The sequence below is a fragment of the Ceratotherium simum genome, chromosome 19 (genome assembly GCF_057802395.1).
Source record: "Ceratotherium simum simum isolate JZ-2026a chromosome 19, ASM5780239v1, whole genome shotgun sequence".
In the NCBI taxonomy this organism is placed as follows: domain Eukaryota; kingdom Metazoa; phylum Chordata; class Mammalia; order Perissodactyla; family Rhinocerotidae; genus Ceratotherium; species Ceratotherium simum.
In genome coordinates this window covers 6,101,208-6,173,296 of record NC_141918.1, presented here as the reverse complement: position 1 = coordinate 6,173,296, position 72,089 = coordinate 6,101,208, and the positions used below count along the sequence as shown (strand labels likewise).

The following is a 72,089-nucleotide window of genomic DNA, read 5'->3' as shown; positions in this document are numbered from 1 at the left end:
GGAATGTCTCTTCAATAAATGGTGCTGGGAAAACTGGACAGCCACTTGCAAAAGAATGAAAGTAGACCATCTTCTTTTGCCATACACAAAAATTAATTCAAAATGGATCAAAGACCTGAAGGTGAGACCTGAAACTATAAAATTCCTGGAGGAAAATATAGGTAGTACACTACTCGCCATCAGCCATAAAGGGATCTTCTTGAATTCCATGTCTACTCAGACAAGGGAAACAAAAGAAAAAATAAACAAGTGGGACTTCGTCAGATTAAAGAGCTTCTGTAAGGCAAATGAAACCAGGATCAAAATGAATAGGGAACCCACCAACTGGGAAAAAATATTTGTAAATCATATATCTGACAAGGGGTTAATTTCCATAACATATAAAGAACTCACACAACCGAACAACAAAATAACAAACAACCCGATCAAAAAATGGGCAGAGGAAATGAACAGACACTTCTCCAAAGAAGATATACAGATGGCCAATAGGCACACGAAAAGATGCTCAAGATCACTAATCATCAGGGAAATGCAAATCAAAACCACACTAAGATATCATCTTACACCTGTTAGAATGGCTATAATCACCAAGACAAAAAGCAACAAATGCTGGAGATGCTGTGGAGAAATGGGAACCCTAATCCACTGCTGGTAAGAATGCAAACTGGTGCAGCCTCTATGGAAAACAGTATGGAGATTCCTCAAAAAATCAAAAATAGAAATACCTTATGATCCAGCTATCCCACTACTGGGTATCTACCCAACGAACCTGAAATCAACAATCCAAAGAGGCTTATGCACCTGTGTTCATCGCAGCATTATTCACTATAGCCAAGACATGGAAGCAACCCAAGCATTCCTCGACTGATGATTGGATAAAGAAGATGTGGTGTATATATATATATATATACCATGGAATACTACTCAGCCATAAAAAAACAAAATCGTCCCATTTGCAACAACATGGATGGACCTGGAGGGTATTATGTTAAGCTAAATAAGTCAGAAAGAGAAAGACAAACAGTGCATGATTTCACTCATATGCAGAAGATAAACCAACACACGAACAGATAGAACTCTTTGGTGGTTACCATGGGCAAGGGGGCTGAGGGTGGGCACAAGGGGTGGAGGGATGCACTTATATGGTGACTGACAAACAATAAGGTGCAACAAAAATTTCACAATAAAAAATAAATTAAAAAAATTAATTTTAAACCAGGCAGCTAGGTTTTGAGATAAGATAAGCTTCATCATTAGGAAAAATGAGACCAAAGAGGACCAAAGTAAGATGGAAAAGAAAGTCAAGGAGCTATTATGATTGGGGGCCCATGGAGTAGAGATGAGGGCAAAGGAACGCATACCTGAGCAAGGTGTGGCTGTGACCTGGTAGAATGTCCTGTTGACCTATGCATGTGTCAACTCACTGGACGTCATTTCAACCAGCTGCACTCATTGTCAAAGCTAAGCTGAGTATCTCCTGTGTGCCAGGTGCTATACTAGGCCACAGGGCAGCCTAGATGACCATGAAAGAGATCTTGACTTAAGGAGTTCACAATCTAGCAGGAGAAACAAATTAAATAAGCCATTAACTGTTATAATGTGGTGGTATATTCAAAATGCTATGAAACACAAAGAAGGAGCTTCTGCTTGAGTGATGGGACCAATGAGGAGTCCAAATCAAGGAAAGTTTTTCAAGGGAGTGACATGAACTTGGCCTTTAAGGGGAAATAGTGAAGAGGCATCCATCAGAGGACCCAGTGTGAGTATAGGCAAGGAAATTTGTGAATCCACAGAATGTAAGGTGCCAGATGGGAATTGGGGGGTCAGGAAGGAAACGAAGCTGGAGAAGTAGGTTGAGGACGGTTGATCCAGTGTGAAGGGCAACCTAAATAATGAATGGAAGAACAGACAGACCCAGTATCTTAACCTGACGCTCAGAAACCAGACCACTCCAGAGCGGGTGATTTCATTGGATGGCTGTTCTTTATTCATGAAACAATAGAGAATACTAAGCTAGGGTCATTTTGATTTCAGTTTCAAAATCTAGAATCATGCCTTTTATTCAATGTTGTAGATGTGTCCTCTTACTAACCATAGTTTTCAAAATGCTAATCAAACCCTATATGATCCAAACACAGGGACTTTCTAAATGAGGCCAGCTCTTAGAGCTGGCTAGTTGATCTTCTTTCTAGGAAAATATGGTTTATTTTAGTGTTGCGGGGGTTTCCCCCCATTTTTCCATTTATGCATTTATTTATACATCTACCCCTTCTACAAATGATTTAATGTAGTCTATAATAGCTATAGAATAAAATAAGGGTAAAATACAGGTAGGAATAAAGAATTATGACCAGGAAAAATAGAGAAAAAAAAGTTCAAGACCAAGGGAAAAAGAACATAAATATGCAGATGATAAGAGCAGATATAATTCTTTCCGGAGAGCTTCAAAGTTGGCTCTGAGCTTCCTGGAACTCAAAGCAAAAAGGCATGTGCCCCAGTCAGCTATCTATTCTCACAGAAGCATCCTGATTGCTCCGGAGACATGGGTTCTAGACCTGGTCTTCTCCTAGCTTGTGTGCCCTTGGGACGGTCACTGAGCCGCTCCCTATTTCAGAGTCCTTGTCCATGAAATGTATAATAATATCTCACTTAGCCTCCGGCAGGGGAATCAAAGGGATTGTAAACACAGAAGTGCTTTGAATAATACAAACTGTCATACAAATTTAAGGTATTATTATTTCTAACAGAACGCTGAAAAAATTGCCTTAGAAGTATTTGCTATCTTTCTGCAATGATACAGACTGCACGGCTCTCAGTAATCACCCCTGTCAGCACGATCATCATGTTGACATTCACGTCATTTACCAAGTAAAAGACTATCATTTGCCTGGCTTTAGATAGTGCAGTTCCTGGGACACATCAAGTCTGCCTCTGTATGGAAACGGCATCCCTGATTCCTACCATCCCAGTCAAACACATCTCTCAACTCTCCCACTACAGAGAATCCTCTCTTCTGGTATTTATTTATGTATTTATGCATTTGTTTGGAACCTCAAGTGCAGAGAGTTGAGTTAATCCATACTCATCACATTATTTTCCCATTTATGGCACATTATCATCACTTCATATATGCAATATTTTTTCTTGATTTTTATATCAATTTATTCCTTTTTCCCCTTTCTTCACTACCATCATCTTCCCCCCAAATATGCATCCATTTTAATATTTGACATGTATCATTTTATTTGTATATTTCCTTATAAAATAGGTATTTTCCTGTGTGCACTTATTTTAATTAACTTAAATGCTATTGTGCTTTAGAGTTCATTCTGTTTCATGCTTCCTTAGCACTGTGTTAAGGTTTACGCATGGTGGCCCAGTGCTGATTGCATTCCCCGCATTTGCTTCCCCACTCCCCCCGTGACAGACAGGCACCCAGATCATCTCCAATTCCTTGCATTGTCATAAACATTCTTGAATGTTTCCCTGTGATATTTGTTTACTCTCATATAAGACTTAACAACTCTAATTATAATCATTGAGGAACAATTTAAATGAGAAATTCTCATTGTAATCAAGTAGTTGAAGTATGATCTCTACCAAGACAGGAAGAAAGGAGTAAAGAAAAAAATGAGAAAAATAAAAGAATTTAAATGATTGAGTTTAAAACTAAAAAAATGTATTTTGAAGCAGGAAGGTAATAGAAGAACCGTCAGTATAGATATGAGTCTGAAGAGGACAGACAGTTGTAGGAACACGTATTTCCCTTTTGTTATTTCTGAGGTATGTGTGGGAAGTAAGGAAGATGAAAGATTGGCAAGATCCGTGGCCGACTTCTGGAGTTGATTTCTTAAGTATAACTACTGTCTTGTTATACCACCCGCTTGGCTCTCCCACATAATCGTGTGTCATGACTCACTCATGGATCAGCAACAGCCGTTCCCTTTCCCTGGCAACCAGGTACCCCAACTGCCAAGACTCCTCCACTTCTGCTCTGGGAAACCACGATGTACTTGGATTTTCTTTCCCTTCCCCAGTTTGAATATGGTTGGCCTCAGGATATAACGTTTATGTCATGGCCTCTGAGTTTGGAAACATATTCAGTTTCCTCATTCAGGGACACCTGCTGTGCTAAATATACAGGCACACGAACACATCCAAGATGTAAACATTGTTTTCTCTACAAAGCTTTCTAAACCTGGATTGTGAAAGAGGACCCAGTATTCCTCTGAGCAAATTTCAGTAGTGTGATGAGTTTGAGCAAGACAAGAGTCCTGTGGGATGTTGGCGTTTGATTTAAGGTTAACTTAGTGGTGACCAAGGCGTTCCACACTCTTATTTTCCTTGCTCCCACTCTTCCTCTCCCATTTATTGTGATTTTTCAAGTAACCAAGAGAAAATGTGATTTAGAGAGTAAAGCCATTTATAGATGAGGAAAATACGATTAATCAAATTGCTGAGGTTATAACATCTATCATAGTGTCAAATTTAGAGTAGAGATGATCCCCATCTCTCTTACTCTTTGTCTTGGGTAACAGTTCACATTCCCAATGTTAATGTTGTGTCTCTCCGGAAGGATGATGTGATTTTTTGTAGATCCCCTGGCAGGCACTCTCTTACCCAATTCCACTTGGCCTAGTCTGAAAGTATTTCACATTGACATCCTCTTCTTTGTCACCTGATCCAAGTCTTAGTTCAAGCAGAAGGGACAAATTGGGGGAATAGATGTATCTTAAGCATCAGAATTGCATGTTCTGGGAAAAGAAACTAATTTGTGTATATTAAATTGCACCAAGGTGTGGTAAGACTTTGGGCAAGTCTTAGAACATTCCTGGGCCTCTACCTCCTCATTTGTACAATGAGAATATTAGTGAGATGATGTCTCACTAATATTTATCTTTTAGTACTCCACTTCTTCCACTGCCCACTGCTGACTATCCTCTTTGTATGAGTTATCTTCTTCAGCAATCACAGATAAATTAAGAAAAGTTATGTATCTAGATACACACAGATAGCTATTATACATGATGACATTGAGTGTCCAAATGTCCTGGATATTTTACATTTATTGCTCCATTTAATCCTCAAAATGATGTTGCAAGGGATTATTAACCATATTTTACAGAAGAGAAAACAAAAATTTAGAGAGATTAAGCAAGTTGCATGAGAACCTGCAGTTAGTAAGTGATGGAGCTTGAAGTCAAATTGGTTAGCCCTCAAATCTACACTTTTCAGGGTGTGATGGCGATCTGGCTGTGACATGTCACCCTATTGATTACCAGGTTGATTTGGCTGACCTGGCTGTCTAGGCGGGTGTCTCCTTCCTCCCTCACCAATCCACGTGCGTCCCTCCTGAAGCTGTGTGCTCAGTTGAAGAGGATGAACTTCCCTGATAGAGAAGGACCATTCTGCAGTCAAGGATATACAAGTAGATGTGCTCACCTGCTAGAAGCTCCAAACAAGCTCTCAAGGTCCATTTGTAAGAGAATGTAGTGTGGTGATGGGGAAGAGGGAGAACCACTCCCCCTTTTCCTTAAAGTTCTTATGGCTGGCCAAATAATTAAAAAGGCAGGTTAGCAGGCAAAAATAAAAGTTTAATAACATGTATACATGGAAGAGACCCAGGGAAACTGAGTAACTCAGCTATCTGGCTGAGGTTGTCATCTTAAATAGCATCTTCAGGTATAGTATCTTCAGGTAAAGACAAAGGAGGATGTTGGGGGTAGTGGTTTGGGACTTCAAAGGGGAGGAAGGCAATTCACTTGGAGATGGAAAAGCAAATGTTTGTTAGACAATTGTTTACTGGGCCACCTATAGGGGATGTGGCCTGAGAGACAGAATTTCAATAAGATGGGCTTGTTGGTGCCTGTCTTTATCATACCTATTTTATATTATACTATAGTTATCTCATGGTATTAGCTCCTTCCTGGAACAGGCCTTCTATCTTAAATTCTTTTAGGCAGTTTGGGGGAAGGCCAAATATTCTTCCTGAGTCTTCTGAGCCTCAGCTCGAAATAATCAGCATATCTAAGTGACACATCTTGGGGCAGTCTGCCCTGAACGCCATCAGTAGTCAAGCCTCCAAGACTCCAGACACATGCAAATGAGGTGCTGCATGTGGCAGTCTGTCTTTCTTTAAAAAACAAAAAACAAAAAAACTACACTCTTTACATTAAAACATACTGACTGCCAATCATGCAAATGAGTGCAAATCAATGTGTAGACATAAAGGCCAAAATTGTTCTCTTTCCATCCTAGGTACCACCGACGATATGTTGAAGTGTTTCAGGTGGTGTGCTAGAAATTGGGATACCAAATCATTATAATAGGCTCTTGCATTCACAGGAAGAGATGGAAAGAGAGAGAGACAGATACCAAACTGAGTGGACAAAGGAGTTAGGAGGAGAGGATTGTTACTCTGGGCTGGGATTTTCTGGTTTGCTTCACAGAGGTAGTAGAACTTGAAATTATGAGGCCTAGAAAAAATGTCTTTGAGCAGAACAAGAGCTTGTATATTATTTAGGATGTTTCCAGCTACATATAACAGATAACATACTACTCAGTTTGGCTTAAATATTAAGGAAAATTTATTATCTCACATAACAAGAACTCCCAAGGTAAGATGGCTTCAGGACTAGTCAACCTCACGCTCTAGAACATCACCAAGGACTCATGCTTTTCCCATCCTTATGGTCTGCCCTCGAAATCCTGGTTTCCCTCATGGTTACAGGAAATCTACTGCATTCATGATATTAAATACAAGCATAACCATACCCAGCAGAAGAATAGGTACTGCTTCTTTCATGAATTTATTTTTAAGAACAAAGATATATTCCCTAGAGTCCCCAGCAGACTTCCCTTCACATTTCATTGGCCACAATCAAGATGTGTGCCCAGGCCTACACCAATCACTGGCAGAACGATGAGACCACCATGTTGGGCTTAGGCCAATCAGGATTGGCCCCCAGAGCTGGGAATAGAACCACTCTTCTCTGATTCCCTTGGAGGAGGGTTGGACACGTCTGTGGAACCAGCACCCTGCCCCTAGGCAGAAGGGGGAGGGCTGTGAGCAGGCAACTAGTGTCAGCTACAGTCCACACAAAGGTAGGGAGGTGGCAATGCTCTGGGAAATTGACTGTAACAAGAGTTTCATATCCAGTACAAATGAGACAGGATTGGATCAATAGGTAAGTAGACCAGAATGAAAATTTTCAAGGCTACTTGTTGAAAATACAGAAGGAAGAAAGGAATGGATAAATAACTTATCTTTGGGCAAGCAGAAAGATGCCATATTATTTCCTTTGCATGCCAGGAAAATTGGGCTAATATCAAGGGATTTTAGCATAGTTTCTATTCTGTCTAGATCATTAACTCATTTTTTAATATCCTCTGAAATTTTCTTTATTTTTTTATTTACAAAATTATACTAAATTTTATACTATATAAAATTATACTAAACATATAGTTTAGTATAATTAATAGTCTAATATATAGCCAGCACTCTTCTTATTCCTTTACTGTTGACCATTTCTTTCATTCATAATTGGTTATTTTCTGACCGTTGGGCAAAGGGCTCCTCTAACCTTAAGAGGCTGAAATGCAGGGATGAAATGACAGGCTTAAGGCATAGGCCATCAGCTGCAAACGCTAACACAGAAATGGACAAAAAGGAAAGAGTTTTCCAAGTTCAGCCTTGCCAAGAGGAAGAGATCTCTTCAAAGTCAGAAAAGTCTCAAGGCCAATAAGTATAGGCAGAAATATGTTGATGCTAGCTAATATTTATTGAGTGTTTATACTGTGCCAAGCACTGGACTAAGCTCTTTTCATATATTAATCCTTCATTTCCCATAATGACCCCGTGAGTTAGGTACAGAGTCTCCATTTGTAAAATGAGAGTAGTAACAGAGGCGTGGAACAGTTGTACGCCAAGATCACACAAGCAGTAGGTGGGAGGTTCCAAGATTCAAACTCAGACAGCTGGCTCAGACACACTCTCTTTCAGTTACTGCCTCTTTATGAGAAGGTACTGATTTGCAACAAAACTAGAGTTTTGTTGCAAATCAATAATAAAGACAGCATATTTATTAAGTACCTACTAAATATCTGACATTGTGCTAAGCACTCTCAGGCATCACTACATTTACTCCTCAGAGCAATCATGCAAGGTATTATTGTTCCCATTTTGTAGGTAGAGAAACCAAGGCTTAGAGAGATTAAACAATTATGAGCAACATTACACAGTGCATTACAGAGCCAGGATTCAAATCCAGATCTGAATAACTCCAAAGCTAATGCCCTTAATTATGCAACAATGGAAATGTGTGAACTTTCAGCAAGGATCTGAATTATAATTCAGACCAGAAGAATTGACAGGCGCTAAAGGCCAGACATATGACAGTCACTGTGACAGTGGCTTTTACATCATTATTTCAGATCATCTCAGTTATTATCATTTTTTTAGGACTAAGTCTCACTTCTAAAAATTTGGGATCAAGTTAGGTATTAATTATTCTTGTCTAGATAAAATAAAGATTCAATAAGATATACACTCTTAAAAATAATATAATTATTTTTTAAAAAGCTGTAAGAGATTAAAAAAAAAAAAAAAAGAGGCCTAGGATGGTTGAGTCAGAAGACCTGGATTTTAGTTTCTCCTCTGAATATAAACAACAATGCATTGTTGGGCAAGTCGTTAACTTTCTGGGCTCCCTTTCTTCATCTGCAAAGTGACACAGGTTGGCCTGAATGACACTGTTCTAAAAACAAGACTGCCCTCTTAGGGACTTCTGCAATGTATGATTCAGGGAAAAGCAATCCCCTGGCTCCTGGCAGTTCATGAATGTCAGAATCACTCAGCTCACAGAGTAAGACATGATAAAAGAGATTTTTGTTTTATCATCATCTCCCTTGATTCCTTCTCACATGCCCGCCTCACTCCTTGGATTCCTGCTCACCAGCTGGCATTCGGGTGGCACGAACCTCTCAGGAGAAACGGTGTCGTTTGAATCAGACTGTCTGCTTGCACTGTCTTCCTGTCATTCTCCTGTCGCTTGCTGGTCTCTCCTGGTATCTGACCCCCATTCGCGTGCCTTGATTGTTCCTCCCAACTCCCTTTACAGACTCAGGCATTCAGCAAATACTTACCAAGTGCTCGCAGGGTGTGTCTCACAAAGGCTCTTTGCTTCCTGTTTTGTTTGTTTCCTTTAATCAAAAAGTCACGTTTTTGGGGGCTGGCCTCGGTGGCATAGTAGTTAAGTTCGTGCACTCCATTTCAGCGGCCTGGGGTTCACAGGTTTGAATTCCCTGTGCAGACTGATGCACCACTCATCAAGCCATGCTGTGGCAGAGTCCCACGTACTAAATGGAGGAAGATGGGCACAGATGTTAGCTCAGGGCCAATCTTCCTCCGCAAAAAGAGGAGGATTTGCAACAGATATTAGCTCAGGGCCAGTCTTCCTCACCATTAAAAAAAGTCACTTTAAAAAAAAAAAAGTTTGAGCACTTACTGTTTATAGTGGTGTTTCCCAAACATGCTTGAGGATGGGAAACACTTGGGTACTTATTCAAACTATGGATCCTCAGGACTCTCCCCTGAAGATTCCACTTCAGAAGGTCTATGATGGGGCTTTGAGAATCCATGTTTTTCACAAACACATCAGGTGTTCTTATTATCAGGCCAGTTTTGGAAAGACTGATGTAAAGTATAAGGAAGTAATCGAACATTGTGAGTGTGATGCTAAGAAGTTTCATATTATGAAACCTTAAGGAGCTTATAATCTATTTGCGGACACTAGATTCATGTGCATAAAATGATGGTTGTCAATACAAGCTGGGATAAATCAGTGCTAAATGAGTGCATTAGACCATATCAGTGCATAAGACCAGGATAAGTTCAGAGGGAGGAGAGAGCTCTGGGCTGGGCTCAGGAGTAAGATCTGGGTTATGCTGCTGAAGACACAAAGGACATGAGTAAGTATGGAGCACATGGGAGGGGAGTGGAATGGCAGAAATGTCAGAGAACAGGGAGTCTGACTGGAACAAAGGAAATGCAGAAGAGTTGGAGTTGATTCAAACTTAATGCTGTAGGGAATGGGGAGCCATTCAAGATGTCTGAGCTGAAGAGACAACTGATGAGACAATGTTTTTAGCAGGTCCCTTGGGTTATGACATTCATCAGTGGCTCAGAGGTTCTCACCTGGAGGGCTTGTTAACTACCGATTGTCGGACCCCACCCTCAAGTTCCTGATCCAGGAGGTCTGGGATGAAAAGCCTGAGAATTTGCATTTCTAACAAATTCCCAAGTGGTACTGATGCTGCTAGTCCAGGAACCACACTTGGAGAACCACTGTTGTACATGATGGTCTGGAGAACACAATAAAGAGAGAAGTGGGGATGGCTGAGTGCCAGGGCAAGGGTCATGGCTAAAAAATGGGAGTGAACGAATAGGAAGGAATCACTGAAAGGAATTGGTATGTGGTTGGAGTAGGTATGGGAAAAGCAGGAAAAAAGGGAGACAAAATTATTTAGCGTTCAAACCTGTGAACCAAAATGGCAAGAAAAAAATGGAGAATGTTGGATGTAGAGCAATCTTGAGTATGAGAAGAAGATGAAAAATTCAGTTTTCATCATAATGAGCTGCTGCTTGAGTTGAATCCTTCTTGCCTTGTTGCATGTTGCCCCAGGGCATAGATTAAGCAGCAAGGACCAGCTGGTAAGAACACAATGAATGCAGAGATGTGCAAGAGTGCGAGGAAAGTGCTCTGGGCAGTCACCAGATAGATTGGGCAACAGTGATTGACAATGTCTTCCACCCTGACCTGACCCATTTAGCAAGCCTGTCTCTAGCTGAGCGCTGTAGCATTGTTTCAAATCAGTCATTTACATGGACTCACACCCAAACCAGAAATTCCCGTTTAGGACCAGAACCACAACTGTTGTCACTGCCACTCCTCACCTACCTGGGAGCTGTGAACCTTGACTCCCTAGGCCACCAGCTTCCAAACTTCTGGGATGGGCAGCACCCTTAGTACCTCTTGCCCTTACCACCAGAATACCCTTTCCAGCCCTTTGGAGAATTTGGGAGAGCGCAAGAGTGTGGAGGGGAAGGGGCCTCCAGCCTGGGGTGGGGAGAATAGCAGGTTATGACAAAGAATCAGCTCCTAGGGAGGCCCCACCAAGAGGGAGCCAGGGATGCCCCACAGAGTTAGCAGCAGGGTGGGGAAGGAGGACAGTACTCCTCGCATCCCACCTTCACCAGCATCCCTGAGCTGTGGGCACAGCTACTGGCTGCCCCTTGTGTCTTGTCAACCCTTCCATGCATTTGCTCTCCCATGGTATCAGTGAGAACTAGAAAGTTGTGGGGAGAGAGGGAGAATCCCCCTCTGCCCTTTTCCTTAAGGTTCTTATGGCTGGCCAAATAATCAACAAGACAGGTTAGCAGGAGAAAATCATACCAAGTTGAATAACATGTATACATGGGAGAAACTCAGAAATGAGCAACTCGTCCCTCTGTCTAAGCTGCTTGCTTAAGTATTGCAGCTAAAGGCAAGGAAGGTGTTGGGGGTGGGTAGTGGTCTAGGACTTCAGAGGGCAGGAAGACAATTCTTTTCAGGGTCATCTATAGATAACGTGGTCACGGAGAGATAGAGTTTTTTGATAAAAGGGGCTTGGTGCCCCTCCCATTGTAACATCTATTTTACATTATCATTACAGCCATCATGATAGAAGATCTGTTCCAGGAAGGAGCCACCATGTCAAATTCTTTAGGCAGTTAGTGGGGGAGGTCAAATGTCCCTCAGAGAAAACAATCAAGGTAAAGGGATAGATTTCAGGGTGGCCAAATCTTGATCTCCCACAAAGTCAATGCCAGGATATCTGGGCTACAGCAAAAATATATATATATATATATTTCCCCTCATATCACAGGAAGAGGAGAAACACAGAAATAAGCCCCTGGAGGGCAGGGACTTCAGTTTACTTCATTTATTTGAACACAGAAATACTTCATCTAGAACTGTATATCATGTGATGTCTCTGTGGAAAGGCAAATCCCTAATTCTGTGTGTAATCCTCGCTGTCAGCCAAGGGCATTTCTGGGAAAAAGGTCTGTCCCTGTGAAGATCCTTCATTCCTAAAACCCCAGTGTTGCAAACTAGTCACTTAGAAAGGGTGACAGCCATGAAGGACACCTCATTTTGTCTAGCACTCGACAGGCTGTTGGGCTAGCCACAATTTGCTAATATGGCTAATTGTTTCTCTGTAAGAATTATTTTATAATTCTTTTTTTCCAGGAAGAAAAGCTCTTATTCATGTATTCAACCAATATTTATCAAGCGTCAACCATGGACATTGTATTAGGTATGGTTTTAGGCCCTGGGAATACAGTAGTGAATCAAAAACAATAAAAGCTTTGCATTCTGGGGACTGGTATTACAATGGGGGAAGTAAACAAACTAAATCAGTTATAGAGAATGTTAACAAACTAAATCAATTATAGAGAATGTTACAAGGATCAATACTATAAAAAGTAATAAAGCAAGGAAGGGGATGATAGAATACAGGAAGCAAGGGGGTTATGATTTTAAATATGCTATTTAAGGAAAGCCTCACTAGGAAAATGACATTTGAACAAACACAAGGAGATGAGGGAACAAACCTAGTGAGTATTGGGGCAAAAGCATTCTAGAAGAAGGAGAAACAAGCCCACACGTTCAAGATAACGCTGCACACGGCAGGAGAGCCCTGTCCTTTAAGGGCCTAGGCATCTAATCTAAATTAGATGGGACTCAGTGGGAGGGTATTGAGAAAAGGAGCAAAGTGCTCTGACTCATGTTTGAACAAATAGCTTTGGATGTTCTGGAAAGAGCAGGGTACAGAGGGAAAAAAATGGAAGTGGAGAGAACAGTTAGGAAGTTCCGGCAGTGATCCAAGGTGATACAGGTGGAGGTGGTGAAGACTGCTCAAGTTCTAGATATATCTTGAAAGTGGAACCAACAGCATTTGCCGGTTAGATAAACTTTGTCTCCTCCTTAAAATATTGTTTAATGAAATCCACTTACAGAGGTACAAGGTTGGCCACCACATATCAGGGATGGCTTAAAAGTAAAACAAGGGGCCGGCTCAGTGGCTTAGCGGTTAAGTGCGCATGCTCCGCTACTGGCGGCCCCAGTTCAGATCCCCGGCGGGCACCCACACACTGCTTCTCCAGCCATGCTGAGGCCGTGTCCCACATACAGCAACTAGAAGGATGTGCAGCTATGACATACAACTATCTACTGGGGCTTTGGAGGGGAAAGAAAAAAAGGAGGAGGATTGGCAATAGACATTAGCTCAGAGCCAGTCTTCCTCAGCAAAAAGAGGAGGATTAGCATGGATGCTAGCTCAGGGCTGATCTCCCTCATAAAAAAAAAAAAAAAAAAGTAAAACCAAATCTCAATTTCCAAATCTGATATCAAATTGCTGATAATTCAAAAAAAACTATGATAGGGCCGGCTCCGTGGCTTAGCGGTTAAGTGAGCGCGCTCTGATGCTGGCGGCCCGGGTTCGGATCCCGGGCAAGCCCCAAGGCGCCACTTCTCCGTCCAACGCGAGGCCGAGTCCCACGTGCAGCAACTAGAAGGATGTGAACCTATGACATACAACTATCTACTGGGGCTTTGGGGGGAAAAAATGAATAAATAAAATCTTATAAAAAAAAAAAACTATGATAGTGTCACAATCTTTATTTATTTGTGATTTATGTTACTAGTTACAGTTTAGGACAAACATTAACTTCCATTCCCTAAAAATAAAACAACTTTGTAGAGGTTTATTCTGAATTATTTTACACAAAATAAAAAATAGAGAAATATCCCTGTACATTCACATGATAGAATATTTCACAGGAACCAAAATTATATTCATAAAGTGTTTAAACGACTTAGGAAATGCTTATGAGAAAGGTATGTGGAAAAATAAGAGTATAAGATTATAAGTGTATTATCTCAATTGTGCAAATAGGCCAAATGTTAACACTAATTAACTCAGGATGATGGGATTAGGAGTTATTTATGCTTCTTTCTACTATCCTTTTTCGAATAGATTGAGCTGAGACTATTTTCCCTTTATAGTAACATTTTTTAAAAACCCTCTAATGCGAGATTCACAAGCAAAAGCCTCCAACATGGTTGGTTTCCATTTATCCAAAGAGACAGACGAGATGGAGGAGGCAATGGACCAGGTTTACTTAGGCTGATCAGAGTCCCACCAGAGGGAAGAGAGGCGGAAGGCTCAAGACGTCCCAGATACGCAGCCCCAGTGCGGCTCCTAACCCTTTTCCAAAGAGTTTCACTCCTGGTCTCTTTTCAACACCTCCCCTCCCCGCCTTCCCCACCACCGCCATTACCAAACTCCTACCAGATTTTCCCCAGGGTAGAGCCAGCTAGTCTCCCCTTGTTCCACGACTAAGTACCATTTTCTTGATTTGCATATGCTTTTTTTTTTTTTTTAAAGGATATGATGATATTCTTAACCTACGTGGAGACTCTGTAACAGGCTTCGAGCTGGATCCTCTGCTTCCCTGGACGGAATGTCGGCTGTGACCTTGCCTCACCTCACTCTGGTTACGGCAAGCATGTAAAGTCACCCACAGTCACCCCTCCTTACCTCACCTGTGTCCACACGGACCTTTCTGACCTGATTCTTTCAATGTGCTAATTTAGTACATTTCTAGTGACATGGCTTACAAATTAATTCCATATATATATACATATATATATGCCTTTACAGACATTGTAACACAATAAATGTAATTTATTTACTACTTTAACTATTAAGCAACTAATTAATGTAATTACTAATACATTTTCCTCTTCAATACAATACACTTTCTTTCTGGAGATAAGAGTGGAGCAGTAGAGCAGACAGGAAGAAAGGAAGAAAAGAGGAAGAGGGAAGAACCATGGAGAGCATCCCACAGTCGTTTGAAATGACTTTGGAAAAGTAGCATTGAATAAAAAGCTTCCAAAATGACATGGCAAGAGAAAATAGAATACTTTTATTCTCTCTGTGTCACCCAATGCCCAGTAGTTCTAGGAGGCCCTGCACTCCAGGTTAGGAATGCTTGATCAAAGCAAAGTAAGAAAGAGTATTGCTATTGTTCATCATACGTTTTTAGCTCTCTTCTTTTTTTTTTTTCTGTGTGAGGAAGATCAGCCCTGAGCTAACATCCATGCTAATCCTCCTCTTTTTGCTGAGGAAGACCAGCTCTGAGCTAACATCTATTGCCAATCCTCCTCCTTTTTTTTTTCCCCCAAAGCCCCAGTAGATAGTTGTATGTCATAGTTGCACATCCTTCTAGTTGCCGTACGTGGGATGGGGCCTCAGCATGGCCGGAGAAGCGGTGCCTCGGTGCGTGCCTGGGATCCGAACCTGGGCCGCCAGTAGTGGAGCACGCACACTTAACCGCTAAGCCACGGGGCCGGCCCCTAGCTCTCTTCTTTCTAGACACATGGTCATTATATTAAACCATGTAACTTCTCTAGCCAATAAATTATGAGCAGAAGTAAAGGGTGTCTCTTTCAAGTGTTAATTTTAAGAGACAGAGTATAATTTATCATGCTTTCACTTTCTGTTTGCCATGGCAACCAGGCAGAGGGTACCAGATAGCCTGGGAACTAGATAATGACCTGCCAGATAGCCTGGCTCTGGGACTGAGGACACCCAGAGCAGTGTCCTCCTCCCTCACCATAGACATCAGTGAGAAATAGAATTTTGTTCTTTAAAGCTATTGATATCTTTTAGGGTTGCTTGTTACCATGGCAAAACCTAACCCACCCTGATTGATACTGATACTGGTTTAAGTTAATAGCAAATGCTAGCTTTCTCTCTGATATTTCCAACAATTGAGATCAAGCAAATAGGAGATCATAAACGAAGACCAACAACCTCACAAGAAGGTAAGTGTACAGAAAAGAATTAACATAGCAAGCCTGAGACTGCTATCCTTAAAAAGGCCTGCTAGCAAGGTTGGCCCTAGGCTGGAGCCTGGGCACTTCAATGCCTACCACTGCCTAAATAACAAGAGTAGCTCCCTGTGCCTACACTGTGAGGTACGATCAGTATGGCTTATGTTAATCACCTGCTTTCTTCTGGGAGCGTAAAATTTTGGTACACGCCAGGCAAAGGGTGAGTACATCACCAGCCCCCAATAAAAACCTGGGTGTCAAGTCTCTCATGAGCTTCTGTGGTAGACAACATTTTACAGGTATTGTCACAACTTGTTGCTAGGAAATTAAGCACATCCCACATGACCCACTGGGAAAGGACTCTTGGAGGCTTGTAGCTTGTTTCCTGCGGAGTTTGCTCCATGCACCTTTTTCCCTTGCTGATTTTCCACACATCCTTTCACTATAATAAATCATAGCCAGGAGTAGGACCATATGCTGAATCCTGTGAGTTCTCCTAGCAAATCATCAAACTTGGGGGTTGTCTTGGAGACCTCCAACACAGTAAGAAACCATGAGACAGAGTTAGAAGAAAAACTAACAAACAGAAGAAGAGATTTCAACTCAAAAACTTCAAGTACTAGAATTGCAGATACTGAATATAAAAAATTGCTCCATGTAAAAAAGACTAAAGAAATAAATTATAGACTCACACATTTGAGGAATAAGTGAGAAATCATCATGGAAAACCAGGTAGATTTGAAAAAGAACCAAATGGAATTTCTAAACATAAAAGAGTTTGAAGAGATAATGACTGAGAATTTTTCGGAGTCAAGAAGACATGCGGGCCAGCCCCGTGGCTTAGCGGTTAAGTGCGCACGCTCCGCTACTGGCGGCCTGGGTTCGGATCCCGGGCGCACACCGACGCACCGCTTGTCTGGCTGTGCTGAGGCCACGTCCCACATACAGCAACTAGAAGGATGTGCAACTATGACATACGACTATATACTGGGTCTTTGAGGAGAAAAAGGGAAAAAAAAGGAGGAGGATTGGCAATAGATGTTAGCTCAGGGCTGATCTTCCTCACAAAAACAAACAAAAAAAAGAAGACGTGATCCCATAGAGTTGGAAAGCATAGTATATACCAAACAAGATTAAAATAAAAAATCAATGATTAGTCATATTATAGTGAAACAGTAGATCACCGAAGGTAAAAAGAAGATCTTAAAGAGCAGCCAAAGGAAAAAGGCAGATCACTCATATAGAAATAATAACTAGATAAATAGAAGACTTTCTAACAGCAACCATGGAAACCAGAAGTAGGTGCAATACTAATCTCAAAGGGCAAAGAGAAATAACTGTCAGTTTAGAATTGAGACCCTGAAAACCCAATCTTTATGAAAACAAGGGTGAATTAAAAACATTTTCAAGTAAACAAAAAGAGATTATTTTACTATCAACAGATCTTTGCTAAAGGAATTTCCAAAGGGCATACTTCAAAAAGAGAGGGAATTAACCTAAAAGAATAGTCTGAGATACAAGTAAGATATCAAATGGTAAAGGTTTCTGTGAATCTAAATATATATTGTCTGTATAAAAGGATAATAATAGTCTGTGGGGTTATAATAGGATAAAACTAAACTATTATACCACAATGGCATACAAGTTGTTCTAATGCAGCTAAAATACACTAAAGTCTTTGTATTGTTTGGTAGGGAGGTTGAGGTATTTATTTAACTTAAGCCTTTGTTAAGTTAAAGAAGCATGGTAAAATATAAGACTAATCACTAAAAAAAAAAGAGACTCTAAACCTTCCAAGCCATCAGAGGGGACATCATGAAATAGTAAAGCATACACAAAACTAAAAAAAAAGTGGGGAGGTGAGCAAAGAATAAAGAAAACATAGAAAAAGTAGGTTAAATAGAAATAAAAACATATTACAATAAAAAATTTACTATAATCATAACAAATATTAATAGATTAAATTTGTCAAAAAAGAAAACAGAAATTTCTAGTGATTGGATATAAGGTAAAATTCAGGTATGTCATTTACAAGGGAAATTGCTAAAATGACATGGAAAGTTGAAATTAAAGAATAAATTAAAATATATATATATATATCAGACAACTATTAACCAAAAGAAACCTGGAAAGGCCATATTTATAAGAAATAAATACATATTTAGAAATCAAGAGAATCTCTATGAAATGATAAACTTTCTACTTACTAGGAAGATAAAAAATTCTAAATCTGTATGCACCTTGTTAAAATAGCCTCAAAATATATAAGGCAAAAATGGATACAATTTAGCAATCAAAAAGTGATATATTAAACATTGTCATCCTAACTTGTCCCTTATCTAAGGGCATTTTAGTGTTTAGGAAGCAAGCAATACATTGTAATTTTTCCATTTAACATAATAGAAAAGAATAGGCTCCTGCTTAGAAGTTATTTTTGCAAAGAACTTCTGATTTTTCAAGAACAGATTAAGGAGATGCCAGTATATTGTTTAAGGATATATACATATACGATAACATTAGTTTTTAAAAGCAAAGAAAAAGGTAATTTAGACCAACCTTCCTGAGGACAAACTTTAAAATCTGTACAAAATAGGAGAAAAATAAATTACAAAAAGAGCTAACATTTTGAATAGCATCAAAGAGCTAACTTTTAGTGGTAGGGAGCCTGGATGATGGCCCATGATGGTTTCTGCCTCCTGGCATTCACACCCATGTAGTCGCCTCCTTTTTTATGTGGCTGGTGACTCACTTCTAACAAATAGAACATGGCAAAAAGTGAAATGATGTCACTTCCAATATTAGGTTATAAAAAGACTGTGGCTTCAGTCTTCGGCGTCCTCTCCTGCTTGCTAGCTGGCTCACCCTGAGTGAAGCCAGCTAGCACATTGTGAGTTGCCTTATGGAGAGGCCCATGAGGCCACGAGCTGAGGGAGGCATCTGATCAATAGCCAAAAAGAAACTTTTGTTGGGAGGGAATCTTTTTTTTTCATTTTATAGTCTTTGCTACTAATTTTTTTTTAGCATATGATTATATTGTGTTTTCAATTAAAAAAAATTAAAAACTAAAATAGGACTCTGGTTTCTGGTTCCACAGGTAAGGAGGCTGGAAGCCTACTCTCCATCCTAACAGCAAGTAAAAAGATGAACAGACTGACAAATCGACAACCCTTCTTAGATCTGTAAGACAGCAAGGACACAAGGCAAACTGATGTCCCCAAGACTGGAGAGAAAGACAGGTGAATACAGGGAGTCATGGCTTACTGGGACAGAGGCGCAGGAGCAGAAACCGCCAGAGGACCCAGGACCAGGGTAGGAAAACCAGAACTGTAGTTAATGACTCTGAGGACAGACAACTCCAAGAGTGAAAAACACCAGGGGACCTCAGTCATAGGGGGACTCCTACAATATTGTGAGATTTACCTCCAAGAGCTTGATCAGGTTTCCACAGTAAATTCGGAGAAAAATCCCATAATGCTTCCAGCAGGGAGAGGAAAAAAAGGAACCGTTCTGAAATACACAGAGCACTCCCTTCTTACCAGGCCTGCCCTCAGGGGAAGCTAGTGAACCAGAGCCTAACCTGCTGGGTTTTTTCAGAATCTAAGGGACCTAGGGGAAGTACCTGGGATCAACTCCAGCCAGCTCTAGCCATCCTGTTCCATCTAAGAGAGAAAAAAACAGAGAAACACCTGTGAATTTCACAGTTCAGAGGCACAGGCTCACTGAAAGACTGAGACCTGATCACAGGACTATAGAATGCTTCTCCTCCCCACACCTCACATGATTAGGCCTATTTACAGCAGTTCCCTTACCTGATACATCATACCCAGCTATCAAGAAAAACTACAAGACATACGAAAAGACAAAAAGCACAATTTGAAGAGACAGAGCAAGCATCAGAAGCAGATGTGGCAGGGATGTTGGAATTATCAGACTCGGAATTTAAAACAACTGTGATTAATATGCTAAGGGCTTTAATGGATAAGCAGACATCATGTAAGAACAGACGGGCAATGTAGGCAGAGAGATGGAGATCCTAAGAATGAAAAAGAAATGCTAGAGATCAAAAACACTGTAACAGAAATGAAGAAGGCCTTTGATGGGCTTACTAGTAGACTAGACACAGCTGAGGAAAGAATATATGTTCTAGAGGATATCTCCATAGAAACCTCCAAAACTGAAAAACAAAGAGAAGAAAGACTGAAAAAATCAGGAAAGAATATCCAAGGACTGTGGGACAACTACAAAAGGTGTAACATATGCATAATGGGAATGAATACCAGAAGATGAAGGAGAGAAAAGAACAGAATATTTAAAACAATGACTGAGAATTTCCCTGAATTAATGTCAGACACCAAACCAGAGATACAGGAAGCTCAGGGCATTTATCCAGCCAGGATAAATGCAAAAAAACCCACTACACCTAGGCATATCATTTTCAAGCTACGGAAAATCAAAGATAAAAAAAAAAAATCCTGGGGCAGCCCCATGGCACAGGGATTAAGTGCGCGCGCTCCGCTGCTGGTGGCTCAGGTTCAGATCCCGGGCATGCACCAATGCACCGCTTGTCAGGCCATGCTGTGGCAGCATCCCACATAAAGTGGAGGAAGATGGGCACAGATGTTAGCTCAGGGCCAGTCTTCCTCAGCAAAAAGAGGAGGATTAGCACGGATGTTAGCTCAGGGCTGATCTTCCTCACACACAAAACAAAAAACCACACAAAAGGCAGAAAAAGAATAGAAACCCTATGCTTCAAATTTGATAACCTAGATGAAATGGACCAGTTTCTTGAAAGACACAATCTGCCAAAACTCACACAAGAAGAAATAAAGTGTTACTAGGTCTATATGTATTAAAGAAATTAAATCAATGATTAATAACCTTTCATAACAGAAAGCACAAGGCTCAGATGGGTTCTGCTGAATTCTACCAAATGTTTGAGGAAGAAATTGCACCAATTCTCTACAATCCCTTTCAAGAGATAGAAACAGAGGGAATATTTCTTAGCTCATTCTATAAGGCCAGCATTATCCTAACACCAAAACTAGACAAAGACATTACAAGAAAACTACAGACCAATATCTCTCATGAATATAGATACAAAAATCCTCAACAAAATATTAGCAAATAAAACCCAACAATGTATAAAAAGAATTATACACCACAACCAATTGGAAATTATCCCAGCTGTGCAAGGCTGGTTCAACATTCAAAAATCAATTAACGTAATCCATTACATCAACCAGCTAAAAAAGAAAATCACATGATCATATTAATAGATGCAAGAAAACCATGACAAAATCTAACAGCCATTCATGATGAAAAAAAATAAAACGTATAGATTTGGAAAAAAGAAATAAAACTGTCTTTGCATATGTCATGATTGTAAATGCAGAAAATCCAAAAGAATCAACAAAAAAACTCCTGGAACTAATAAGCAATAATAGCAAAGTTGCAAGATATGAGGTTAATATACAAAAGTCAACTGTTTTCCTATGTACCAGCAATGAACAAGTGAAATTTGAAATTAAAAAAACAATACTATTTAGTTTCCCTAAAAATGAAATACTTAGGTATAAATTTAACAATATATGTACAAGGTCTGTATAAAGAAAACTACAAAACTGATGAACAAAATCAAAGAACTATATAGAGAGATATTCCATGTTCATGGATAGAAGACTCAATATTGTCAAGATGCCAGTTCTTCCCAACTTGATCTATAGATTCAATACAATCTCAATTAAAATCCCAAGTTTCCTTATGGATATTGACAAATGGATTCTAAAGTTTATATGGGAAGGCAAAAACCCCAGAATAGCAAACAAAGCACTGAAGGAGAATAAAGTTGGAGGAGTGACACTACCCAACTTCAAGACTTACTTTAAAGCTACAGTAATCCAGACAGTGTGCTATTGGTGAAAGAAGAGACAAATAGATCAATGGAACAGAATAGAACGGAGAGCCCAGAAATAGACCCCCATAAATACAGTTAACAAAGGAGCAAAGGCAATACAATGGAGGAAAGATAGTCTTTTCAACAAATGGTGCTGGATCAACTGGACATCCACATGCAAAACAATGAATCTAGACACGGACTTTACACCCTTCACAAAAATTAACTCAAAGTGGATCACACACCTAAAGTTAAAATGCAAACTATAAGACTCCTAAAAGATAACATATGAGGAAACCTAGATGACCTTGGGTATGGTGATGACGTTTTAGATATATAACACCAAAGGCACAATCCACGAAAGAAATAATTGATAAATTGGAGTACAGTACGATTAAAAACTCCTGCTCTGTGAAAGACTATGTCAAGAAAAGAAGATAAGCCACAAATTGGGAGACAATATTTGCAAAAGACACATCTGATAAAGGGCTGTTATCCAAAATATATAAAGAATTCTTAAAACAGTAAGAAAAAAACAACACAAGTTATAAAATGAGTCAAAGACCCTAATGGACACCTCACCAAAGAAAATATCAGACAGCAAGTAAGCACATGGAAAGATGCTGCACATCACATGTCATTAGGGAACTGCAAACTAAAATGAGACCCCACTACACACCTATTAGAATGGCCAAAATCCAAAACACTGACACCAAATCTTGGCAAGAATGTGGAGCAACAGAAACACTCATTCACTGCTGGTGGGAATGCAAAATACTACAGCCACTTTGGAAGAGAGTTCGGCAGTTTCTTACAAAATTAAACATACTCTTACCATATGACCCAACAATCATGTTCTTTGGTTTCAACCCAAAGGAGTTGAAAACTTATGTCCACACAAAAACCTGCACACAGAAGTTTATAGCAGTTTTATTCATAATTGGCAAAACTTGGAAGCAACCAAAATGCCTTTCAGTGGGTGGATGGATAAACAAACTGCGGTACATCCAGACAATGGAATATTATTTAGCACTAAAAGCAAACGAGCTATCAAGCCATGAAAAAATATGGAGGAAACTTAAATGCATATTACTAAGTGAAAAAAGCCAATCTGAAAAGGCTACACACTATGTGATTTCAATTATACGACAATCTGGAAAAGGCAAAACTATAGAGACAGTAAAAAGATCAGTGGTTGCCAGGGGTTGCGGGGTAGGAGAGGGATGTATAGGTGGAACACAGGATGTTTTGGGCAGTGAAAATACTCTGTATGGTAGTATAACGATGGATACATATCATTATACATTTATCCAAACCCACAGAATGTACACCACCAAAAGTGAACCATAATGTGAACTATGGACTTTGGGTGATTATGATGTGTCAATGTAGGTTCATTCATTGTAACAAATGTACCAACTCTGGTGGGGGATATTGATATGGGGGAGGCTATGCATGTGTAGGGGCAGGGGATATACGGGAAATCTCTGTACCTTCCGCTCAATTTTGCTGTGAACCTAAAACTGTTCTAAGAAAAATTCTTAATAAAAGAAAAAAGCCTATAAAAACCTAAAAAAAAAAGGGGGGGGGAAGAGAATACTATATGATAATATCTTTAATTAACTTATTAGATTCAGTCCCAGAGACTCTGGGACATTTGTAATTACTCATTACCAGCAAGTCACACAATGAGGGCGTGTCCTGACAACTTATACCACTAAACACCAAAAACAGCAGATATTATGAAGAATCAAAGGGAGAATTAAAAGAACCAAGTGCAGCCCTAAAACTCTGGACTATATTAGTGCCATAAAGCAATCAGAAAATCTATTTTAGGTGCCGGCTTGGTGGCGTAGTGGTTAAGCTCACACACTCCACTTTGGTGGCCCGGGGTTTGCAGGTTCAGATCCCGGGTGTGGACCTACACACCGCTCATCAAGGCACGTTGTGGCAGCGTCCCATACATAAAAATAGAGGAAGATGGGCACAGATGTTAGCTCATGGCTAATCTTCCTCACCAAAAAAAGAGAAAATCTATTTTAGAACTCAAACCCTTTGGTATTTTTTTTCCAAAATTCGTTTACTAAGGTCTACTCTTGTATTTTCCCTTTATCCAATTTTTATTAAGAATTTTGCTGCCACACCAACAATACATTTGCTTGAAGAAAATAATTTTACAACTTTGACCTTTTATGCTCTAAAGCTTTATTTACATAGTTCTTCAGAATATATTTCAGTTGTCCACCCACTATTCCAAGTGTGAAATGTCAAACAGTTTACAGGAAAGCATAAAAGAGAGAAAACAATCCCACAATTTAATATGTACAGGGCTATTAGTGGTTATTATTTTTACACTTTTCTTTTGAGGATAATCCACTGAATTTTTCTGCCAATGACATTTTAGTGTGAAGTTGTCTTCAAGAGTAGATTTCCAGAGAATCAGGAGTATACAGTTCAATATATTTTCTGGGTGGTTTTTGAGTTTATGAGTAGACGCAAATCATTTTTTTCCCCATTTTGTTTCAAGCATCTTGGATGACGAAGAGGAATCATGACTTTCCCCACTACTATAGTGCTCGTATAAAGTCTGAAATTAAAAACACACATCTGTTTTGTAACTTTTAAAATTAAATGTATAATCAGATTAATAAAGATAACTCGACAAGTTCTAACATGTAATCAATTTCTCTCTTGTTCTTATAATTAGGAACTTATGTTATAAACTATGGGAGATAATTAAGAATTTTAAACACCTAGCTTGGCCTAAGAATCAGCTATCATGTTGCAGCTCAGTCTTTCTGTGAGAGAAATGTAACACAGCTACACATAAGCATATACACGCGCCTTCAAGGCCTTCTTGATCTTCCTTACTTTTCCTTACATAAAGCCAGTCTTAGATAAATTCCTATACTGTAAAATATACTCATCTGGACACAATACATATTTTCAGATGATATTTAAACTAATGAACAGAGGAAATTAAAAAACATACAAATTGTTATATAAATAAGTATAATTAGCTATATTAAAATCTATATATTTAAAAAAAAAGGGATTTAAGGCTAAGCCAACATCTAATTTATGAAGACAACAGACATCTTTGCCTTCAAGGAACACAGAACCTCAGTGATAAAGGTAACTAATCCAACTCAATTTTATTTATAAAAGGCTTTAAACAATACACTGGTACAAATTGAAGACACAGAGATATGAAACATAGATCAAAATTACAAAACAAATTTTGTCCAATTTTAATTCCTAAAGTCATTGATTTAGGCATCAGCACTTGAGAAAATTTAAGAAATTTATCTCACATCATATGAATGCAAATACAATAGTGAATGTATAGGAAATTCCTTCAGAAATGTGTCCAAGTTCTTGACATCTTAGATCGGCTTTACCACAGAGAGCTAAGAGTGTTTTTAGTTTAAGCTCCCATAATTTTTTAATAATGTTATAACTGAATATATAATTATTAACTACTTGGTAACTAAACCAGTTGGTCAATAAGCAAACACAGAGTTCTAGAAACGACTAGGTGTTTGATGACAGTGAGATTCAAAAATAATGGTATAGATCTAAACAGGCATTGGGAGGCTGAATGGCTTGAGACGTTTCCTTTGAGAAATGTATTCATTGCTATATACAGCTTCAGAGAAGTTATTACATGTGACAAATTCTGTGATTTATCTAAGATGGTTTAAGAAAAAAATTGGCTGGAAGAAATGAATTCCAAAGCTGTGTTGAGAATGGTGTAGAGTTTAAAAGACAGACACCTTATTAAACTTATTCCAGTTGAGACCTGACAGCAATCTTTTGAATGCACCTCATATGTACCTCCACTTTCAACTGTGCTGTCTGCACAATAAGAATGTAAATCAAATAAATCTATATTTGTCAAAAAGCACATGTTAAGTATCTAAATGTAGAAATATACTTCATAAGTGATCTGATGATTGGACCAACTTTTCTTTGGATTTCCTGTTTCTTTAAGTGTCTAACTCACTAAACTATATAAAACAGTTTAAATTAATGTAGATAGAGAATAGAAACACTTACTTTAGCAGCTTTCAAAATGGAGTTAGGAGAATTCAGACCAACAAGTTGGCCCAGAACATATTTCATTTCTTCAGTGGTTCCCTTAGTCATCTGGTTACCTGTAAAATAAATATAATCAGTAACACACTGGTACCAAGAAGAAAAATATAAGTTCACACATAAATACACATTCTGTTGAACAGCACAATAACTGGCATTCCTATAACTTATCACTGATCATAGCCCCTTATCTAGGATAAGTGAAAACAAACGCCAGTAAGCACAGATAGGCAATTTCATTTATTTTAGTATTTAGCATAAAAGGAACTTCCTTGAGGAAGGAGGCAAGGTGAACAAGAGTAGCCAATTCAGATTCTGTTTTTTGTTATAGTTAAAAAGCTGTTTATATTAGTAATCTGGTAATAAACAGATTTTTAAAGAAGTACCTGGATGAGTTTGAATTTGAACATATGGATGTGCCAAGAGCTCAGGAATGGATATCCGCTGTTTGGGGTCCCTTATTAAACAACACTATAAAAATAAGATTAATTTTTTAAAAAACAAAGCAAGTTTTCTTATGTAATAACATATTTTTCCAGATTGCATCATATTACAGAAATTGCTTTCTAGAAGATTAATTCCCAAGTCATTTTTGCAAAATCCCCAAGTATTCTTAAGTTTTAAGACAGCTTCAAGGTTATATGTCAATTATATCTCAATAAAACTGGGAAAAAAATTTAAAAACACCTTAAAAGTAAACTTACCATGTCTTAGAAAGCTTATTCAGTCAGCAATTCCTTTCCATAGACCAGTTATATCTAAGCCACTCATTTCAGCTATTTCTTTTAAGCAAACAACTAAATATATGAAATATTGATCTTCTACATCCTTATACTATTAATGTTACCTTTAATACATCTTGAAGATCTTTCTCTGGAATATCAGGAAATTCAATTTCATGATTAGGGTCAATTATGGCATGTAATTTAGAAATCTGGTTAATTATATGCTGAAAAGGTGTTTTCCCATAAGTCATATAGTACAAAATGCATCCTAAAGACCAAACATCACTTTTGGGGCTTATCTAAGGGAAAAAAAAAAACAAAAAACTGTTAATTTAATATAAAATTAAATGTTAGAATATTATCTATCTACATATCTATATCCATATCTATTTTCTATATCTACCTAATATTTAAAATCATAACTAAACCTCAATGAACGTGCAAGTACTAGATTATGTTTACACGACAAAACATCTTTTTCTAGTTTTTATTACATTTGATTATTTTATCAAAAGAGATGAGTTTCACTTTAGATCTTTCAACAAACTCATAATTAAAATATCTCAACTGAACCAATATTGCATTCTTCTCAGACTGTGAAAACAGAAAACTAAAAAAAACCTGCAAATTTTAAATTTACTTGTTTTCCCCAGAATTATTGGATTATAATAAATTTTTACACAAAGCCATAATATATAAGTATGTATAGATTTGGAAAGGTTATTTAAGTTGAGCTACCCTAAATCCAAGAGCACAAACTATAGAGCCAGACAGTGCTGGGCTTGAATCCTGGTCTTATCACTAGCTGGTAATTCTATACATCTTCATTCCCTCATCTCTAAAACAGAAATAATAAAAGTACATTGTCATGGGCATTAAACGGTACGAGACATGGTTAAGCACAGAGGATAGTTTCTGGTTATAGTAAGTACTCAGTAAATATTACTTATTATTAAATGTTCCTTGTATTAAAATCTCATTAGAAATAATGCAGTATTATACATAGTTACATTTTTAACATAAAAAAGAACATGAATAAGCCCAAACATTGCAGTGGGCATAATAAATGAGAATGACTAAATTCCTCTTTTAAAAGATACGTAAATATATATTAAAACAAAATATAACCATATGCTTTCCACAAAGGATAAATCTAAACCAAATGACATAGAAAGATAGAGGGAAAAAAGAAAAGAAATGGACATATGTAATGAATATAAAAAAGGGGTGGGGGGAGGCAGAGACTGCAATGTTAATATTAGAAAAAGACAATATGGCAAAATACTTTTAACAGAAGAGAGAAAGTCATTTTACAGTGATAAAAGGTACAATCAACCAAGAAGAGAAAATAGTTATGAACTTCTATGCAGTGAAACCACATTTAATAGAACCATATTAAGCAAAAATTGTATTAAATTCTTTTTGGAGGGCCGGCCCCGTGGCTTAGCGGTTAAGTGCGCGCGCTCCGCTACTGGCGGCCCGGGTTCGGATCCTGGGCGTGCACTGACGCACGCTTCTCCGGCCATGCTGAGGCTGCATCCCACATACAGAAACTAGAAGGATGTGCAACTATGACATACAACTATCTACTGGCGCTTTGGGGGGAAAAAAAGAAAAAGTGAAATTCTTTTTGGAGGGAGAGATTTTAACACACCTTTCAGAAGATGACAGATAAAAGAGATCCCATTATATGAACACAAAGAAAACTGAAAATTAATACAAAATAACCTCCTCTTCCTTCAGTCTAACCACCTGGAAATTAAGTCCATTTCTAAATAAATCACAGATTAAAAAGAAGTTCAGATTCTAGGAAAATGACGGTGGCCATTGCGGCAAAGTTTTTCAATCTCTCCGAATCCCCAGACAAGATGGATAGAGCAGCCTGATAGCAAAACCATATGATTTTCCAAATATGGAAAATATTTACAACAAAACCAGATGAGAAAGTATCCCCAAGAAGCCCAGAAGTGGGTATGTAAGTGGATAGAGACAACCAAGAGCCACAACTCCTCATGGTAGAGGCATGAGAAGCAGAAAGCAGAGGGAAGTAATGAATGTGCCTGACAGAGTTAGAACAGAAGCCGCAAAGAGCCCACAGGCGTTCACTGGAAAGTAATTTGAGGACAGAGCTGAAGTGGGAGGGGTTTTGAGGGATTACCTCACATATTGGGATAAAAATGTATCTTCTATCCAGAACCCCTAAGGCCATTGGATAGCAGGTGATCCAACTGAAGTGAGATTTACCAACACATATTAAATCACTGAACTGACAACTGAAAAAATCTGAACTGTAGCAACTCAAAATAAACCTTACTTTATAGGAAAAAAGAAACAATTTTAAAACTGAAATCACAAATTTTAGAAATTAATGAAAATAAGAAACACTACAGTAACACCTGTAAGTAGCCGCTAAAGTAAAAGTCAGTTTTAGTGTTTTTAATTATAAGCAAGAATACTAAAATTAAATTAGCTATTATTTAAATCCAGAAGCTAGGAAAAAAATAAACCTAAAGAGAATATAAATAACAAAGACAAAAGCAGGAATTAATTAGAAAGCACATGAAAGTAGAATTGATAAATGACATCAAGACCTGCTTCTTTAAAACCAACAAAACCACGGCAAGTCTGGGCCGGCCCCATGGCTTAGCAGTTAAGTGCATGTGCTCTGCTCCTGGTGGCCTGGGTTCGGATCCCGGGCGCGCACCGATGCACTGCTTCTCTGGCCATGCTGAGGCCGCGTCCCACATACAGCAACTAGAAGAATGTGCAGCTATGACATACAACTATCTACTGGGACTTTGGGGGAAAATAAATAAATAAATAAATAAATACAATTAATAATAATAAAAAAAAAAAACCACAGCAAGTCTAACCAAGACAAAGGAAAAAGAGGAGACAACAAATCTAAGTATTAGAAGAAAAGTGGAAGCTAAACAGATATAAAAAGAATTTTATGAGAGAGACTATTTGGCATAAGTTTATGCCAGTTATTTGAAAAGATTTTTAAAAGCCACGATTTTCTAGGAAGAAAAATATAATTAAGTAAATAAAAGCACATTTCTGGAGCAATTATTTTGAGCTGGACAATGTACAAAGTGCTTTATATTCTTTCTGATTTAATCCACAATTTCTTCTAAAATAGGTACTATTTGTAAGCCTAATTTACAGATGGAGAAACTAGGCAAGTTAAGTCACTTGCCCACAGACAGTTGTTATTGAGGAGGCAGAGCTGAGTTGAGTGCAGGGCTCTGGGACAGCAATGTGGGCTTGCATCCACTCGCTTACAGGCTACAAGGAGAGAGGGATTAGCCGGGAGCTGGAGGCATCATGGAAGCCAAAATGGGCCACCAGGGGCACCAATGAGGCTAACCCAAAGCTGCCTGAGGAGGTGAAAGAAGATAAGTGGGAAAGGAGCCAGTGGCAGGCCTGGAAAAATTATATACTAGAGTTGTATCTGCAAATGTAGAATTTACAAGGGAATAAATGGTAGGAAATAAAGTGTAAGAATCAGAAAGGAAACAAAGAAGACTTCAAAGGTTATCAATGCAATGTTATATAAGGTGTCCAAATCAGAGCTAATTTAGTCTTAATTTTTTCTTTAATTTTAAAACTCAAAAAATATCCTAGGTGAATTTCTTGTAGGAGCACCCTGCGACGCATCACTATATTAAAAGCACAACCTCAAATCAACAAAGGGTGAAATTGAATCCCATGACAATCTACTTAAGAAGGCAAGGTCTCTGCAATGACCTAAAATGTTTTAGAACTTAAAGAAATAACTAGTTATCTGTCAGGTTCATTCCCTATGACACCAGGTAAATGGGATGTAAACAACCTTCATGTACCTTTGATTTGGATTTCCCATTCTCTCTTGAGGAAGACATATCTTTGATTGCTTCTGGTGGCATATAATTCACTGTACCAACCTATTTGCCAAATCACAGAAAATACAAATCAATGCAAATATTTCATTCTGCTTTAGATTTTTAAAAACACAGATCTCAGATTCTTGGAAACTTGATAATTACGGATTTCAATAATATGTTGTAAAAAAACAAATAAATGACAACAATGTTAAGACATAAATTTTTTCACAACTCCAGCAAAATGCATTGGGCTCATATTCAGAAAATTGACTCCTTTCAGAATGCTGAGTTTTTTCTATGGTTATGGTGGGCAACAAGTAATGTCTCTCTTAAAAACTATCCAGGCTAGGGGTCGGCCCGGTGGCGCAGGCGGTTAAGTGCACACGTTCTGATGCGGCGGCCCGGGGTTCGCCGGTTCGGATCCCGGGTGCGCACCGATGCACCGCTTGTTAGGCCATGCTGTGGCGGCGTCCCATATAAAGTAGAGGAAGATGGGCATGGATGTTAGCCCAGGGCCAGTCTTCCTCAGCAAAAAAGAGGAGGACTGGCATTGGATGTTAGCTCAGGGCTGGTCCTCCTCACAAAAAAAAACAAACAAACAAAAAAAAACAACTATCCAGGCTAAAATTATATTAATAACCATAAACTTTGAGGGAATTGATCAATCACTCACTCTGTGCTGGAATAGACGCAGAATGCTTTTGTTAATCAACCAACCAACCGATTAGAAAAAATCTAGCTTTGTCTCTCAGGACTCCCTGGGCCCGTGTGTAAACTGAGATGGGGTGCACATCTAAATCCTGCGAGTTTCTGCAACAGGATTATGCCAACTTTACAGTGCATTCATTTTATTCTAAAATAAACAGTTTTGCTTTCAAACACAGAATGCCTGCACTTTAGGGCTCTGCCATAGAAGATATCTTCAAGCTGATTTACAACCAAATGTTCAGCCATATTTTTGATACAAAGAGAAGTGACTGTCAAATAGAATTGTTTGAAGGGCACATTGTTCCTCTACTCCTAAAAAAGTCTAGTTTTACTCCTAGGACTAAGGCAGACCCACATCACAAATGTGTATATATGGAACACATCATTTTGGCTCCACTCATGATTATTTTTGGTGATTCTTTGGTGTCATCACCTTAGGTTTTATGGGGATACTTTATTAAGTTTGCTCTTGCATATCCTATTATAAAAATGCAGTTGAGTACGCAACTCTGGAAGAATGAAATAATCTTACTTCACGGCCAATGAAAGCCATGTGACGGCAATTCCCTCTTTGGTTGCTATCAGGAAACTCTGAGTCCACGTGTCAGGTCAACTTTAGTTCATGACCAAGAAGACTTCCAAAGCAGGTGCTACGGCTTCCCTACCTCAGCTATGGGAAAGTCATTCAAGATTGCTGGACATATTTCTACCCGATCTTGACTTTCCATAGTGAATTGTATTTACCATGGTTTTGATGTGTTTTTGTAGTTATAGTATCTATTCTTATAAAAAGGCCTCAAATCCTTTGAAGAATGAGGTAGGTAAAAATAAAGTCCCCATTATTCTTCACGGGCGAAAAAGAATTGAACGCTGCTGTGTGGTAACCAACATTCACTAAATCTTACCTGAGAGTCTTTAACAATACTCGTTGTATCTGGTTGCATTTGGTTTGCAATCCCAAAATCAATTAGCTTTAGCATTCCATCAACTATCAGAAAGTTAGCAGGTTTCAGATCACTGTGAACAATGCCTTCAAAATAAAAATTCATTATAATGTTACACACTTTAAAACATTCTAAAGAAAAAAATTTCATGATCTACAGGCCAAGTTGATTCCTTCAAATAGTCAATCAAGTTAAATATCCATTTTTAATAGAATCTACAAACATATAGCACCTGCTATGTGCCCTATACTATTTTAAGTTTGTTGCTTGTATTGAATCATTGATTCCTCATACCAACGCTGAGGTAAGTACTATTTTTACCCTCATTCTTAGGTGAGGAAACTAAGGCAAGAGAGTTTAAGTAATTTGTTCAAGGTCACACAGCCTAAGTGACAGTGCGGTGAGTTGAACGCAGGCAGTCTGGTGTCAGAGTTTATGCTCTTAACTGCTGTGATTCACTGCCCACTAGACAGCATCATAAATTACACTGCCAGATGGTAGCACCCCAACACCTCCATCCCTACAGCCCTGATCTTCATGGCTGGTGAACTATCTTTTAATGTATAGGAAGGGAGACATCAAGAGAAGACAAATTACAAATACCTAGGTTAACATTTAATAAATAAATAAGGTAAAGGCAGAGAAGCCCTAAAAGAACCAAGGCCAAGTATTAAAAAAACCAACCCAGAAGGTAAGGCTAACAGTTTAAAAAAATAAAACTCCCATATAAGGCAAACAGTACAAAATGACCATAAGAATGAGTGAAATAAACATCTCAGATTTTCAGGATGCCTGAACACCTAAAAGCCTCAGATCTGCTATAATCCAAGTATTTGGAGACCCAGCATTATGGACTATGTTAATGCTGAGAAAGATATATTTTGCATTGTGGATGCATTATGGATGTGGGGGCTTGAGTTTATGCCCTATATCCTTTGGTTAACAGTGTTTTAAAGAAATGGTTTTGTCCCTTCATCTTTAAACAAATTTCCAAATATTTAGTTAAAAACTGTCAATAACCATACCTTAAAATTATAGGTATATGTCTCAAAGATGACACTATTAAGGATATTTTAACTTTACAAATAAAGAGATTTAAAATACCATGTTGATGAATTGTGTAAACTGCCTCCAACATATTTTTCCAGTAACTCTTGCGCTCCAACGGATCGATGGATTTTTTCTTTTTAAGCCAACTATTAAGATCAATATTTCCACACTCCATTACCATGTAGATGTACTGGTCTGTGATTTCACTGCCATTAAATACAAACAAATAAAAATGACAAAACAATGAATGGTTACATTATACTATTAAGATTTACTAACTACGTGAAGAATTACAGCAAAAAAAGTTTTCTTTTTAAATTAAAAAAAAGTTCTTACTAATCATAAAGTCTGATGATCTTATCACTGTGTTGTTGTAGTTTATTCAAATAAGCAATTTCATTCCGGTAACTCTCAATAGTTTGATTATCTGCTTCCTCTAAGTTCACATACTTTATGGCATGTATCTGTTTCTTTTCATTCAACACCTGAAACACCTATAGAGCAGAACAAATGAAAGAGTTTAGAACGTACTATCTGTACACTGTCACAACACTTCCAAATTTATTAGACAGAATTTTAGGTTATGGAAAGACTGACATGAATTATTAAAAATATCTCAGCTTATTTTGAGTATAGAAGGAAAAAAACCATGCTAGGAGAGCAGAAGTCCATTCTCAACTACCTGTGACGAAGGGCATTCAATAACTGAAAGGCATAAACTTAAAGAGTTTTCATGTCAACATGTAAGGAAGGAAATGTAAATGTCATATACGTTCATAACACTCGGTTGGACACCTTAAACAGGGAAATAACCTAAAGAGAAAGGCATTCAAACACGTCAGGGAGACGAAGTGCTGGAATAAAGAGTCAATTCACGCACAGATGGCCTTTTTTCCGTTGAGCCCAGAGCTAAGAAGTCATCCACGCGGTAGAGAACATTTAAAATGCGGATTAAGTGTAAGCTATCAGTATATTCACTTGCGAAAAGCAGATTAGGTCCAATTTTCAAAGCCAAGTTGACCGGAACAAGATGTTCCTATGAGCAAGCTGTTAGCATCTCTGAGGTCCTGGTCCAAGTGCTCTGGCTAGAGTGACAGTCAACTTCTAAGCAATATTCATAGGACACACAATACATTTTGAAAAGCAGAAAACTGCTGATGTGTCTAACGCTCAGCAAACATGCAACAGGGATGGTATTTCTAAAACTCAAGAATTCAAATACAAAATGCCAGTGTAAGCAAGAAAAATCATATTCATTTATCCCTTTGACACACTGAAGTAAAACATCAATTATTTAACAGCCATTTAACCCCGACTCCCCAGCAGATACTGTCAAGAATAAGACAAGAGCCAAAGTGTACATGAGGTTCACGCAAGCAACTGCACGAATGAGGAGAGTCCATCAGGCTGTCAGGTGCAGCTTAACGACTTTCAAATTTTTAAATACAAAACTAACAAAGTATTACTGGTCTTATTTGCAAACACAGCAAATTAGAGGAGGAGGGGCATAAACCAGTGATAGGGCAAGAGGCAGCAGAAAATAGCAAAGAAAGAGATAAGAGGAATTTAAAATAGTATAAACCATTTTGTAAACAGCCTTACGAATCTCAGGGAACTGCGAGCATCCACTGTTCTGTGGCACAACGCTGACACCCAAGACCCTGATGGCTATCTTATATTCGTATGCTCTGTTTAAAAAGGTGTAAGGCATGAGACAACTTTGAACTATAAAATAAAATTTCTAAAATTTAAAGAATATAGAAAACACTCAAACAAAATATCAGATAACAATATTCAAGAAAGACTAGAAGGAAATACTGGCATTTGAGTTCGAGCTCCCTCCTAGCAACAATCTAACCTGGGCAAGCTCCTGACTGCCCAGCAATTAAAGCCTCAGTAGTGCCCCCAACACAGGCAGGAAGAGGACTGCAGCGCATGTTAGCCTCCATCACTAATACAGGGGACATTTTAAAACATATTCAAGTTGTCAGGTATATTAGAAAAAACATTTGCAGGATATTAAAACTATTTATATAAGAAGATCTCAACATTTTTGAGAAACTGAAAACTTTTAAATCAACTTTCTGCATGTATGTGCTTTTATGCCCTGCTCTGGCAATACCCAAGGGGCTGGACTGGGTGGGCCTTCTTTCCATTTCACAGAGACAGCATCAGTTACCATCTGTCAGCCACATGGAAAGTTAAGGAAAGAACCAGAAAGGCCAATGTCTTGACCGTTTCTATTAGCCCTACGACCTTTCAAAATGCTCCAAGGAAAAAATGTTTAAAACACTGCTACATTCTCTGAAAACATTACACTAAATAAATATCTCACCTTAACACTATAAAAATACAGCCAAGTAATAAGTACTAAATATTAACCCAAGAATTTCTATTAAAGAAACCACATCAGGTAATTCAAATATATTGATAGAAATCAATTGCATTGTCCCTTTATTCCCATGCCTGAAATGTGAGGCAAGGGAAAGAACAAGGCAGATGTATAAAGAAAAGAAACTAGGGGCCGGCCCAGTGGCTCAAGTGGTTAAGTGCGTGCGCTCTGCTGCAGCGGCCCGGGGTTCGCGGGTTCGGATCCTGGGCGCGCACTGATGCACCGCTTGGCAAGCCATGCTGTGGTGGCATCCCATATAAAGTGGAGGAAGATAGGCACGGATGTTAGCTCAGGGCCAGTCTTCCTCAGCAAAAAAAAAAAAAAAAAAAAAAAGAAAGAAAGAAAGAAGAGGATTGGCAGATGTTAGCTCAGGGGCGATCTTCCTCACACAAAAAAGAGAAACTAACATATGGAACAATTGCTACAAATAGTAATGTACACAACTTATTTGTAATAAGTTAACAAGATAGTCTTAAGCTAGTCTAGTTGTTGTTAGCTGGCTTAGAAAATTACAGTAAAACAAAATGAACCCACAGGCTTTGTTTCATGTATCATCCTTACCAACTTATCATAGCAAAACAGCTGAGGAGGGACAGTTCATTCATTCAGAAAATACTTCAGTCTCTGTTAGGTTCCAGCCACTACTCCAGACGATGGAGCAAACATCGTTGAGCATATCAGACATCCCTATCTTGATGGGACTCACATTCAAGCGCAGAGGCGCACAAACAACAAAGAAAATACATCAATTACAGAGCCCGTTGGAAGGTGAGCTGCAGAGAGAAAGAAAACAGGCAAGGGGAACGGAGCTCACCTGCAATCGGAAGACGGGGGGGTGCAGTTTTAAAGTGTGTCAAGGAAAGACTGATTGAGAAGATACTCGAACACAGGCGTGAAGGTATCTGGAGGAAAATCGACTCTTCCATTAAAGTAGACCAGGAGAGGGGCCGGCAGTTAAGTGAGTGCGCTCCCCTGCGGCGGCCCCAGGGTTCCCAGGTTCAAATCCCGGGCAGGCACTACACACTGCTCATCAAGCCATGCTGTGGCGGCGTCGCATATAAAGTAGAGGAAGATGGGCATGGATGTTAGTCCAGGGCCAATCTTCCTCGACAAAAAGAGGAGCACTGGCATCGGATGTTAGCTCAGGGCTGATCTTCCTCACACACACATACACATGCAAAAAAAAATAAATAAAAGACACCAGGAGAGCAAGGACTGAGTCAATGAGACTAGTTACGAGGCTATTGTAATAAAGTATGCGAAAAAATTATCACTTAAGTTACTTCGACCAAAGTGATGGTAGTGGAACTGAGAAAGAGGCAGATTCTGGAGCTACTCTGAGGGAGAACCGACAAGATTTGCTGATTGGCTGGATGTGTGTGTGAGTAAGAGGAGTCAGAGATGACTCCAGGGTTTTGGGCCTAGCAGCTGAAAGAATGGGGTTGCCATTTACTGAAAATGCAAAACACTATGGAGTAAGAGTTATGTTCGGCACATATTAAGTTTTAAATATCTAGTGGATACTCAAAAAGAGATGCTGAAGGCCGGCCCCGTGGCTTAGCGGTTAAGTGCACACCCTCCGCTGCTGGCGGCCCGGGTTTGGATCCCGGGCGAGCACCGACACACTGCTTCTCCGGCCATGCTGAGGCCGCATCCCACATACAGCAACTAGAAGGATGTGCAACTATGACATACAACTATCTACTGGGGCTTTGGGGGAAAAATAAATAAATAAAATCTTTAAAAAAAAAAAAAAAAAGATGCTGAGCAGTCAATCTGGATAGACATGTCAGGAATTCAAGGGAAAGGTCTGAGTGGGAAATGTAAGTTTGGGAACTGTCAGGATGTATATGGTGTTTAAAACCATGAGACTGGAGGGGAACACCAAACGAGTGAGCGAGTTTAGAGAGAGAAGAAGAGGTCAAGGACCGAGCCTTGGGGCGTTGCACCACTGAGAGCAGGGACAAGAGGAAGACAGAAAGGAACGGCCAGTGGGAGAGAAGGAAGACAGAGGGCCCAAGAGGAAGAAAAAGACTCAATGGGAGAAGAATGATCAATTGTCTCAGGTGCTGCTAAGTAAAATCACCCCAAATTGAAGCCAAGAGTTGGATTTGGCAAACACATGGAAGTCACTGGTGATCTTGGTAACGATTGTTTTAATGAGTGATGAAGGTAAGAATCTGACTTAAGTGGATTTAAGAGAATAGAATGAGAAAAATTGAAGATAGTAAGTTTAGACAACTCTGTTGAGATGCCTTCCATCAAGAGAATTAGAACCACATAAATTTGGAACTCAGATACATTTAGGAAATGATCTATTCCAATTCCAGACTCAACTCTGTTTTTGAAATGAAAAACTCGAAACAAAACGAATGCCACTGGTCAAAAACTTTGCTAAATCATCCTAAGCACGTTAGTTAATATTTACATCACGGCCTGATGTAGAAAGATTCTTTTGTGATAATACACAGCTGTCATTTGTCACCCCAAGTCAATGTAAATGTTATTAGAGAAGAAACTTGGAAGCATAGGACAATGGAGGAAAGAGCAGAGAACTGGAACTAAGAGATAGGTCTAAAGAGATGTCATTTGTTGGGGGGAGGGGATGGAGCAGGGGATGAGAAGAATTTTTGGCTCAAGGGCAATACAGGCCACTAGAAGTTTAGAAAAAGCCCAAAAAAGTAAAAAGACAAAAAAGGGAAAGTTTAAAATATTTTTATTCATTTCTTAAATATTTAGGATACTTACCTTACTTGAACCTCCACTTCCTATCTGCTTCAATATGGAATAAATTCTTCCTTTAACTGAAATGTGCTCATTTGTTGAAGAGGATGCTGAAATCTAAATAATTAAAATATATAAGGGTTCAAAGGTTCAAAAAATATGCTAGAGAAACTAGCTTGCATTTAGTATAGTGAAATGCTTCCAATTTTGAAATTACCTAAAATCTTAAGTAATTAGTTATTTGTCACAATATTTTAAAGAGGGAATTTATTACATACTTTAGTCAAAGAAATAAACTTATTAAATTAATATAGAGACAAACTTCCAAGGTCTCCCCCTCTAACTCACCTTTACTTAACATAAATACATAAATGGAAGATTTAAGGGGAAAGAAAACATTTAATGCCCAACACACAAACTCATAAGCTGTCATTTTTTTTTCTTATCTATTCTTTTTTCTTCCATACACCTCTTCACTTACATACATACATATGTAAACACACAATTATATCTGCATTCTTTTTTCTCACTTAGCATTATATTATAAAGGAAGCAGTGTGCTAAGGTGCTAAGAGCTCCAGAGTCAATCAGACAAATGCAAATTTTAGCAATGCCCCCTTTCTGCTGGGTGATGTTCAACAGGTGACTTAATTTGACTTCAGCAAACTTGCAATGCTGTACTATACGACACGCCCCTTCTTCCCTTCCCTTACGCAAGGCCTCTGTGGGCCTACCAACACTGTGAACAGACACGAGAGGACTGCCTCTGAGCTCACGGGGGAAGCTGAAACACACAGAGCACCTGATTGGCTGATGACCAAATTGAAACAAGGTCTAAATAAACCCTACTTAACTAAGTCTTGCTGTAGATCTCAAATGGTAGAATTTCTCTCATGTAATCTCCTTCTATGTAACATAAAAGATAAGGATTCTAATTTCTTTAACCTCTCAAGTTGAGAGACACTGTTGAGTCAGGAGATACATTTTCTGTTTTTCTGTAAGAAAGTATCAGCTTTGAACTATGTACCTGTTATTTCTCATCAAGTTGTAACTTCATCAGGGTTCCCCACTCCCCTTCCTCTCATATGTAAAATGAAAACTTCTGAGAGGGAAGAAAACAGTTCAATGCCCCTTTCCCCTGACTGCTTACGGCTTTTAGAATAAAGCAATCCTGATGTATTTCTGATTCCATATCAACGTGAAGTTGTTTCCTCCACAGGACATCCCACACCCCCTCTTCCATCCTCCTCACTGCACCTGAGTCAGGTTTTCAAAATGCAAATAAGATCATTTCACTCCCCTGCTCCAAACTGTTCCACAGCTTACTATCATCTCTCTTGGGGTAAAACTTAAAGGACCCAGTGGAACCCTAAGGATCACCCCTCCCCCTTCCTGAGCTCTAGCCATACTCTGACACTGGTGTCTTCTAGAAGGCTCCCTCTAGCCTCTTCACTTGGTCATCTCTGACCTGACTTCCAGATTTCAACTCAAACAGGGCCTGACAGGAGTAACAGCTCAATAAATGTGTTTTGAATGAATGTATGGGCAAAGCTGATCATCTTTCTTTTTCTCTTTTGTAATTTATTATACTGCATCAATCCTTAAAACACCATTACCTCTTTCCATAGTTAGTATAATCTATTGTTAGCTACTTTTTCTTGTTCCATTATTTTTTTAATTGTGGTAAAATATACATAAAATTTACGATTTTAACTTTTTTTTTTTTTTTTTTGCGGAGGAAGATTAGCCCTGAGCTAACATCTGTGCCAATCTTCCTCCACTTTTTATGTGAGTCACAGCCTCAGCATGGCTGATCCGTGGTATAGGTCCACACCCAGGATCTGAACCCATGAACCCAGGCTGCTGCAGTGGAGTGCACTGAATTTACCACTACACCACGGGGCCAGGCCCTTAACTGTTTTTAAGTATACAATTCACTGGCATTAAGTACAGTCACATTGTTGTGCAACCATTACCACCATCCATCTCCCGAACTTTCCATCGTCTCATATTGAAACTCTATACCCGTTAAACAATACCTCCCCCTTCCTCCTGCTCTCTAGCCCTTGGTTACCACTGTTCTACTTTCTGTCTGCTAATTTTTTAATGTCTTTATTTGTATAGTTAATTATTCATGGTTTGTTTTTTTGCTGTTTTATTTAAATAACAATTGCTGCTAACTTTTATTATTTACTAAGTACCAGGCTCTGTTGTCAGAGTTACATATATATATATATATTAACTAATTTAATCTCCACAATCATCCCATGGGTTCGGTAGCTTTATTATCCCCATTTTATAGATGAGGAAATGGGCACAGAGAGTTTAAGTTCACTTGCGAAGGTCACACAGCTGGTAAGAATCACAGCCAGGCAGTGTCCCTTCAAAGCCCATGCTTCCTACCAGTATTAAGCTGCTTCTCAGAAAGCTACTGGAAACTAATTTTAGTTATTGATATCAGGAGAACGTCTACATTAATTTTTCTCCAGATGGCAATGCAATTGCCTCACCACCAAAAGATTTTTTCTCTTATTTTATAACAATTACTTTATAATATATTATAATTTATATTCATATTATATTCTGATATTCTTGAAAATTTACTTGTATATTAATCAGCCAATGAAATGAGGCTGCTCACTAACAGCTGGCTTAAATAGTTAAATGGATTAAAAAGTAACCTAGACTATGAGAAATTTTGTTCAGCTATTCAAACTGGATCCTCTGGCCTAGTTAATGAAAAAACTTCATTAGCTTCTTCAATAACTAATCTCTCAAAGTCACGAGGCACACTTACCAAGATATCAGAAGAGTGTTGCTTAATGGGACTAAGAATGGATAATTCCTTAAGACCTTTCCTAACAGCTAGATGCTGTAAAAATAAAATCTATGAAATAGATCATACCTTAACATATACCATCATAAACAAAGCTTATCGAACCTGTAAATGCTGAAGTGGAGTGACAGGGATCTGCTGTGGTGCCTGCTGGACATAGGCGAGTTGGCTGTAAGGTGTTGACAACTGACAAGCAGGTGGAAAGTCATTCTTTACAACTGGAGTTCTGAAACTAGGAAAGATTTTTAAATTTAAAACACTAAAATTTTAAAAACAAGATTCTGATTTAGTTTTTCTGTGATTTTAAAAGCTTGACATAAACTTAAATGTGTTCCATCAAACAGAATCCAAGTCAGTCTTCATAATATAGCTGAATCATGTATTCCAGATACACCATCATCAGAAATCTTATTTTGGGGAAATTCTTTCTGAAAGTAATTTTTTGTCCCCCAGACAAGAAATCTCTGTTAGTAAAATAAATAAGATGGCATTTAAAATATGGAGTTGGGGTTATTTTATAAGAATTTAGCCAAGGCAAAGATCAGTCCATGGCTGAGCATAGATTTTTCCGAGTGCATTTTAACAATAATGTTCTACAACAGCCGGCTAGAAACATCTGAAAGCCAAAGACATCAGAGGAGTTTGGCCTCTGGGCCTACATCTGCTCAGCTCAGCTTTGTGCTTTGCTTGTCTTAGTCACTGCTGTAGCCTCGACACCTAGAACAGTGCTTGGCACAAAGGAGTTCTCAAATATTTGCTGACAATAAATAATCTATTTTACAAGAAATAACTACATCACTATTTTAGTTAGCAACCATTCTTTAAAACATTCTAAGCATAATAAAATGAGGTAATATACAGCAAAATTGTATTAAATAGGTAACAGATTAGGTTACAAAACCTCGAAGGCCGGTTCTAAATAAGATCAAGACTACCTTATGAAAATAAACAGCAAAAGGCATCACGGACTTAAGCCATCCTCTAAGACACTGAAAATATAGCCACTAGTTGGAGGATATCATGTGCCACATCCCTTTATTTCCTTTCTTTGAAATATCGTTAATTTGCTTTTGCAAAATCCCTTGTGTCTCCTGTCAGTCAGCACTGACCATCCAACTTCTTCACTCGCCCCTTATCCATCCACTCAAGTCTCACTCCTCTGAACACCCCAGAACGACGTGATCTGTACAACCAACCTCTTTCAGAAACTATCAGTTTCTGAAAGTTAACATCTCCTTTGCTATAAAATGTATCCACCCATTATCAGCTCTAAGAATGCTAACCTTTAAAATATCTCTCCCAATTACAGGACATATCCATGAGCAATGCATGATTATCAGGAGGTTTTACGTGCTTAGAGTATGTATAGGTTGTAGATACAGATTACAATATGAAAGAGACTTTCACAACAATCCTTAAAAATACATTGCAACCACCTTCCTCTCTCCATTTTACAGATGAAAAAACTGATGCTGAGAAAAGTAACATGAATTTGGAAAGTAACAGAATCTTTAAAGTAGCAGAGTAGGATTCAGATCTATTTGGCCCCAAAGCCCATGTTATTTTTATTGTACCAAGTTAAGAGCCAAAAGCAATTACCAGCTCATGTAGTCATCCAAGGTACTGCTGCTGGGTGTCTTACAAATAGATTTTGGATCAATCCATTTAGGTGCTGATATTGGTGGTGACTGCTTTGAAACAGAAAAGGCAAGTTGCTCAAAAGTGGTTTGTTTCTGCTAAATCGAAATAAAAAACATTACGACTTAGAGTTTTTAAATTAGCCACCTGTTCAATAGTTTTACAAACATTATGACTTCTAAAAGTAAATAAAAAAATTATGAAAATACAAAAGCATGCTAAAATAGGTAGACATACATATTCCAGACTTATAATAAATTTTTTTGTATAGCTCTTTTACTCTAAATTCTGAAGCCTGTTGTATTCTGCTCAAAGGGATTACAAGTAGAGGGAAGGCACACAATATTGTTTAACAAAACAAGATCTAATGTCCTCCGCCATCAGGGCTATTGTAACCAGCACTGAACTTTCATAATCTAAATAAGTACTCTCTGCTTCTAAAAACTAGTCTTTCTTTAATCAATAAAACCACACTCCCCACCTTATGTTAAAATGGCCAAATAGTAATTATTTAGCAAAATTTGAAATGGTAAGTACCTATCTAGTGTTCTTCTCCCTTGTAAGAGACATAGAGGCTGTAAAATTTATCTCATACAAATCCCAAAGCAATGATGAATGAACATCCTCTACGGAAGAGATCGGCAAATTACAGCCCTCCACCTGTTTTTTTAAATAAAGTTTTATTGGAACGCAGCTATGCCCGTTTGGTTACATATCATAGATGGCTGTTTTCATGCTATAACGGTAGAGTTGAGTAGTTGCAACAGTGACCATCTGGCCTGCAAAGCCCATTAATCTCTTACAGAAAAATTTCGCCAACTCTTGCTCTACAGTATCTCCACCAACTAGGGAACCACCTTTTGCTTGAACACTATTAGTAACTGAGCACGCACTACTGTCTAAGGAGGTTCACCTGAATTTGGGGACAGCTTTAATTATTAGAAAGTATTAGCTGATATTTAGATTAAATCAGTTTCTCTATTATAATTTCAACCCGCTGGTCCACATTATGTTCTCAAGAACCACAAGGTATAAATCTATTCTATTTTCAACATTTCAGTCCTTTAAGTTTTTGAAAATAGCTAGCATGGACACTGTATCTCTTTTCCTGGATAAATTTTCCATTTCATTTAAGATTTCCTTATACATATATATTTGGATTAGTGGTCAGGATGGTGTTGAGAAACTGTCATAGTAAGATTATTAGGTAGGGAAAGTGAAAAAAATTGTGGTCATAAAGTGGAATGTTTGCATTCGAGATTTTGGAGATCAGAATTGAGGATATAGGAATGAGTAGCTAAAGTTAAATTAAGGAAATAGTTACGACAGAGGAAAAAGTTACGAATTTGGAGGTCAGATATAGGACTAGGGATACACAGAAGTGTAGAAGCCAACAAAAACAATGACAGTTGTTGGGTTAAAAGTGATCCAGAGCCTACTATCTTCAAGCGATGATGGGGAGTCACTAGGATATTCAGCGATGAGAGCAATGAGCAAGGAAGGCAGAAGCCTCAAAAGGGCAGAGCTTTTGAAGAAAGAGAAGAAATGGTCTGTACATAGCAATGGGGAGCTTGCAGCTATAAGCTAAGAGACGTGAGAGTGAAGAAACCTCCCCGAGAGGGCCGCTGGAGAAGCAGTCACCTCCGGAAACTGCCCAGTTTCTTTCCTTTTTTCCCCTAAGTGTACTATTCAGTGGCTTTAATACACTCACAGGAGTCGTGCAATCACCACCACCACATGGTCGCAGAACATCATCATCCTAAGAAGAAACTCATACCCATTAGCAGTCACTCCCCATTCCCACTCCTCCCAGGCTCTGGCAACCACTAATCTACTTTCTGTCTCTATGGATTTGCCTGTTCTGGACATTTTGTATAAACAGGATCATACGATATACAGCCTTTTGTGATGAGTTTCTTTCACTTAGTGTGTTTTCAAGATTCATTCATGTTATGGCATGTATCAGTACTTCATTACTTTTTATCACTGAATAATATTTCCTTTGTATAAATGTACCACTTTTTGTTTATTCACTCATCAATTGATGGTTATTTGGCACTTTTTCGCAATTATGAATAACGCTGCTATGAACCTTCATGTGCAAGTTTGTGTGTAGATATATACATTTTCAATTCTCTTAAGTATATACCTATGAGTAGAATTTCTGGATCATATGGTGACTCTCTGTTTAACTTTTAAGGAACTGTCATATTTTTCAAGAGACTGCACCTTTTACATTCTCACTGGCAGTGTTTGAGGGCTTCAATTTATCCACATCCTCACCAACACTTGTTATTGTCTCTTTTTCATTATAACCACTTAGTGGATGTGAAGCAGTATCTCACTGTGGTTTTGATTTGCATTTCTCTATGGACAAATAAATGGTGTTGAGTCCCTTTACCATCCTATTGGCTTACAAGTTTTAAAAAGAAAAAAAGAGGAGATGCTTGCTCATATGATCCATGATTCGACCTGTCAGGATTCTCATCATCTAACATTTGTTATCTACTTCGTTACTTAGATCAGTGGTTCTCAAAGAGTAATCCAGGAAAACCAGGGAGGCGGGGGTCTCTAAGACCCTTTCAGGGTGTCTGAGAGGTAAAACTATTTCATAGTAACACTAAAACATTATTTGCCTTTTTCACTTTCTCTCATGAGTGTGTCCTGCAGTTTTCCTGACGCTGTGTGACATGTGATGATGAAACAGATTGAAGCAGCAAAAGCAGACAGAAGAATCCAGTCTTCTGTTAAGCCAACCATGAAAGAAATTGTAAAAATTGTAAAACAAAGCCATTCTTCTCTCTATAATTATTTTGTTTTGAAAAATACTTACTTTTCATAAAAGTGTATCTATGTTCTCATGTAATGGGTTTATTATTGTTATTTTTAACAAATTAATAAACACTTAAAAAATTCCTTGGTTTTACTTTCTAATACAGTAAATACAGATAAATATAACCTACATAAACAAAAGTTCTTTATAAGCCATGATAATTAAGAGTGTAAAGGAGTCCCAAGGCCAAAATGTTTAAGAACCACTGAGTTAAAATATAGCTGAAAAGAAATAGTGAGGAAAGCATGGCCATGGACTACAGGTGCGGCTCTCCAGTACTCCAGCAGATCACTCCTTCTGAAATAGCCCCCAGCCACTGGGCATGATCATTCAACCTGTTATAAATTCAAATACATTGTCTAGTCTATATTTTTCTCTTTTATCCATGAGAGTGATGATAGGAAATAAGTCAAATGCTTTGGTACAGCATTGCACTAGTTCAGGGATCGGCATACTGTTTTCTGTAAAAGGCACAAGAGTACACAGTTTAGGCTTTATAGCCCAGATGATCTCTGTTACCACTACTCAACTCGCAGCCACAGAGAGTAATTAAACGAATGGGCATGGCTATGTTCCAATAAAATGTTATTTACACAGACTGGCTGGAACTATACTTGGCCCATAGTCTGTAGTTTGCTGACCCCTGCACCAGTCTACCAGGAATCTAGAAACACTAACGAAAATAGAAAAGAATTCAGCTTGACATATACTCTTACTGAACCTATGACTGGTACTGATCATTGTTTTGTGAATAATAAAAAACATCCTTTGAGTAAACTATTCCATAAAATATACATAAGCACTTAATAAAAGAAGAAAATATTTAATATGATCATCGCATTATGAACAACAGCAATGCTATACTAGAGGGGAAAAGAAAGTTACCTCTGATTCAGCCTTCCAGGTTATCTCTGGAATCTGCCACTGATTTGAAGATGCAGCAGGATTCTGGTTTACACATTCTGACTTCCTCTTAGACTGCCATTGTTTCTGGTTACTTTCTGGAACCTTTGGTTCTTGACGCTCTTTAGTTTCTGAAATTTTATTTGTTGCTGCTGTCATTAAAAGGCAAGAATATTTGGTAACAACAAAATTAAACCTAAACAATAGATCATGTTACAAACTATATTAGCATTTGCTTTTTTTTTTTGTGTGTGAGGAAGATCAGCCCTGAGCTAACATCCGTGCCAATCCTCGTCTTTTTGCTGAGGAAGACTGGCCCTGAGCTAACATCTATTGCCAATACTCCTCCTTTTTTTTTTTTTTTTTTTACCCTTTTTCTCCCCAAAGCCCCAGTAGATAGTTGTGTGTCATAGTTGCACATCCTTCTAGTTGCCGTATGTGGGACGCCGCCTCAGCACGGCCGGACAAGCGGTGCAGTGGTGTGCGCCCGGGGTCCTAACCCAGGCCGCCAGGAGCTGAGCACGCGCACTTAACCGCTAAAGCCACAGGCCGGCCCCTAGAATTTTGCTTTTAAAAACAAAGAAACTAAAAGCTTTAAGCCAGCTGACAATCTGCTTTTAGCAAGTCAATTTTACAAAGTTGTAATACAGCCGTCTTCCTAAGTTGTCATCTACAGCTTGGTCAGAGACCATTCTGGATTTAAATGCTTTGGTCTTTACCAGTAAACAAGTAATTAAATAAGTAAAACTTTAAAAACCTATATATGTAATAAAGTTGCAAATAAAAAGAAGCTAATTCATCACTTTTCATAGACCTCTAGTTTTTTAATAAAAAATTTACCTTATACTAGCCTGTACTTTACTTTCTTAAGGGTCTCTAAATGAAAGAGCCTCAACAATATATTTAATTAATTAATTTATTTTTCCCCCAAAGCCCCAGTAGATAGTTGTATGTCATAGTTGCACATCCTTCTAGTTGCTGTATGTGGGACACGGCCTCAGCATGGCCGGAGAAGCGCTGCATCGGGGCGCACCCAGGATCCGAACCCGGGCCGCCAGCAGCAGAGCGTGCACACTTAACCGCTAAGCCACGGGGCCGGCCCAACAATATATTTAATATTCTATGATTATCAAACTTCCATTCCTCTCATGATAATAGATACAAAAACCCTAAACAAAATATTAGCACTCGATATACAAAAAGGATAATAAATTACAACCAAGTTGGATTACTCCTAAATGCAAAGTTTGCTTAACATTTGAAAATCAATGTAATTTTCCATAATAACAGAATAGAGAAAAAAAATACGATCAATTCAATAAACACAGAAAAAGCATTTGATAAAATTCAACACCCAGTCACAAAAAAACTAATGGTAATCTAGGTATAAAATAGAACTCATTCTGTTTTGATATTTAATAAAGAGTAGCTACAAAAATCTATAGCAATTACTATACTAAAGGTAAAATATTGAAAGCTTCCTTCTTAAATAAGGAAAGAGACAAGAATGCCACCTATCATTCCTTCTATTCATCATTATACTGGAGGTCTTAAGTACAATACAGCAAAGAAAAGAAATGAAAGTTCAAAGAATTGGAAAGAAAAAAAATATTCTATTATTCTCAAACAACATGAAAGAATCCATAGAAAAATATTAGAATTATTCAGTGAATTTAGCAATGTCACTGTGTCTAAGATCAATAACTAAAAATCAGTATTTTTATATACTAGCAACAAAAAATTAGAGGATAAATTTTTTTTGAAAAGATACCATTCATTACCATAGCATAAAAAAATTAGATATCTAGGAATAAGTCTAGCAAAAGATATGTAAAATCTCTACACAGAATACAATTCTCTCACTAATGTCTTAAAGACTACTTAAATGAATGAAGGGATATGTCAGGTTAGTAGCCTAGAAAACTTAGCTGTTAAGATGTTAATTTGTCCCATTTGATCTCAATCAAAATGCCACCTTTTACAAAATGGAACCTGATTCTAATATTTATATGGAAATCCAAAAGGCCTAGAATAGCTCAAGTCTTGAAGAAGACAAAATTGGAAGATTTACACTGACAGATACGAAGACTTACCGTAGTAATTAAGAGAGTATTAACAGAAAGACAAAAAGAACTGGGGAACAGAGAAGAATCCAAAACCAGACCTCATGTGGGATAACCTCATTTCCAACAACTCAGGGAGGGGGAAGGGGGTCTTTTCAATAAATGCTGCTGGAGCAAAGGGTATCCACGTGGGGAAAAATGAATCTTGACACTTGATGTTACACATGCACAAATATTAAATTCAGGTAGAAGTTTAAATGTGAAAGGTAAAATGACAAATCTTCTAAAATATATGGAAATATCTCTATGATCTTGGAGCAGGAAAAGATTTGTTTAAAGACATAGAAAACACCACAAAGGAAAAGACTGATAAATTAAAATGCATGAAAATTACGAATTTCTGTTTATCAAAAGTCTTCGCTACAAAATGGGAGAAGTTACTTGTAATACATATATCCAACAAAGGATGTATATCTAGAATATCTAATATCTCCTAAAAATCAATAGGAAAAAGAAAGAAAACCCAATAGAAAAATTGGCAAGAGACTCGAACAAGTACATCACAAGAGGTTATCCAAGTGGCCAATAAACATAAAACAGATGTTCAACATCATTAGACCTCAGGGAAATGCAAATCAAAACCACAATGAGGTGTCACTCACAGCATCAGAATATCTAAAGTTAACAACCAACAATAAAAGGGAAGAATATGGAGCAAGAGCGACCTACCTGCTGGTCAATGGTGCGACCCCTTTGGAAGACGGTTTGGCACTATCTACAGAGCCGAGTGTACACACACCCTGTGGCCCCCAACAACCCCACTCTGAATACACTCGACAGAAATGCATATGCATGAAACGACATTTCACTAGGCTCTACTCTTATGATTTGGGCAGTTTTCTGATTGTAAGTTTTGCCGTATAATAAAGTATTATTGGCACAGTGTAGGCCCTCAACAAGCATTCATCTAAAATCATTCAATTAGGTGTCAGATTAGTACTATTAACAAGCATATTTGATAAAGACAATTTCTCAATCATACCAGTTTATAATAGATGCAACGAAACATAAAATATAACAGTTTCCCTCAAATCTAGGAATAGGAATCTATTCCCAATCAAAATAATAGCAAAAAGACTATTCTTGGGTAACTAGCCGTCCCAGTTTGCCTGGGACTCGGGGCTTTCCTGGGACATGGGACTTCCAGGGCTAAAACTAGAACAGTCCCAGGCAAACCAAAATGAGTCTAGGGCAAGCCAGCTTTGTCACAGTGTTCCTCCTCAGTTTTATTAAAAGAAGGCCGGCCCTGTGGCTTAGTGGTTAAGTGCGCGTGCTCCGCTGCTGGCGGCCCGGGTTCGGATCGCGGGCGCGCACCGATGCACCGCTTGTCCAGCCATGCTGAGGTCGCGTCCCACATACAGCAACTAGAAGGATGTGTAGCTATGACATACAACTATCTACTGGGGCTTTGGGGGAAAAAAATAAAATAAATAAAATTTAAAAAATTTAAAAGAAAAAAAAATTACATCCAATCTGGCAACCTTTGTTTGAATAAGGATCATGCAATTCATGATCCTATATAGAAATCTTTAATGGTACCCTGACATCTAAAAAAATAAAAAATTAAAGCCTGGCATTCAAAGTCTACCTAGTCTTATCTCCTACTTCTACACTACCTGCGTCACAGTTTCAGCATAACTAGACGATCTTTCATTCCTAAAGTGTTTTATTCTTTTGTTTATGCTAAGTGCTCCATCTGAAAAACTCTACCACTGCTATTTCTTCCTATTTAAATCCTAACAGTTCTTCAAGTTGCTTCTCCTCCACAAATTATTTCCTATTTCCCAAATTAGTTCCTCAAATTTCTCCTTCTTCTAAATTTTCACAGCATTTTATTTATGTGGTTCTCATGACACGCTCCACATTCCATTCAGAATTATATTTATCAGTAGATCTCCCACACGAGATGGCAACCTCCTTGGGACCCTACCTGATTCATTCATATATCCTTAGAATATCATGGTACCCATATAGTGGACAATCAAACGTTTGATAAAAGAAGAAAGGGAGAATTGTTGTATAAATACAGCCTCTGTGTCCTTTCCAGAAAATATCTGTCAAGCCAACCAAGAAAAATTACTCAGCTCCATTGTATTTTCCTTCCATTCTTCCTTTTATGTACCTTTTAGGCAAATAAACTTCCTTTGCTACCGAATTCAATACTTTTCATATACTCTATATAAATTCAACTGAAATACAAGACAAAGGAACAGAGACACAGTCTTACATCGCAATTCTTAGGTGGCTGGTCAGCTTTCACAAGCAATAAAGTGATTTTCTTAATTAAAGAAGTCTATCTATTTTGTCACCCTTACCTTCCAATTTTGTTAGAAGACTTGATTCAGTTTTATTCTTCAGGGTTATTGAATCAGTACTAAGTTCAGAACTCCTCCCATCTGACATCAGAGCCTCCTTGGAATGGATATTTTGAACAGACTACATAAAAAGAATAAGAGTCCCATAAACAGTAGTAGTACTAATTTGTCCTATTGTTCAATACACTCAAGTCTCATCTATGTGAAAATATTACTAGGAAAATTATCTATTATAATCACATGTAGACTCACAAACTCGTAGCAAAGATTAACTTCTTAAATTATTGACTAGAGCAATGGGAATGGCCATAACCATAAATTTGGCCAATTTGCTTTCAATGGATATATTAATCAATTGCCAGAATATATTCACTTAAGAGAAGTTAGAAAGTTAGAATCCAATATAGAACATGCCTCTTTATTTTGTTACCATGATTGTATGTTATCACCAAAAATAACAGCATTAGTCAAAATTAAGATTTGTGTAAGTACATTCAGAAAGAAAACTTTTTGACACAACTATGCACTATTCTCTCATATAGCTGTGATTAGTTAAAATTATGATTTTAAAGCATAGACCATGAAAGAGAGAGAGGAAGAAAGAATATAAAATTAAAAAGACCCACACTGTGACGCCAGGGGCTTAACTAAACTACAATAAGAATATGACCCCTAAAAGTCAGGGACCAGGGACTAAGATCCTGTCTTTTAAGTTTATACAAAGTTGCTCTGCCACGTCAGGACATCAGGATGGAGAATCTAAGCCCTCACCGCTGCCCATCACAATTTACTCGCTCATTTCTGTTCAACATGCCCTGCTAGACCACATGATTACGCCACCAAGAAACAAAAGCTGGGGGGAATGGCTACCGCGGCTATGCCCAAACCCAGGCCAACCAATCTCCTTCCACACATGCATATAGTAGTCACTTCCCAGTCATCCCAGGAGATGGCTGATCCTTGCTCTACCTCCTCAACCTTGGAGAGAGTTTAGGACTGCTGTACCACTTCCAATCAGTGGTCCTACATCTCTTGGGGCTTCAGGAACACTGCTGGAGATATCATAGAAACTATGGACCCCTTCCCCAGAAGCAGCTCCATGGACCCTGGATCACGGACCTTTGCTCCACATAAAGATTTAAAAATTGAAATACCTTTAAATTTCTCAATTCACAGGAATCATTTCCACTTGATTTAGATCCAGGCACAATCATATCTCGGCACTCTGATCCAGAGGTCTGTCTATTACCCACGAAACAAAATAATGCTTAATTTGAAATTAATCTTTTCAGTGTATTATTTTTTCCATTTTAAAACTGGCTTTTTAACAATATGTTCACTTTTTAATTGAAAAAAATCTCTTAAAATGATATTTTTTAAAATAACGTGATTCTAGTACAAACGTGATTAAGTTCGGTGCTGGGCAATGACAAAAGTGACAGGGATAAGTAGTAGGTGATTGCCTACTTCACTACCTAGTAAGTGACAGTGGGAGTTAAGGTGTGAATGTAGGAAAGGGGAAAGGCACAGCAGGCTATAGGTGAAACTACACTTCCAATCGCAAATAGCTTCAGGATAAGAACTGGGGTATAAACCCTTCCGTGTGCCTCCACAGTGCCTACCATACACTCTATCATAACAAGCACCAAGAAAATGACTGGTTTGTCTTTGTTTTTATTTTTTTGGAGCGGGAGAAAGTCTCCTTACTCTTCAGCCAGGTATTTGAAGTGGCGAAGACAAGACAATAGTTATAACATTTTGGAGCTTAATCTTGACAACCAAAATGCTCTTTTAACATCAATATTTAGTCAAGCCCTAAGCAGAATAGAAATTTAAATACAGAAGACAACAACTGAAACCAATCAGTTATATTTCCAAAGTTCACTTGCAAAATGATTCTCTGGAATCCAAGGAGCCGTTTCCAATAGAAATAAGGTTATAAATAGTAGTTAGAGTTAATAGACCAGAAAAATTCCCTTAGCTAAGCTACAACACTAGATTCTCATTTGTTTTAAGGGAAGAAGCACCTGAGTTGAAGGAAGGAGAACACAATGGAGGTATGAACAGTATTTCATCTCTACCCACCCTCCCTACTTCCTGATGCCTTAGGTTCTGACACAAGTGAATGAATGACTGATCTTTCTCACCGAGAGCTGCTCTTGCCCTTGAACTAGCTGGAAAAGACATTGTTCTCAGACCTCCCTCCACCCCTGCTAGGGAGACGTCCATACACACTGCGAAGAGACTCTCACCAGAGAGGCTGCCGCGGGTGAGAAGTGTTCAGACATCACAAGTTTTCACCCCAGAGATGTCTGCATAGTCTTTTAAGCTTTGTGTCGACTTAATATTTTTCCTCAATGTTTCCTAATTTTTTAATAGTTCCTTTAATGGATATTTTTAATGAGTGAAAAAGCAAAATAAAATCATATTCTCCACTCATTCCTTTGTCCCTGACAGCATTTAGAGATTCAGTAACATTTAATACTAAATAAAAATTTATTCAGGAGCTGGCCTCCTGGCCTAGTGGTTAAGTTCGGTATGCTCCGCTTTGGCGGCCCGGTTTCTCGGGTTTGGATTCCAGGTGCAGACCTATGCCACTTGTCAGCCATGCTGTGGTGGTGTCCCACATACAAAATAGAGGAAGACTGGCACAGATGTTAGCTCAGGGCTAATCTTCCTCAAGCGAAAAAAAGAGGAAGATTGGCAACAGGTGTTAGTTCAGGGCAACTCTTCCTCAACAAAAAAAGTATTCATAATTACTGTTACATAGTAAAAGACTTTAAGACCATTCTGCTATCAATCTTCAAGTATTAAAAACAAATTAAGAAATTAAAACCAAACATACCTTTTTGTAAAACTTGGTACAACTGAACCTTCTGTCCTCACATGATAATCTGGGCTATTTAGAAGGTTAACCGGGATTCTTCCAAAAGGGCATGACTAAAAATGTTTCAAAAGATTAAGTAACCAACTAGGAAATAAACAAAGACCTCACCACTACCCTTTTAATCAAAGTAAATTAAAAATAAGTTACCCGTTTAGTTTTGTTTGATCGTTTCAAGGGATTTCCATGACCTATCTCTGCATCTTGAGGGGGCATGTTCTCTCTAAATAGAAAGAAAATACCTCCGATTTTTTTAAGAATAATATTAACATATTTCCATTAACCAATAAACATTGTTATCACTGTTACATGCAAATATATATGTAGATGTATAAATAATATAAATCTATGATGAGCGTTTAAACCTGATTCAGCGTCCTCACCCATACAAAAGCCTAGCTTTAGCAGTCTGTCCTCTGGAGTCACAGCTGGCATTCTTATTCTGTAAGTGTCCAAGTGAACTGGAGAAGGATTCCTGGGCAGTTAATATTGCAGATGCTGTGAAAATTTTGAAAAATTGTAATTAAACTTGTAAAAACATAAGGCATACAAAACAAAGTAATCTTACAAATAAGAATATTTAAAAAGTCAATTCATAGTAAATATTTGTCCCCAAATAAGATATGCAGACATGAAGATGTTAGCAAGATAATTCTCTATGCTTCCTAATTGTTTCATAATTGCATTACTGCTTCCCCAGAGTAAAGGCACATGCTCCATTTCTAAAAGCAAAAAGTCACTCTCTTGCTTAGATCGAGTTGTTTTTAATGTGTCGACAATGAGTTTGATTAGCAAATAACAAAAATTAAAAAAAAAAATTTCAGCAGGGTAGAAAACACTTTGTTATTTCTAAAAAAGTCTTACCTCCTTTACATCTATAATTTAATCTCAGATTTTGACTATTCTACAGAAATGATATTTTTCTATAAAATATTACCCTGAATCCTTTTTTGCAGGACAATCTATTACAGAAAAGTATTAGCGCTCATGAATACATTTACCTGATAAACTCTTCTTTTCTTCCTCTGAAAGCAGCTGCTTTTTTTGGAGGTTTAAATTCTGAATGGCAATTTCCAGCATTTCTAGTGGTACTGCTCCACACTCCACAGCTTTATGAAGAAGTTGTTTACTTTTTTTGAAGTTACCTAACAAAAGAAAAAATAATTGTCATTTTAACGCAGCAATCTTTACTCCCCAGATACTTATTCATCAGGACCTGGGATAAAAGTTAAAGAGGCTTAAGCAAAAATATTTATTCCAAGACTCATGCACTTTGTTTCATAAGCGAATAAGCAATCTCTCACTTCTGATAACAACTCATGTCAAACAGTTCACTTGTGTAATATGTAATTGATGTAATTATGCATTAATTTATTACCGTTGTCCATTTTCAGAAATAAAAGAAGTGTAACAAAGCACTTACAAAGTGGGGAAACGCCAACCAGAACAGTTAGAAACCTGAGGGAATTCAGTAAAAGGGAAACCTAAGCCCCAGATGTTACAATAGTCTCAAAAGCATCAATCTGTTACAATACAGCATAATTATCATTTGTAATGACACTTAGTCATTAAGGAAAGGTTGACACCTTTTGCTAAAAGGAATCCTTCATCAAAAGGATTCTTGTAAAAAAATGTAATGACAACAATTAATCTTTAGCTACCAGACTTAGCTATGCGACCCGAAAAATGCAAAATAACTGACAGAATACCACAATTACCTTTCTGACTATAGATAAATTACCAAACAAATTTTCTTTCAACTCCAATCTTAAACAACATATTTAGTCGAGAATTTAATATTATAAATATTAAATGCATATGTCATGTATCTTATGGAATATGTTATCAGCATTTATGGGAGCCATTGAGCTATGCTATGCACTTGGCACTTAAGGGATAAAGATGATTAAGAGATGGCCTTTTGCTTCCAACAGTTTACAAATTTTAAGAATATAAATATATTTGACACTGGTTAAGTCTACATTTATTGAGAATAGTGATATTTCATGTATTGAGCATTTTAGGACAGCAAAAGAAGAGAGAAAGTCTTAGATAAGAACTGATAATTAGAGAGCTTATCAAGGTCACGGACCCTTTGAGACTCTGATAAAAACTATACACACCAAACTGTACACAGGATTTCAGGAATGTTGCATATTTCCTGAAAGCCTATTCATCAACCTTGTTCAAAATAATCACCATTTTGACTTGAGGCTACTACTACATTGTGGTGGTACAGATAAATTTATTGATTTATTTTTTACAGATAATAGAATTTGAGATTTCCAATGTTTATGTGTTCTAAAGATGTAAAGTTTATAGTTGCTGTTGATAGGCCATAATACCTCAAAAATTTTTAAGTAGAATGAAGGGGAGATAAAGGGTCTTAAATGCCTGGCCAAACTTACTTTAACAAGCAAAGAGGAGGAATCAATGTTCCTAGGCAGGAAAGGGATGATTTTTTTAAGTCACCTGATAGTGCACCAGATAGATCGGAGATGATGATTCAGCTAACCAGGACTCAGAAATCATCTGAATAAGTAAAAGTTCAGGGTTCTCAAACCATTTGCTGAGTTTGTACAATGCTTTTCTCCAATGTCAATCCTGGGAAATACTCTCCAGTGACTGAGCCCTGCTTTGGGCACATCATGGGGATGCTGGCTGAGCTAAACCAACAGTTATAATGTCTATATCACTGGTGGTAAATGGGATGAGGGTTGGAGCAGAAACAAGGCAAGAGGAAAACAGGAACACATGCCCAGACAGCAGATTGACGGTGGATGCAGAGGCCCCAGAAAAGGAGAAAAATAAATAAGACTAAGGAATGGCCAAGCTAAAAATGTCTGAAGAAGAGACTGTCCTGGTCCTAGCCAAAAAGTCCAGACTCTGAAGCACCAAGTGAGCAAGAAATAAAAGCTTCGCCAATGGTTTACTTTTTTTTTTAAAGGAGAACTACCAATTAATGCTACAAGTATATTTGATGCAATGAAACCATAGCATAAAAAAAGCTTATCTAAGTTCTATCTTAAATATCTTATATCCTTCATCCCAAAACTATTCAGCACAGAAGCCACTTTCCTTTAGATATGCCCTGAATCTAACCAAGAACATACACAACGTTCACGCTCATTGCTCGGGATGACTCCTTACAAGTGGAGGAGCTAGTAGAACAGATACTCTCTGCATTTATACTCAGGCGGCATTCTTCCCCCATGTTCCCATCTGATCAACTTTCATGCCTTTGGCCTCAAATTTCCACTTCACATACATGATTGAATATTAGTATATAAGTTACAGTAGGAAGTTGTCTTTCACTTAACATTTTGACGAATCTAATTTTCAGATTACCTTGCGATAGTTCAAACTGTGCAAAAGATATATGTACAAAAGCAAATTTCTTGCAGTTTGCTCTGGCCATCTGAAAGCAGTCACGCGCATCATCTGGCTCTTGAATACTGTAATGAAGATTTCAGAGTCACGTTTTAAGAAAAGGACACAGTTATCTAAGTTTGATAACTCCTCATTCTATTTTCCAAAAGACATGGGATGTTGTTTTTTCCTTGTGTAAAATTAAATACTAATAAGATATTTTAAAAAATCTTCTTAGGCAGAATTTAGAATATGTGACTTTTGTGGAAATGTGTACAAGATAAAGAGAGTTTACATTATTCACTTGTTAATTATAAGCAAAAGGATTCGGTCAAAAAATATCAATTTTCTTACAAGTAATCCTGACAACGTGTTTTCATTTTATCTTTTTGCAACGTAGTTATGTGTTATGTAATGTAGTTAGTTAAATGTAGTTAGTCAAATGTAGTTAAAGTGCTAATACTTACGCTTTTAATTCAGCAAATCTCACTTGAATTTGAGCAAAACTCTCATTTTGGCCATATTTATCTGGAGGAAGTGCTTCAATTGCTTGACTGTAACGACCAATCAATTTATTTAAAAGGGCATCATTTAGGGGGACACTGTTTTTCTCTAGTTTAAGCAACAAATTCAACCAGTCGTCTGGGTTATTCGCCATCATTATAATTTGGTTAACAGTTCCCGAGTTATCTGAATATAGGGAACAAAATATACCACAATAGAAGTAAGAAAGATATAAAACAAATGCCAAATTGCACTTTTCTTTCAAATTACAGTTAATCATTTATGCTCTCAGTAGCAATGTACATAAACTCCTTAAAACACTTTTTAAAAACTTTAACAATTTGTGTAAATATAAGTAACTTATTTACTGCATATATATCTTTTATGAGGGTATATTTTACTCCAAAAAGCTATATATTTTGAAGGAAAGAAAAAATTTGCAAATAAATGTTTTTTTCATAAGTAGCTTTAAAAAACCATACGTAGTCCAAGAAAATTTTATGCTCTAGCAGCAAATTCTATTTTAGCATGTTAACTTTTATCCAAAGAAAATATAAGCCTCTCCCACCACGACTTGTACCAACTTTCTTGGAAAATTCTTCATCAAAGACTTATTCATTAAAAACTTAGAAACTTATTGCCCCAGTCCTAAGATAACATTCTTTATCCAACACCATCTCCCTATATCTCACACTTACTCTTCAACCAACCAACCAAAACCAGTTTACAAAAGATAAGCAACTGATACAGGTCATTTTCTTCTCCCTCCAAGCTACCCCTATTTCTCCATAATTTTCATGCTGTAATTTACTTTTTACTTTTTTTAGTGTTAGCTGTTTTAAAAAGACAACTCGAGGGGCCAGCCCAGTGGCACAGTGGTTAATTTCCTGTGCTCCGCTTTGCCAGCCTGAGGTTTGCAGGTTCAGATCCTGGGCATGGACCTACACACTGTTTATCAAGCCATGCTGTGGCAGGCATCCCACATATAAAGTAGAGGAAGATGGGCACAGACGTTAGCCCAGGGCCAATCTTCCTCAGCAAAAAGAGGAGGATTGGCAACAGATGTTAGCTCAGGGTAATCTTCCTCACACACACACACAAAAAGACAACTTGATTAATGTCAGTCTCCTGTTCAGGATATTATAGTCGTTAGTAAACAGTATTAAATTCAGATTTCTGGGAGAACCTATCATTCCTTCCATTAGTTTATTACTTTCAACAAGGGCTAAATCTTTACTTTTGCAAATAAAATTACTGTTTCTGCTCTCTACTAAAACATAGCACATTCATAATTTTGCTTTATTTTAAGTTTAATCTGGTCTGATCTTAACTTCATTTTCCAGTTTTATTTCCTAACGAATTAGTCTGCAAGACATCTAAAACACACTGTCTTGGCAGATGTATTCTACATGCCTCTGAGGACCCCATTCTCCCTCTAGTCAACACTTAAAGCATTGTGTCTTTATTGTGTTAGTATTCCTTTGATGCCAAACAATGTAGTGTAGTAGATTCATAAATTCTTCTCATCTAGAAACCATGGTTTTAAGCATCTTTGAATCTTCTTCTATACTTAATATAATGTCTTACATCCCAATTATCAAAATGCATTTAGTATTTACAGTTTTGAGTAGCTAAGGATTTTAAATAAGGACTCATCTACCTTGGTGTACAAGCTTTGTTAGTGCTATTTAAACACACATAATAAAGTATGGTGGTACTCTGTTAAGAATTGGCTTAACAACAATACGATCAGTTTAAAGGCTGTTTTGAGTGAATGTGATCTGCCATAATGACTAGATTACAGATTCTTCCATTTATTTTCAATGTTTCATCCATTTAATGGTTAGTATAGACATGACAAACTTATCAAATCCTCAACAATCTGAAATATAGTAAAGAATTAGGCTTCTGAGCTAGTACTTTTCATAGAACTAGGGTATTAAACTTTGGGCACTTTTACTCATTCATCACTCAATAAACATTTAAGTGCCTACTGTGTGCCAGGCACCATTCTAAGCTGTGTAGATATAACAAAACAGATAAAAACCATGTCCTCATGGAGCTCACAGTCTAGTGGAGGAGACAGATGTTAAACAAACACATGAGCAAATCAGATATAAGATGATTAGTGCTACGGAGAAAAATAATACAGGGAAGGGAGATAGGGGACACACTCCCACCCCAGCACGTTGCTACTTTAAATAGGTAGGTTAGGGAAGGCCTCACTGAGATGATATTTGAACAAAGACCTGAAGGAGGCAAGAGTTGGGAGACATCTGGGGAGTGGTGTTCAAAGCAGACAGCAAGAGCAAAGGGACTGGGGTAGGAGCTGGTCTAGCATATGGGAGAGACATCCGGGAAGCCACTGTGGCTGGAACAGAGTGAACAAGGGAGACCGGGAAAAAAAAGCCAGGGAATAATAGGAAGACTCTCTAAATCAAAAATTGAGAGTTTGACTTTAAATTTATACATAATTTTATTCAGATTGAGGAAGCTTTCCCAGTTTGCAGCAAAAGAGGAATGGAAAAAATGGCAATATCTATTGATGGCAGGCATATCAGCAGAAATAACAGCTGACGGGCCGGCCCTGTGGCTTGGTGGTTAAGTGCGCGCACTGCAATGCTGGTGGCCCGGGTTCGGATCCCGGGTGCGCATCGAGGCACCACTTCTCCGTCCATCCTGAGGCTGAGTCCCACATACAGCAACTAGAAGGATGTGCAGCTATGACATACAACTATCTACTGGGGCTTTGGGGGGAAAAAATAAAATAAATAAAATCTTTTAAAAAAAAAAAAAGAAATGACAGCTGATAATAAGGGAAGAGTTAAGAAAACCTCTGAGCACACTGTAATAAATGATGTTAAGTTTCCTTTTTTAAGAAAGCATAAAATTGTGGGAATATTTCCATACAAAAGGATTAAAATATAAAGTGTGCGTACTCAAATTGGTAAGCATCAACTACCGAGGAAATTACATTATGTGAACACACAGTGGTTAACATTCCATTCCTTTACTGCAGAGGGCGGGCAGAAAAAGGGAACTTACCTGTAGTATCAGCAGGGACTTTAGTCAAGCTTAGCTCATCAGTAAGGTCTTCATTTTTAAATTTATTTTTAATATCTCTCACTTTGTTCATTATGGAATCAATTGTCAATTCTCTGCCACTTAAATCTTCAGCTTCCATTTCTAAGAAAAAAGAATTGAAATAGTCATAATTCCTATTTCTGCTGGCATTAAAGGAAAAAAAGTTGCAACTAGCCTTTTAGAACCCAGAAGACTAAAGCATTGGTTATGTGAACACAACTAAACACAGGTATTATTAAGGCAGTATTTGTGAAGCTACGTGCACAAAAACAACAGCATATCTTTGAAATTTGTCCAGCAAGGTTTCCAGTAGGCTAAGTACATGTTTTCTTCCCAACAGAACTTCGATAAAGCCATTGCACAACACAGAAATTGCTGCCCCCTTTCAAACTTTCCATTTTTCTTCTACACACTGAAGGCATTCCTTTCACTCTTTTCCAGAACTGTTTTCTCTGGGCCATCTGCAAATTCGGTCATTTTTTAAAAATGCGATGGAATGTTTGCTTGGATTCTGATAGTGACATACAGACATAAAGCATCCTTTTGGTAATGCAAATAACCATTCCTTTATTCACCTGTTTTATGTGAGTAAACCTGCACATTGCAAGTGCTTTCAAAGCAGACTATATACAACATCACAGCCCTTTATTGATAAATGGGATATTAGCAGGCTTGCTCTTAGGCATATCTGGCAGAATCATGGTTTGCCACCTTAATCATTCTAACACCAAGAATCTTCTAATACCAAGAATCTACTGTATTCGTCAGTACTGAGCACTTGCTCATCCGCACGGTGGTGACGTTTGGTCAACAAAGTGTCTGCGGTCTTCCTGTCAATCTCATCTTTGTGATTCTCAAACATCATCCCAGTAACCAGGGTCACTGACCTAGAGTTTAACAATGAAACGGGGCGATAAAGTGGAAGCTAGGTATCACCTCCTGAAGTCAGGTTCGAAACGTAACTGTCAGAACACGGCCACCATCTCCTCTGCCTGTTCTAAAACGCCAGACAAGAGAAAGTGTGTCTTCTGTGAGACGATCTCGTGTCCCCAAACTCTCCCCAGGTGCCCCGCCAGGCCCTCTCCCCGGCGAGGTCCACACCCACCTCTTGCTTCCTGGGGCCTCAACACCACCCGGTGCACCGCCCAGGGGATTGGCGGAAGCGGCGAGACCTCCCCTCCCCCTCCGGCTCCTAGAGCCGCGCTCCACGCCGTGTACCCGGCCCTGAGCCCCGCCTCGCCCCGACCACTCACCGACCTGCGAGCTAAAGAGCCCACACACCGGCGGCCGCCGTTCCTCGGTCGGCCGGCGAGGCCGAACTCACCGCCAGAAAGCGGGGTTGAGGAGAAAAGACGGAATCCAAGCCCTCTCCACAGACACGTTTGAATTTCCCCGCCGCTATCGCCGCGGCCGCCTATTGGTCGAGGCTGGTCACGTGGAAGCGTCTGCTGTAATAGGTTCGTGCGCGTCGGCCCCGCCCCTTCGCCGACCCGCGGGTCAGAGCCCGGGGACGGTCCTCCGCCCACACTGCACGCGCGTGGCGCCTGGGCTGCCGCGTTGCCGGCGCTCGTCCGGCGTTCGTGGGGCACCGGGAGGCCGGCTTTCCTGCACCTTCCAGTTTAACCAGGTCAGATTTTTGCCGGGGACGGAGCCACTCCCGGGCGGAGTTACCCAGTGAGAGGTAAACAGGGGCGGGGACGCTGCTCGCAGCATCAGGAGCTAAAGGGTGCCCTGTGAGTAGCCCCCGCCGCCCCTCTCCTTCGCCCTCCATGCTCCTTTTGCCGGCTTGGAGAGGATGTGGCAACAAAGGATCGTTCACTGCGCTACCTTCAGCCCTGCCGCCGCCTCAAGAATCTCAGTGCTCTGTGTCCTTGAGCTTCCACTTACACCCTTCCACTAGCCTTAAACGACTCCGCGCTTCGTCTTCAAACCAAGGCCCTGCCCCTTGTGAGAATGCAGAACCCACACGCCCGTCGCGCTTGCCACGCCTGAGCTCACATCACTAGCCCCCCGCCCTCCGAGCCTGTCCTACTTACGGGCTGAAGGGCACCTCGCTAGTGACCTACGTCGGTGCGGGGCTCTGCTGCTAAGTGGCTCTGTGGTCCAGGGCGGCGCTTTCTCTTCTCCTCTGCTGTACCAGCACTGTGACTGTGCTCTGTGGTAGCACAGGTTGGGGTGTGTGTGGGTGTGTGGGTGTGTGGGTGTGTGTGTGGGTGTGTGTAACTGACTGCAGCCGTCACTTGTTAACTCCAAAGCTGTCCTTAGAACCCTGGCGTTGCCGGCTCTGGCCAGCCACCTGGTCAGCAGGAGAGCCCTTAGCTCACTTAATGCAGCTTTCCACACCTGCTGGCTGTGTATCTTTGCTCCAGCAGAGCAAAATGATTTGCTCCTGGCTAATCCCACCTTTGCACTGTTGTGTCAACACTGCTTTTATTTGGAAGGAATTTACTATTTCACCAATTCTAGGTGATCTCTTCGGAGCCTGATCTCAAAACTTGCGTTTCCCTGAAAATACTGCTGCTGAACAACCTCACCATGACGCTTCTTTCTGTAGATTCGCGCCTTTGATGAGCTCCTCCAGTCTCACATTTTAAATACCATCCATATGTGCTGTAAGAATAAATGCACAGTGGATTCTGAAGACTTAGTATGAAAAAATAATGTAAAATATATTGATAATTTTAAAAATATTGATTACAGTTTAAAACGATATTTTTGATACATTTTGTTAAATAAAATATATTATTAAAATTAATATCCCCTGTCACAGAGCAGAGGAGACTAAGGAGACTTGACAACTAAATGCAATGTGGTATCATGGATTGGATCCTGGAACAGAAAGAGGACATTCATGGAAAAACTGATGAAATCCAAGTAATAAGTAACTGAGGTCTAGTTAATAGTAGTGTACTAGTGGTGGTTTCTTAATTTTGACAAATGTACCACCGTAATGTGAAATCTTAACAATAGGGAAATTGAGCGAAGGGTATATGCCAACTCTCTATACTACCTTTGCAACTTTTCTGTAAATCAAAAATTGCTCCAAAATTAAAAATTTATTAAAATTTAACTTCACCTGTTTCTCTTTACTTTTTTAATATGGCTAATGGAAAATTGAAAATTATGTATGAGGCTTGCATTATATTTCCATTAGACAGCAGTGGTCTATAAAATCCTATGGTTTTACCTATCTGACCTATTTATTTATTGTGTTTATTTTTTGACTCTCCACCCCCTGCCCCACTAGAATGTAAACTCCCTAAGGGCAGGAGTTTTTGTCTGCTTCGTTTATTACAATATCCTTAGTGCCTAGAATGGTGCCTGGTACACTGTACGCACTGGGTGAATGTTAGCTAAATATTAACATTTACAACCGTTAGAAGATTTCAGAATCCTATTTGCTCTAGTATATTTGTATACTTCTTGAGGACAGGAAACTTGAACCATTTATACTTGTTATAAATGCTCAAAGAACCTTTGTACTGTGTCCTACACAATTCTCAGCAACTATTTGTTGACAGGTTGTCATTGCAAGCTGTTCAGCAACAAAAGTAGGTACCATTCTCGGCTAAGTGCTATATTAATTGTGTACGTGGGAGACACGTAACAATGTACCATATTGGGATGAATAGTTCTACTGTAGTGTTTAGACCTTTATATATGAGGGTGGCCATGGCTTTCTTACTTTACCCAGAATCAATGCTATGACTTATCTATCCAAATAGATTTTGATCCTTAGCTGTTGTTCATCTGAGCCATCGCAATCACAGACCAATGTGGAGCCACCTCCAGAGATGACTAAGGGACTGAAGTTTTTCCAGTCCAGTTAATATTATACCACAGTTACTCAGTCAGCTTAAAACCGGCTTCATCTGACAGTGAATAAACTTGTTTATTTTCAGAGTCAAGCCTTCCACAAAACAATACAATTCACCAAAGGATTATGACTTTATTTTAAGATGGAAGATACACATTTTTGTTACATAAATAAAAGTTTGTACCATGTACTTTTATCATTATCATGTCATCACTTTTTTGCTAATCTTTGACAATTTTCTGTCAGCATGGTTGCTTTTTTTTAATTCAATTATTGAAGTCATCATTACATGAGTTCACTAATTTCCAAACTTGGCTTTCAGAAGCTGTCTCCCATACTTGGATTTACTTTGTGCATGTGCAGAGGTTAAATTTCTAGTCAATAATAAATTCCAGTCTCACAGCATATAATCAGTTGTGCACTGCTTTACGGTGATTTAATCTGGGATAAAATGTTATTCGTGTACCTGATTTTGGTACATTTAGGAATAGTGTGAACCTATAAGAATGGTGAGAGCCTGTACCAGTAGTATCAGGAAACTTACATATCACAGGAAGGACCAAGCCTTTCTCAAAAGGAAAAAACAATGCCAAGGACAGCTAACAAAGCACCTCATAGATTATGAAGAAAAACAGCAATGACTGTTGTGACCAAGGAAAGCAGCAGCGACAGTTTGAGACCACTACGTGGATATCAGGTACTGTTTAGTTATTCAGGCAACAGACTATGTTAACAAATGACAGAAGAAAAGTAGGATTTCTGTTTTTCTTTTTTCTCCATCGTTGAGAATAGTATTCCAACTGACAATCTTAAAAGCAAATATGGTTGAAACTCTTGTCAGATGAGGCTATATAAGAAAGGTATTTAAATGTCATTCAAATTCTCTGACACAAATGAATTATTTTTTTATTTTAACTGTGTGTCCTCAGTCTCTGCTATATAGAAGGAACCACACATAGCTGGTTAATATACTGGAGAAACTAAACAAAATGTTGAAAAAATTTACATTATAATCCCAGAAACATTGGCAATCTCTGAAAAGTCATAATAAACAAGAGCAATGATAGAAAATCAGAAATGGACAGATGTTTCCTTTTAGAAAAGGTAGAATTTGGAAGCTGTAGGTCTATATAATCTTGATGTGGATTTTTAGGCCAATTCTGGAATAGATTGTAGAACTGTTTAGAAGCAGAGATCTTTAGATACCAACATGAATTCATTAAGAACAAGCCATATAGAAACACTAAATCCTCATTTTGATTGTTTCTAAATCTAGGGAAGGCCATAAATATAGAATATCTTAACTTTGACAAAGAAAGTGATAAATGCTTCTTGTTTTTGTAGATGAGAGGGGCGTGTAAGCTCCCTGCTATTATTGTGAGATAAGCCTGGAACTGTCTGGACCATTCGTCTCAAAGAACACTGTGTAATGGGTTGAGGAGAACTCCAGGTTAATCCCTAGTAGAAGACCTCAGAACTCTGCCCTTCCTCTTTTTCTAAACTACATATTTTATCTGTGTGATGGACATATCAATATAATGTTTTTTAATTTTTCACATACTACTTAAAGCAAGAAAGACAATATGTTAGAAGAGAATAAGGACAAAATTAACAAAATGAAATTTATAGGGATAACTAAAACCACACATTTAGGTTTATAAAATAAAATTCTCAGATACATAATTAGAGTTAAGATGGAGAAACGTGGTCCAAATTTATACTCTGGAAACAACAAAACTGTACAAAATAAATGAAACAAGCATTTTCAAGCATTAGATGTCAGGCAGCACAGGACAGTGATCCCTGAGAGTAGAGAAGCAACATGTGAGCCTGAGATTGTCCCCAGAACTACTGCCTGGAGAGAGTTTCCAGGCTGCAGTGTGGAAACGGGAAACCCAGGCATTGCCTGGCATGCTCCTTAAATTAAGGAGCTGGAGCTTGGCATTTTGGATGGCCAAGGAGTCTCTGGTACTCACAGGGAAGAGTACCAAAGAAAAGAGAGCTGCACAGAGAGAGCTCTGGAAATCTACAAAGGAGCACCTTGAGGCTCCAGTTGAGTACCAATGAGTGTGTGTGTCTGCGGAAACCACCCCAAGACCAGGGAAGGAAAACAGTTGAAAGGATCAGAGGGAATAATCCCTGGAGCCCATAAAGGGCAGGAAATAGTTCCTGTTCACAGAGCATCAGGCAAAGGACTCATGATGTTGCCTTAGTACTGGGGCAAAACTAGCCTTCACTAAAAGGTGCCCTAATCTAGCCTAACAAAACTTAAAAGCAAGCCTTAAAAGGGTCAGAATATTTCTACATAATTTAACTGTATCCCAGAACAAAGCTCAAGAATATTTATAGAAATACAAGAAAATTCAACCAGGTCAAATTCACAGTGTCTGACATCTAATTGAAAACATTACCAGACATTCAAAGAACAAGAAAGTGTAACTCCAAATGGAGGGGGTGGATCAGTCGATTGGAACAGACCCAGAAATGGTACAGATGACAGAACGAGTAGATAAGGACACTAAAACAGTTATTATAACTGTATTCTGTATGTGCGAGAAGTTAAAGGAAAATGTGAACATACTAAGGAGAGAGATGGAATATATGAGAAGACCCAAAACAAATGTCTAGAGATGAAAAATACGATGTCTGCAATAAAAAATACATTGGATATGATTAACAGCAGATTAGACACTGGAGAACAAAAGATCAATAAACTTGAAAACATAGCAATAAAAACTATGCCAAATGAAACATAGAGAAAACAGACACACAAAAAGTGAATAGAGCATCCGTGTGCTGTAGGGCAACTTAAAGTGGCCTAACATAGATGTAATTGGAGTATTGAAAGGAAAGGAAGGAGAACTGAAGAATATATTGGGGAAAAAAGGCCAAAAATTGTCCAAAAATGGTGAAAATTATATATTAACAGATTGAAGAAGTTCAACAAATCCTGAACATAGGAAAGTTTATGAAAATTACACCTAGGCACATAATTAAATTGCTCAAAACCAGTGATAAAGAGAAAAATCTCAAAAGACAATCAGAGAAAAAAAGACACATTACATAAAGAGGAACCATCATTAAGATCACAGCAGAAACAATCTAAGCCAAGAGACAGTGGAGCAATATCTTCAAAATACTGAAAGAAAAAAGAAATATCAACCTAGAATTGTATGCCCCATGAAAATATTTTTCCCTATGAAGGAAAAATAAGCATGTTTTCAGACATACAAAAGCTGAAAGTCACCAGTAGATTTGTACTACAGGAAACACTAGTAGATTTGTACTACAAGAACTATTTGAGCCAGACCTCATGGCCTAGTGGTTCAAGTTCAGTGCTGTCACCACTTCAGTGGCCCAGGTTCACTTTCTGGTTGAGGAACCACACCACCCGTCTGTCAGTTGCCATGCTGTGGCCGTAGCTCACATAGAAGAGCTAGAATGACTACAATTAGGATGTACAACCATGCACTGGGGCTTTGGGGAGGGAAAAAAAAAGAGGAAGATTTGGCAACAGATGTTAGCTCAGGGTGAATCTTTCCCTGCAAAAAAAAAAAAAAAATAAGACCATTTCTGCCCCTACACCACACACACAAAAAAAGAAAGAAATATTAAAGGAAGTGCTTTAGGCAGAAAAATTCTGAATCTATGTAAAAGAATAAAGAACACTGAAAATAGTAAACATGTGGGTACATACAAAAGACATTTTTCTTGTTTTAAAAATCTCTTTAAAATATAGCTGACTAAAACAAAAATGATAGTAAGAGTGTATCATCAGGTTTATAATATATACAGAAGGAAAACATATAACCATAATAGCACTAAGGCCAGGAGGAGGGAAATGGAAGTATACTGTTTGATACTTTTCTACTCTATGTAAAGTGGTGTAATATTACTTGTGATAAGTTAAAGATGCATTCTGTAAACCTCCACTGTCTGTTATTGAAGCCATGAGCCATAAGTAGATCTTGAGCACTTGAAATGTGACTAGTCCAAAAGGAAATGTGCTGTAAGCGTAAAATACACATTAGATTTCAAAGACAGTATGAAAAATAATATAAAATTTCTCATTAATATTTGAATACTGTTATAGGTTGAAATGATAATAATTTGTCTATATTTGATTAAATAAAAATAGTATTAAAATCAATTTCACCTGCTCCTTTTAACTTTTTTTAATTTGGCTATTAGAAAAACTGTAAATTACATATGTGGCTCACATTTTATGTCCATTGGATAATGTTGCTAGAAACTCTAAAGCAACCACTAACAAGCGAATGCAAACAAACCAATAAATAAAAACAAAAAGATATAGCTAATCAGTGATCAAAAGAGGGAAAATGAAAATACTCAATTAATCCAAAATGAAGCAGAAAATTAGGAAAGAGGGAAAAAGAACAGACGAAAAAAACAGAAAAAAATAGAAAGTGGTAGATTTAAATCCAACTATTTCAATAATCACATTAAAACACCCCCTGAAAGAATAGAGATTTTCATATTGAATAAAAAAGCAAATCCCAACTATCTGCTGCCTACAATAAACCCACTTTAAATATGAAGACACAAATAGAATAAAAGTAAAAGAATGTAAAAAGATATACCATGCTAACACTGTTAAATACAGAACCAGAAAGACCTAACTTGGCAGAGGTCTATGAAAGCCGACTTAAGGATTTTTGATCATCTAGGTGAATGGTCTTTGATCTCTGATCTAGGATATATTTTCAATACGTCTTCAGACATGGATCCAGAGTGGAAACTTGTCAGAAGTGAGCGCATCTGCTGGAAATCTAGATCAAATGCTTTGAAGCCCAGTCCCAGATTCTAAATCACAAGTATTTAGACAGCTGTGAAAATAGGCACTGTTTCTCTCTGATGATCAAGAGTAGTTTTTGACACATTTCATAGCAATGGATTGACACGAAATCTATGAAGACAGCCTTAGATCGTCAGAGTTGCTAACAACCTAAAACGTCACTGCCAAAGCTTCAGAATGGAGATATGGGATTTAATTGGAATAATTTGTCTCATCATTGGAATAAGTACTCTAACTACACCACACCACCATCATTTGCCATGACCTTAGCTCACTACTCTGGAGAGGAGAAGAGAAAGTAAAACAAGAAAGAGAAAAGGAAAATAAACATGTAAAATGCTCTCCTATGATTACTCTGTCAAGTAAAGAGCTAAGATGAGAGCCCTTCTTACTTTACCTAAAGTGATCAAAATTTCAAATGAACTAAATGAACATGGAAGGAAGAGGTGTCTTCAGGGTAGAGGTGTGTATTAGTCATATCGGGCTTCTGTAACAAAGTACTACAGACTAGGTGGCTTAAACAACAGAGATTTACTTTCTCACAGTTCTGGAGGCTGAAAGTTCAAGATCGAGATGCCAACAGACTTGGTATCTGGCGAGGGAGATAAAGACTTGCCCCCTAGACTTATGGTGACGATGGCAGCCCTGATGATCTATAAATGGGTCATTCTTCCCTTTTCTTGAAGGATAACAGATTTTTGCAGCTGAAAAGCTCTATTTTTTTTGTCTTGGAGAATCCTGGAAGTCTAAAAGCCTTCCTTCATTCTGTCCCATTTTTTCTGTCTCTGTCTTAGCTGGCAGTGTTTCTACTGGTATAATCTCTTCTTTATTCCTAGCTTCCAGTGAGATGGCTGGCTAAATCTGTGGGCAGTCTCTGTATGGAGTGATCATGCAGCCACAAGCTTGGTGTTCTCCTCCGAACACGCTTTCTCATTTTTTTGCAGTACGAATAGGCTGAGAATCTTCCAAATCTTCAAGTTCTGCCTCCTTTTTGCTCAATAATCCCATCAATTTATCTCTTTCCTCTTATATTTTACTATAAACAATAAGGAGAATCCAGGCTGCACCTTTGCCTTCAACATTTTGCTTAGAAATCCCCTTGGCTAAATATTCAAGGTCATCCCTCAAAAATTCTACCTTCCACAAAACACTAGAACACAATTCAGCCAAGTTCTTTGTCATTTTATAGCAAAGATCATCTTCCTCCAGTTTCTAATAACATGTTCCTCATTTATATCTGAGATCTCACCAGAAGCACCTTTAATGTTCATTTTTCTACCAACATTTTGTTCATGGTGATGTATATATTCTTGAACATAATAAAAGCTTTCTCTACAGCTCTGCTTTTTCCTTTCTGAGCTCCCACCAGAATTACCTTTACCATCTATATTCCTACCAACCGTCATTTCAAGGCAGTCTGGACTTTTTCTAGTATATACCTCAGAACTCTTCTAGCCTTGATCCATAACCCAGCTCCAAAGCCACTTCCACATTTCTAGGTATGTGTTACATCAGCACCGCACTTCACAGTAAAGTACTATATTAATCTGCTTGGGCTGCCATAACAAAATATCATACCCTGGGCAGCTTAAACAACAGAAATTTGTTTTGTCTACAGTTCCGGAGGCTGGAAGTCCAAGATCAAGGTGCCGGTAGGGTTGGTTTCTGATGAGGCCTGTCTCCTTGGCTTGCAGATGGCAGCTGTTCAGTGTGTCCTCAAATAGCCTTTCCTCTGTGTGCAGGTGGGGAAAGAGAGAGATCTCTGGTGCCTCTTCTCTCCTTATAAGGACACATCACATTAGAGGTTAGGGTTTCAACATATGAATTTTGGGGAGGTCACAAACATTCAGTCCATAATAATTGTATTATATATATGTCAGTATATGCAGTGACTAATATAGTTATAACTATATATAAAACTATATATATTTAAAACTATGTAACCATTCACACACATACCCACACACACACACACACACACACACACATATACATATATATTTGTTTAATGGTGGGTGAATGGATGAAAGCAAAATAAAATAAGTAATCTCATTGGGAAGCCACAAATATTTTGAAAACGATTTGAAAATCATGGGTTGTATGTGTATGTTTGCCAAACTCCTCAACACGTGGCTGCTCTAATGTGAAAGGTAGGCCAGTAGAAGTTTGACCTCCATGAACCTCCTGGAGAGGCAGTTGCTAGGTAGTCTTGGTATGGAAATCCTCCAGCAGAGAGGAGGAAACCAAAGCCACTCCAGTGTCTCAGGGAGTGTCCCACCTTATGTCCCCTGGACTAGGCAGGAGTTGAGATATTTGAGTCATTACAGAGACATCACACGTTAGTGTGAGGCGTGAGCTTTGTGGTAGGTCAGTGAGCCATGCCGCTTGACGTTTTCTCAGGACCAGCTCTAAAGAATTTAAGGTTCTTAAGCATTTGGGGAAAGTGTTGTTAGAAAATGGAAATGAAAAATCTCAGCACATGTTACTTTAATTTCCCAGATCATGATAGTCCTCTGCTTATAACATTCATAGCCTTCCTAGTAACTTAGATGGGAAACCATGATCCTTCCCAAAGTCTCAAAGACCCTGCGTGGTTTGGCCCTTTCGAATTCTCCAAGGCCGT

At 38.3% G+C, this 72,089-nt stretch overlaps 1 protein-coding gene across 9 annotated transcripts; it reads right to left on the bottom strand.

The window, feature by feature from the left end:
- Positions 1-24,018: 24,018 nt before the first annotated feature.
- TTK (TTK protein kinase) lies at positions 24,019-62,241 on the bottom strand. Of its 9 annotated transcripts, none has more exons than XM_087443806.1 (22): positions 62,158-62,241; positions 60,795-60,935; positions 57,713-57,935; positions 57,225-57,331; positions 54,878-55,021; positions 54,260-54,374; positions 54,027-54,099; positions 53,838-53,932; positions 52,147-52,234; positions 50,993-51,113; positions 46,537-46,706; positions 42,780-42,916; positions 41,286-41,412; positions 38,369-38,461; positions 33,565-33,722; positions 33,283-33,434; positions 32,140-32,264; positions 30,506-30,586; positions 26,783-26,959; positions 26,322-26,406; positions 25,897-25,994; positions 24,019-24,424 (listed from the first exon to the last, which is right to left on the bottom strand). In XM_087443806.1, exons 2-22 carry the CDS (start codon positions 60,931-60,933, stop codon positions 24,338-24,340), a joined length of 2,595 nt encoding a protein of 864 aa, XP_087299932.1. In that variant the 5' UTR covers positions 60,934-60,935; positions 62,158-62,241; the 3' UTR covers positions 24,019-24,337. The 9 variants fall into 9 exon arrangements, with proteins under 9 accessions (XP_087299932.1, XP_014636565.1, XP_087299934.1 ...); XM_014781079.2 differs by having other exon boundaries at positions 62,091-62,236; XM_087443808.1 differs by having other exon boundaries at positions 42,780-42,913; positions 62,091-62,236.
- Between the last annotated feature and the right edge of the window lie 9,848 nt (positions 62,242-72,089).

Coding starts and splice junctions, on each gene's coding strand:
- TTK (XM_087443806.1), bottom strand. CDS start 60,933: ATGGAAGCTGAAGATTTAAGTGGCAGAGAATTGACAATTGATTCCATA. Junction 52,235..53,837: donor GTACCAAGTTTTACAAAAAG/GTATGTTTGGTT, acceptor CGTGGGTAATAG/ACAGACCTCTGGATCAGAGT. Junction 26,407..26,782: donor ATCTTCAAGATGTATTAAAG/GTAACATTAATA, acceptor TTATTTTTATAG/TGTTGTTTAATAAGGGACCC.